Here is a 69,994-nt window from a genome sequence, read left to right as displayed (position 1 = left end):
TGGTTTGAAAGTCAGTTGGATGCCTAAAACGATGCAACTGCAAAGTGGATCGTGCATCACGGAGTCATCCTATTTCTAGGAACACTCAAAGAAATTTCTTTGAAATAAAATTCATGCAAGCTTCAAAGGAAAAGCGTTCAAACAAAAGATCTTGGCGCTTGCAAGGAATTCGGGCTGGGTATTTTTTTAAGTATTGCCACTGCCAGGAAACACCCTGCACAGTGGATCCTGGGATGCCTGAGGTACAATTGTTCCTGCAAAAACTTGTCAGCTGGTGCAGTGCTCCCTGCTATGCAGACACCATCACAGGCAGTATTTCAATAGCCAATGCTTTTGTCACTCAAGCTGAACATCAGAGCTGATGCTGTTCAATTATAGATGTATTCTGGCAACCTTGAGGCAGTGGGCTCTTACCAGAGTAAGAGAGGTAATTGCTTTTGCTTTTAAAGCATGACCAGACCATAAATCAAGAATCACTGACATCTCATGAAAGGAGCTGAGTTTTAAATCCCTTTAATAGCATAAATGGGTTTTAAGCATGTTGTATAGGTCATTGTAACCTAAGCTAATGAATCTGACTTTAACAACCTGTATGAAAGTAATTACAGTGATATAAACAGTCTGCACAGGTTTAATGCTTGGAATATGTAGGTTAAACAATCCAAGTTTATGTCCCTGGTCATCTTTAGCTTTGGAAAGAGAACTGAACAAGCTGGAAACTAATCCCCTGAGGTAAGAATTTAGATTTTGCCATTTGCCATGAGTGAGAAAAGCAAGGACAGCTCAGTGGTCAAAGGATGGCTCTCAAATCCTAGTGGGGCCAGCTTGGCCTTTGCTACCAGTCTGATAAATCAGGAGAGCTCAGGGAGGTGCAGAGCGTGTTGCTCTTTCTACAGAGCCTTTCAGAAGTGACCACTTGATTGCACTTGTTTTCCTCTATGAGGTTTGTATTCTGGACATGTTTCCTCTGTTTGGGACCTTCCTTTATGGTATCAAAGGACATGTTTCAAATTTCAAAACAAGAGCCGAAAGATGAAGCAAAGATCAAGGGGTGTGAGAATGAAAGATCTAAAGAAAACAAAATGACATGAGGGTGATGCTCAGGAAATGGGTCTGGGCAGGTTCAGCTCTGTTGACATGTCCCACTCTGGGTCATGTTGATCTACCCACTGCCTTCCACACCTCCTCCACCGCCTCCCTCAACACCTGGCTTTAAAAGGTGTTATTTAAGAGTCTGAACTGTGATAAATTTAATTACTTTGAAGCCTTACTCATGTTACTTGGTCTTGTAGCATCCCATCCCTTGAAACCCACGGTGGGGGTGGGGACCTGTTCCGACATGGGGTGTTGTGGTGAGGATGGGGGTGGATGCTCCAAGCTTGACCTACTTGCAGTGGCTTTGGGCAGTAATGGGAGACACAGATCTTGTATTTCCACACCCCTGTGACTGGGGAGGTGGTGGTGGTGAGGCAGTGCACATCAGTGCTCCCACACTGAGCCCACACAAGTCTGGCAGTGCTGACTTTATTTGCTCTTTTTCTTTGGGGGAAAGAATTACACCGTGTGCTCGGTTTCATAATGGAAAAAAGAAAACATTGGCCTTTGGCCATAGTGATTTACATATCAACAATCTGGGAGAGTAGGCATTGTTGTCTGTCTGGGTGTCCTGTGGGCATGCACTGTCAGCAGCAAGCACCGACGCCTATCCCGCCTGTGGAAATCTCTGATGTGTGGATGACACAGTGAACAAAGCACACAAGATGAAGATGATGTGCATCTGAGAATGGCCTGAGGGCGATTTATTCCCCTGCTGTTTGGGTTGGAAGGGACCTTAAAGCTCATCTAGTTCCACATTGCTGCCTTGGGCAGGGACACCTTCCACTAGACCAGAGTGCTCAGAGCCCAGTCCAACCTGGCCCTGAATGCTTCCAGGGGTGGGGCATCCACGACTTCTCTGGAAAACCTATTCCATTCCCTGCCTGAAGGACAAAATGCTAAAGGACTAATTTAATTAAAAAGAAGAGCAGGGGAAAGAAGAGCAAACAGTCCTTATGTTTTAATGTGTATATACACTGATGTAATCCTGTTGCACGCTTGGCACAGATGAATTAAGAGAATAATAGGCTTTAAAACCAGCATTTGGCAAAATGTTTTATCAAGTAGAAATGTATTAAAAGTTCATGTTGGGAGATGGCTCTTTCATAATAGGCTTTGAATTGCTTGTTTGTGCAATAATATAGTGGGGTTTATATCTCTTCACCCCAAATGTTGCCAGTATGGTTGCAAATATGTTGCTTTAGGTGTTAGAGTGGGAAGCACTGCTCTTAAAGGTTAAAAAACCCCAAAGAACCAACCAAGCAAGCCACAAATACATCCCCAAAAATGCATCCACTCACCAGCAGTGCCCCAAAAACATGACTTTGGGCCGTGCCATTGCTCTCTTTGCATTTTTCAGGTGTTCTTAAGGGCAGGAAAAGGCTAACAGTAATATTAAAAAAGGATTGATGTTAAAAACAAGAAGATAAATGATTCTGCTCAGCCTACTGGCTTAACATATGGCGTGGAGAAGCAAATGGGACGTGGTGACAGGCCCCACGTGCTCCGTAATGGATGGTTGTGTTGGAGAGCAGTGGCACAGCTGCCCAGCCCCTGTGGCGTCAGCTGGATTTGAGCATCAGGGAGGAAAGGTGCCTGAGCATGAACGAGGGTAACGTGATGGATGTGCCACGTGCCAGGCAGAGCTTAAAGCTAAAAATCTCTCAGGCTGGCCTGGTGCAGTGCAGACACAGGGAACTCCTTACCTGGGAGAGGTTGTGTCCTTGCCCGTGCTGAGGAGCTGCAGTGGGGGGTATTGAATGGAGGAGCAGGGGCCCAGTGAAGCAGATTTTTTTTTTATTTTGTTTGTATCATTAATTAGCCCAAAGTCCCTTGAAAGCATTGCCAAGCATCACAGATTTCCTCTGTGAGGAGGGGAGGAATTATGGACTTTCAACCTGCAGTTATCTGAGACTTTTAACTGCAGTTTGTGACGTTTTCACGCTACTGTCTGTCTTTCAGGGATTAATGGCTGAAGATGTGAATCTTTACGACTATGAGGAAAAGCTTATGGGGATCTTTCATGACTGTGGGATCTGTGAGACAGCTCTTGAGACCTTTTGCATATCTTATTCCAAAAAAAGACCCAGTGCCTCCAGAAAATAGTCAGCGCCAACCATTTTGAAGAAATTGGCTTAGAAGTGCCAAATGCCTCTGGAAGAGGTAATCTTTCCCACGAAGTTTGCACAATCTCATGGTATCCACTGAATGTAGACACTGCTTTTGTTTTTCTCTTCTTGCTCCGTAGTGCTTGCTCAGCTCAGAGGACACTCTGTTCTGGCAGAGTTTATCCAGGTAAGGATGGAAAACGGGGCTTATGAAAGAGGGCTTGCCTGTGGTTGCCCATCTAAGGTCTGATTGTCTCATACTCCTGAGGTCACATATGTCACCATGAAAACTGGTTCCCCAGAGCTGCTTGGTCTTGATTTGGGCTGGTCTTGGGAAATCCTCGCTCCTTTGCTGCTCGGTGTGTGGCTGTACATCAGGTGGAAGCAGCATTGCCGTGGTTAATGTGAAGGGACAAAAGCCACTGTGAGGCTGATCCTGGCTCCACCACAGCCTGTCAGGGTCCCACCTGGATGTGTGATATACCAACACAGGCCTTTTTCTTCCCTGAGTGACATCAATACTGTTTGCTCAAGCAGGACAACACTTGCACGTCAGAGCTGTGCTAGAGCTGCCTCCCTCTGACAGCTACCAGAGTGTATTTATTGCTAGGAGTGGAGTCACTGGGAATGGAGATAAATGTTGGCTCTCCTCTGGGGAATGGGTAGTTGGATTATGCCCATCAGTATCACTAGCACACGTACAGCTCAGCAGGAATGCTGCCAGAGCACCAGGAATACCTGCAGGGTCCCCAGGCGACTGCACCAGGATGGCCAGGGCAGCATCCAGGGCACTCTGCTCTTGCAGGAGCCCCTGGAGATAAAGCAAAGGCTTCCACAGAGAAATAGAAGCTCTTCAGGCTTGGTTTCCTTGACCTTTTGAAGCCCTGTTGTAGATTGGGTTGTTTCTCGTTCTTAATGGATGTTTCTACATCTTAACAAATTCCTGGTGCCGTAATTAGTCTTTCAATAATGAAGCATTTAAACGTCTTCATTTTTACACTAATGAACTGGGATTCCCCACGGGTTGTCACACAAGCTGTTTCAGCATCACAGAGATTCTCTGTGCCAAATACTGCTGGTATCTTTTGGGAAGCAGTGGTGACAGCAGATGCTTCTCCTGTGACACCTCCATGCCATCGAGCTGGTTGCTCTCTGCCTTTGTCCAGGGTGACTTTGACAACCCAGTTCCCTTCAGGCAGCAGGGCTGGTCACTGATTTTTCCAGTGAGCAGCTTCCTACCAACTTCCACCCTAAACCATCTGAAGCTCCTTTCTCCCTGATCTGGTTCATTCAGCACTGCAGTGTGACTTGGGACCAGCAATAAAAGTGGAAAGTAGGGATTGCTGGGGCACAACCCCTCTCTCGTGTGCACTGTGTGGAGGAATGTTGCTGACACCTCTGTGCCAGTGCTCACAGGGGCCTGGGGGCAGGATTCATTGGTGAAATCCCCCTTCCCCCAAAATCCAGAGAGCAGAACATGCCACTGCCTGCTCGGCTGCAACCACTCGGAAAACTGTACAGGCAGCAATCAGAGTCTGCGTCTCTCTGCCAGCGTATCAACGAGACAATTTACTGCACTTTGCTAAATATTTACAGCATATTTACACCTGAATTTTAGCAACAAATCCTCTCCCACAGAGAGATGCTTTGGGCTGTGAGGAAAGAGGCAAAATAATGAAAAAGTAATAATCCTGAGAATCCATGGAAAATTCACGCCAGTTTTACCCAGCGAAAACATCTCCTCTGCAATCGAGCTATGGTCTCTTTAACTCCAATAATGTAATTGTCATAAGATTTAACAGGAAGAAAAGCAGACAGTTCAGCTGTTTTTCTGTGGTAGATGAAGAGGAAAATCAGGCTGGAGTGGAATGGAGGTAACACCTGGAAAATCTGAAGAAAAGCAGGGATTTCCATGGCTGAGCTGCATTTGGGGAGGCTGCTGTTTTGAGGATGTCACGCGTTCTGATGTGTGCTGCCAAGAGGGACAGGTGAAATGGATTCTCTGAGCTGCAAACAGTAAGAAGCAAGGCACCGTGTCCTGATGTGCTGGGAGGTGTGAGCTAATGAGGCATCCCCAGCACCAGGCTCAGGAAATTCAGAGTCAGCTGCAGGACATCTCCCATCAAACCTGGTGATGCCTTCCCAAGGTGTCAGGAGATGCCTCGGCCCGGTGAGCACAACCCAGACAGGCAGGGGCAACACCAAAGGCTTAACCTGGTAATACTGAACTGCACCCAGCCCCAGAGCAGACTGGTTCTTACTAGTGCAATAATCTTACAGCTCTAGAAAGCAGAGGAAGGACTCTCTGGACTTGGCAGCTTAGAGGTAATTTTGTAGAAATATTTGTCTTGCTTTTATAGCAACATTGTTGCCCTCACATGCATTTTTGGGTCTGGCCAATGATGTTATGATGTTATGGTGTTACACCTGCAACCTGTAATTTTCACTGTCTGCTTGAGTCTATAGGAACCTGTTTGTAAAGAGCAAGTCTGGGCTACTTTTTCTTATAAAAAAAAATTATGTTTGTGCACTTCATCAACATAAATCTGGGGATAAAAACAGTGGGAGCTAATCTGAATGTACTAAGGAGGTGGATTGCGTTGAGGAGCACAGTACGTGCTGTTCCAACTTAGAGACTTAATTTACTTTGAACAGAAACTAACTGCAGATTTTCTTCCTGGGCTAAGGAGAGAAGTGCCAACCATTCAACCTCCTTGCAGACACAGTGTCCCCTCCTTTAACTCAGTACACCGAACTGAGGCAACTGATATTCTCATTCTGAGGAAAATCTTACTGCCAGGAATATGTAGGGTGGGATTCACAGGACGTTCTCATTAAAATCTAGGTCATTGTAAACAACAAAAATCAAAGGAGGGAAAAAAAAGGACACAAACCGACCAGGGCTTGAATTTACAAACAAAATCATATTTCATGCATAATTGAGAAGAAGTTTTGAAATCTTCCCAGGCATTGGAAGCACTGCAGTTTGAGGAGGATGCAGCTGGCTGTCCAGAGCCCTGCCAGGGCTCCCCGCTTGTTTATTCTCAGCAAAAAGCATTTTAAGGCAGGAAGCAAAGCCCCGACATCAGAAGTCTCTTTTCTTGTGCCCATCTATGTTCACCTGGGGGACGTGAAATGTTTGAAGCTCGTCAACCCCTCGCCAGGACTGAAGTCTTTGTTCATAATGTCTGGACAGGTAACATAGGTAGGAATTCACCAAAACCAAATGTGGAGAAATGAGGAAAAACTGTCTCAGCTTCCTGACACTAAAGGTAAACTGGAGAGAGCTCTCTCCTCCCTCTCACCTAATCTTTTCCTGACAGCAGGCTCTTGATTTCTTTCTGTGAGCCCATGATACCACTCAGGCTGCATCTGGGTAGAGGTTCCCATCAGACAGCATTAATTGAAGAGCAGCTCTCCCTCCAGAGCCCTTACACCCCTCTCCTGGGCCCATCTAGGCAGACTCAATTTTTCACCTTGAAACTTCCTTTGTTACTTCTTTATCTGTTTGACTGCCTGGCTGTGCTTCTTAATTAAATGACTGACTTATATACTTTCAGATCTTACCCAGAAATAAAATTTTATCAATTCTGCAGAGATTTAGAGAAATATGAATGACAATCTTAATATTCTATGGTTTCACAGCAGCTGCCACCAAGGGCTTGTAAGATGCAGCCAGAAGGGCGAGTAGTGCTGCAGTTAAAGAGAAGATGCTACAGTTGTGTCACAATCTGCCATCTGTCATGGAAATACAGCTGAAAAGGCAGAAGGGGTGGAATTTATGGCATGATTGCAGCTTTGCAGTGCCTGGTGTCCCCTCCTGCTGCAGAAGTACATGACCCTGCCACGGATCAGAGGGGCACCGTGTGAAGGAAAGGGAGAGACGAAGAGAGCACCAGGATAATCCTCTCAGACAGAGTGTCCTGCAACCTGCCCAGCCACTGTTTTGAGGAAGTGTCTTGGACTTCAGAGCAAGGTAATCTTTGCTTTATCTCGTGCAGAGACCCTGAGCTGGATCAGGAGTGTAAATTTTGGGTGTCAACAGACACTCCTGAAACACTTCCTTAGAAAAACCAGAAATAGGAAGGCTCCTAGAGGTCATGGCAGAGCCAAGCTGTGTCTCCTATCCTGGGTGGGAGATTCAGAAAAGTGAATCTCAGCTCTGGCATTTCCCTCACAAGGTGCTGAGAGTGGGGTTTGTTTTCTTTCTGGGACCTCCTGGGCAGCTGAAGGGGTGACCTGACCATGGCACACACATTGGCACTGGGGCACACACGGGCTCTTTGTGCCTGATCTTCTGAAGCGGTCCTCTGATTAAATTTAAGATCCAATTAATTTAAAGGTCTGTGCATGCCAAACTTTTGATACATGCTAAAGTGAGAGCCTGCAATTCAGCACTTCAGCCTGGCAAATGCCCTCCATGAGCTCCTGCCTACGAGTCCCGTGGGTGCTGATCTGCACCATCAGGGAAGTGGCTGCTGCTAAAAGTTTGTCTGTTCAAGAGGTACCCGAGCTCACACAATACCCCTGTCAGGGGAGCTGGAACTGGATGTCTGTCTCCAAAGTCCAGTGCTAATGTCTCTACCACCGGGCTGTTCTCACCTCCAGCACAGCAACAATGCTGTTGTTTTAGCAGTCAGACTCACCTGCATTTTCCAGCACGGAGCCAGAAGGAAGCTGGATAATGCAGTCAATTTAAATGGACTGGTTCACTTAGAAAATCCTCTGCTAATTCCTGCTGTTTTCCAAGCTGCTGAAAAATTTAAAAAGACGATAATGTATGCCTCTGTAGACAAGTAAAATAGCACAATCAATTGCATTTTAATTTTTTAAAAACTATTTTGTCTCACAAAAGGTTGAAAACGAGACGAAAGGACGTGAAGGAGAATAATTAAGAGTACCAAGAGGCAGGATTTGCATCAGAGCAGGTTTACTGTGGGGCTCCAGTTTTACAGTAGGATATATCAGATATCTGCATGTAGGAACATTTACTTTTTGCTTGTCTGGGATCAGCCCAAGCCTGTGTGGTGCCCCCTGAGCCTTCACCTGCAGGTACAGCACTGTGGCACGGTACCTGTGTTTTGTACAAGCCAGCTCCAGCTGGGATGTGCAGGGAGGAGGAAAACATCGTTTTGCCTGGCCATGGTTTCCCCAGCAAATCTGTCTCCTCGATGTAACTGGAAATCTGATGATGCACTTCAATTATTCAGCTAATTGGGAGATGAGTTAATCTTTGTGTCAAGCTGTGCAAACGAGTCAATGAGCTTAGAATCCTTCCAGCCCAACCCTGGTCTGTTTGACATGCCTCTGATGGCTTTTTCCTTCTCGCTCTTTCCTCTACACTAAAAGGGAGGTTAACATTATTTATTCTTTCCAGAAAGAAAAAACAATATCAAGTGTTTTGAAAGCTGTGACCTGAAGGCTTTCTTTGTGCTGTGCAGTCAAGGGCAAGGCTTGTATTCAGAATTGCAGAGAGACAGACAACAACGTGGATCAACATAATAAAAGTTATTCAGCTGAAAGGGGAAAAAAAACCCCTACACCAAAAACCCAGAGACCAAACATTTGCTGGTAAATGCAATGAAACAGGTATGAAGAGGTGGTTGTGTTCAGAGTTTTAAAGACCAAATTACCTTCCCAGCAAAAGGGCCACTAAGTGAGGTTTCCATCCCACCACCAGCTGCTTTCTGCTGAAGTCAGTGGCTTTTCTGTGAAATAATGGGGCACTTATGCCTTGTTGACCTCAGGAGTCTTTGTGGGAAACAAGAAGAGAAGCAGGAGTTGGTCAGGGCATCCTGGCACGGCAGCAGAGCATCACCCACCAGCAGGAGATCCAGGCTGTCCCTGGGACAAGAAACTTGAGGTTTAGTGTAATTTTTTTCCTTGCAAATAATGGCTCCAGCTGCTCTGACTCTGCCTGTGGAAACATGCTCAATCCCACACGATGGTTTTGTGCAAAATGAAGCAAGCAGGTCTTCAGGCTGAGCTGGGGTGGTGGAGACAGTTGTTGTCCCTGTGCTGTGGAGCCAGGAGCTGCCAAATCTCCCTTTCCCAGCCTCGAAGGGCAGCCCAGTGCAGGAGTGCTGCAGCAGCACAGATGGGCTGAGCTGCAGAAGGTAACAGAGCACTTCCCCAAATTTTCCCTCCAGTGCCTGAGCTTCTGAGGCTAATGAAGCTTTGAGGGATAATGTGAATTGCTGCATAAATTGATATCCTTTGCTAATTGCATCAGCGTTTTGCTTTGATGAAAGCCTAGTATAAGGTGCCAAGAAACTAATAACATACAACATCAATAGCTATTTTACAAAAAACAAACGTCAATGATTGATTGAATGTCTGATGAGTCACAGAGCCGTGAGTCGGGTCACCAGGAAATGTTTCTAAAGGTTCAGTGAAAGAGTATTTCAACATGGTGAAGGATCATCCCTTAAAAAAAAAAAAAATTCGACCCCCAAACTCTGTCAGAACATCATTCAGGCTACTGAGATGGAGGTCACCTTGTTCTGCTCGCTCAGATGAGACTTAACGCCACTCACGAGTTGCTTCAATCCTCTCTTGCTTTTTTCCCCTCCTTCACCATCACCATCATCTTGTTCCCAGCTGCAGAAAATCAGGTGGCCAGAAACACTGCTGAAGGTCTTCAGAGCCAAACTGCTCTCAGGACAGGGCTGCTGTGAATGCCTGACAAGCATTTTTGTGGCCAAATTGGATTGAGGCAGATTGTCTCATTTTAGCTTGGGCTCTGACAGAAGGAAAAGCCCTGGTATTCTTGCGTGGCGCTGCCAAGCACCTCTGTGTCAGATGGTTGGTAGCAAACAAATTGTTATTACCTGGCAGTTGGTTGGAAATAGAAATTCACTCGCTCAAGTTTTCTAAGGACGTAAAAAAGCTCGGTGAAGTGATGCCATTCCTGGAGAGCCCGGGGCTGCATCCTGCACAGCCACGACCTCCCTCGCTGCTGGCTGCCAGCCTCTTACCCCTATTTTGGACACTTCTAGCTTGACCTTGCAGCAACCTCCTGTTACTGCTGGGATGTTGATAAATGCATTCCATATCTGCAACTTCTGTGCTCCAGTGAGATCCCTCTCCATCACCGCTGCACAGACCAGAGATGTTTGCAGGGGCACGCAGTGTTCCAGTGGAGACATGAAAGCCAAGAGCTGATTTTGCTTTCCCACTGAGGGGAAATGCGATGAGGATTCAACAATGTTGTTTTCTCAGGCATAATTTGTTGTGGCTGTGAGGAAAGGGTTGGCTGTCCACCGCGGGTGTTCACCCGGCCAGCAGTGCAGGAGCAAAACAAACACCCCAGCAGATGCTGCAAACATGAAACTCCTGTAAACCACAGCCAAAAGTGATGGCAGTGAAGTGTGAGACAGTTTGAATGAGCAGAGAGTAGGAATGAGCCCAAAGGTGCAGAGCTTTAGGAGAGGGCTTTGGGAACGTGCAAACACCCACTGTCTTGTGGCAGCCAAGGGTTAAACACGTGCCAGTGCTCCAGAAAAATACACCCAAGTTGCATAAAACCATTCCTCGTGTTTGAATGAAGCAAGAATTGAAGAATTCCACTGAAACCACCTAGGGAACCACAGAGTGATGTCCACCAGGTTTCCTTACTCTTCAGCTCCAGCGGTTCACCAGCACGGCTTTTATTCCCACGTATTCCTCTTTTCATTGGGATGTTACTGGAAAGCCTTATTGAAAAAAATATAAATGTCTACAGGAAAATACATTGCTAAAGAGATTTCTGAAAGCAAAATATTTCAAGCCAATCTAATTTATTTCTAAGATGGAGCTGTAGTATGCGTTGATCTGTCTTGATCCTCACAGGACTTTTGTGACATTCCTTTAAACCAGCAGAGGAAATACAGGCTAAAAAAATTTACTCTGAAGTGGATGTATTGAAACAGAAACATTGTTTTACAAAGAGCAGCAAGAAAAGGTTCAATCACTGCAGTGATTTAGAGGCAAAGATGTGTTGAGTCTTTTTGAACTTTCTGAAATAAATCCCTTATCAGAAACTGTGGCTAAAACAGGGTTTGTTTAGTCCACGAGGGAGACAGCTGAGGAAGGACAGCAAACTTTTTGGCTGAGATGACTGGAGGTGAATGATGGGGAGCAGGAGGGAGCTGGCATGGCAGGTCACTGCCTCCTCCTGCCAAAACTTGGGATTTGGTGTTGCAATGAGCAGAATTTCTTTAATTCTTCTCCTACACAGTGCCTGTGTGTTCTATTTGAGTCTGCCCCAGTGCAGGGGCTGGGAGCCCATCTGCTCTTGCCATCCCACATCCTGCATCCCTGCAACTCTCGTGATCTCAGCTCTTAATCCCTGGAAACTATATCTGGGGAAAACTTATGGATGTTTTGTCCTGGTGCTCAGGCCCTGAATTGTACTGGAAGAAGTCAGTGCTCACTTGCATAAAGGATAGGCTGATTAAAATAAGTGTATTTGAAGTTTCTGTGGTCCTGGGCAGGAGTGTCTAAATCACGCTGAGAAGTGCCATTAAGTCCTGCCAAAGTGAAGAATTTGCCCTTGTTTAACCTGACTCCACTTTTCACATTAATTTAGCTAAATGAATGCAAGTTGCTGTGTATTGAGAGAGTGGCTTATTTTAATTAATCTTAAACCAGTTCCAGGTCAAATGCAATAACTAGGAATAAGTCACGAAAACTGATATAAGTGCATCTGTATAGGAATTTCCCTGATTAACTGAATGAGGTTTAAGTCATGCTTTTACTTAAAATGATACAATTTTCATGTGCAAAGGTTTGGATCATTTAAGCAATCTTAAAAATTTAGCTCTAAACCCTTGCAAATTATTAAATAATCAGAGAAGCCAGCAATAAAAGCATAGAAGAGAGATCCAGGATGGTATTTTCATTGTTCAGTTGGTTTAGTCATTGCTTTTCCCTGTCCCTGTCGGCCCTGCAAGCTGGGGCACTGTGGAGCTGCACGAGGCAGGTGTGAAGCAGCTGAAATCTGATCTTCAGCTTCTCTTCTCCTCCCCATTTCTGAAACCTAACAGATTTCTCTTGCTTTTCAGACAGTGTGATGGAAGCAGTGGCACTGCATGCCCTTGGATGGTCTGGATTTGGTCCAGCTGGGGAGGATGAGACTGATGTAAGTATGGAACACTGCTGTACCATTTACCGACACAGTGTGGGTGCTTTGTGCCACAGGGATGTGATTCCCAAAGGAAATCCAGGCTTTGTTCCCCCCCAGCTAATTATAGAGCTCTTATTCATTTTCTGGTTTGTTGTTTCTTTTTAAACCAACCCAAAGGAAGTGTGTGTGTATGTATGGCTGATAATTTCTAACAGCATCATTCACAGCTCTTCCTCAGCTCTGTCATCTTCTGGTTTATGCCTCAACACTTGATGATGTTACCCATTTATGCAGAGATCAATGTGTCAAAATGAAGTAGATTTATAGTGAGGATAATTCTGCTTCTGAGTTTGAAAATAAATTTAAAAAAAAGAGTGTGGTATTTTCCCTGAGTTAATCAAAGGAATTCGAAGGGGATTTAAATCTTCCAATTTTCTTTGGCTCGTGGAGAAGATGAAAAGTGTTTGACCTCCCAGTAAACCAACTGAATTCATAGGGTGGCTCTGTAGATAAATAAAATGTCCACCCAGACAGAATATTGATTACTTAGGTACTATTTGCTGAATCACAAATAGGACCATCAAACACAACAGCAAGAAAGTACCACAAAATACATCAGGGCATCCCAAGTCTTGGGCCTAATGCAAATGGACAAGGGAAATAAGTGGTATTAAACTAACAAGGCTGAGAAATGGCAAGGTGCATTGCTCCATAGGGTCACTCGTGGAAGCAGCAGGTCCTCTATACCAACCACCTCCCCAGCACCCATCACTCACTCTGGCACTTCCTTTAGGGAAGGGCAATTTGTTAAAGGGACTGGGGCTGTCATGGAAAATTTGGGCCCTCCTGGCACTGAGACACCAAGTTTTTGGCTTGCTGATTCACTAGAGAAGGAATTGCCCATCTGTACCATTTGCAGTTGTACTTTTTAAAGTGTTGGCTGTGAATCAGAGCTCAGGGGTATGGGTTCACCTTCCCCACCTGTCTGTGCTGAGCAGGGTGGTGTGGGAAGCAAGAAAAGAGGATTATAGGAAATAGGCATGAAAGATAAGAGATGCACTTGTTTTTGTCTTCCTTATGGAAGTGAGCTGTGGCCAGTCCCACTGGTATTACACATGTTTTAGGATCATAACAAACTGAAGAGGTTTTGTCAGAAAAGGTAATTTGAAATTTAAATGAACTTCTTAATTCTAAAAGAGGAATACTATCCTTCTTTCCTAAGGAGAGCTGTGAAATGAAAGATAACCTACATCAATTCCATAATCAGTAGCAGGGTACAAAGAGACAAAATTACAGATATTCCTGCATGAAAGAATTAAAATAAGCAACTTTTCTCTTTTTGTATTTGTGCAAGAAGTCACCATTAAATGCATATTCTGTTCCACCTTCTTGTCTACAGAAAATACACAAACTGCAATTAACTCCAAGTGTAGCAGCACTGCTGGAAGAAGTGATCATAAACCAAACCTCAGACTAATAACCTGGGTAGTAATACTTCTAAGTTGAGATAATTTTGGGCTTGTCATCTTTGGCTGAAGGTCCAAGCCAGGCATATTTTCTTTTGTATTAAATATATTATGTGTCATGAGGCAAAAATTAAAATAACCCTGGCCTTAATTTAAAAAGCTGTCTTCAGACAGAGCTGTAAAATCTGTTTTGTTTGACTTTTCTTGGAAGACAGCAGACTTCAGATTGAAATAATATGTGCTGCAGGAGGGTTAGAATGATCCTTTGAGCAGATGTGTGTACCTCCAGTAATTATTGATGTGGGGTATAAACCTTCAGATCTGAGCAGAGAAATGGGATGTATCTGAGGCTGATGAGGGGTATGGATACTTTCATCTTGCTATGGAAATCTTGAAGGGAATGTATTCAGGGAAACCCCTATTTACAGTAATTTATGCCTTTCAGGGCTTATCCAAAGCCAGGCAGTCTCACAGGGGCTGCTGAATTCCTGTGTGAACTGAGGTCGATATCTCAGTTCCTTCTGAAGAACTTTTTTGTTGTTTTGGGGTCAGTGAGGGGGGATTGGACTTGCACGAACATCTTGGACCCAAAGAAGCAGAACAACAGGGCAAGGATGAGCTGGATGGAGAATTTAACAGCCAAAGAGGAACTGGCAGGCATTAGGGCTCGTGCTAGTGTTTGGCATTATATACTGGCACAGGTGTGGAAATTGGGACATTGGGAGGAGGCTCCAGTGCTCACCCAGCCGGTGGTGGGCTGCCAAAATCCCACCTCTGCCTGGGGCTACCTTTATGGGATTTTGTGCTGTGAGGTGAGAGATAACGTGGATCCTCCTTGGGTTAGGAACACAGTATCTAATCTTTATCTCCCAGATTATGAACGGTGTGGTTACAGGTTAATAATTAACAGCGAAGGTTAATGGAAACAAATGTGTCAGCTGCACTGATCGTTTTTTTGAAACAGCCCTTTGTTTTCCTATGGTTTTGCACATTTTAGGGACAGAGGAATCCCCAAAAGTGTCTTTGCTGATTTGTTGCTACTTGAAACCATTTGGTCCACCTCATCCCCAAATATTCCCTTGTCCACTTTACTTTCCCAGTTGATGCTGTTCTCCATTAGCTGCACCTCTCCAGGCAGGATTACCAAGTGTGTGTGTGTGGGGGGGGGCAACTTTACAGATAGCAAGCTTGGATAATTAAACAGGGGACTCATAAATATTAATAAAATTAATAAAAGTAAGTTTTAGCCTGATGCCTAGCTGGAGAAACTTGAGTTTTAATACCAAACCATCCTGCCATCAAGAGACAAAGTCCTGTCCATGGGTGCAGGTGCTCTGTGTAAATCCCCTTAGAGATGGGACACACAGAAGCAGGAGCTGGGCCACTTCCCCCTTCTCTGAGCTCTGTGTTCATTGTAATAGGTGGATTTTATTATTAGTGATTACTTATTTTCCTCTTATTTTCTTATGATCCCCGGCTGGGCATAGGCTAGCAAGCAAGTAAAATCCTGGTGACATCTAGTGGCTGCTGGGAATCCACCGTGGCATGAGAGGTGAGAACGCCTTCCCTCTGCACATTTAAGCCTGCTGTGCACAAAACAGAGATGGAAATATCACGCCTTTCAAGACCAACAGACTTCCACAACCTGAATTTAGAGACCTCAAGGTCTCTAAAGGACATTGTTCAAGGACAATGTTGCTGGAATTTCTTTGAATGGTGCAGCTGCCCAAGCAGTCCTGTCTCATGTTCCTGTGGTGATCTGGAGACACCAAAAACAGGTGATGTCACCCAAGTGGCCTCTTGTACCCCAAACCCTGTTTTCCTTTAGAACAGCCTCCCACATCCCACTGCCTGGCTCTGAGTGGGTGATGAACCCACAGCGTGCTGAAACCCATCACAGGAAGATTAGTTTACAGATGTATAGTGAGAGAAATTTAGGCCAGTTACAGAAATATTTTGAAAAGCCAATTGCAAGCAACATAGTATGGCATTATGTGTTAATTACCAAATCCAAAAAGAAATACTCTGTGAAGCTGGAAGATCTGGGGCGGGTGCTGGAGCACAGGCTGATTTCATGCCAAGTAAAGCTGGTACTTAGACAAGGAACACTGATGTGATTTGAGTTTAGAGATGTAGTTTGGGCAGCCTGCACGAACAGGCTCCTGCCAGTGTGCATCAGCAGTATGCAGTTAAGTATGGATGAGCAAAGGTTTGAACAAACAAATGCAGGAAGGAGGCAACACCTGTGTGCTGGGAGGGCTCGTGGCAGCTGTTCCCCCCAGGGCAGGCTCAGGGCAGCACCCCCGCTCAGGCTGAGCACAGATGCCACCTTGGTCTTTTCCCGTTGCTCTGTGCCTTGAATTGGGGAAACATACTTCGATTTTTGTAGTGATGAGTGAGTGAAATCGTATTTGGGTTCTGCTTGAACAGATCAGCAGTAATTTCAGATCCAGGGACAAGGCTGGCACGTGTGGCAGCGTTGTGTTTCTGCTGGTGTGCTCTCCATGCTTCAGCATGAACCCCCAGCCAGGATTTCTCAGAATAAAACACACAATAAACACACACACAGACAACCTGTGTTAATGAAATGTGGAGGAATAAAGAGATACCAGAGGTGCATGTCCAGGGGGGTCGTTCCTCCCCACGCACCATCTGCCTCTGCAGTCCCACATCTCCCTGTGCTCCCGTGGGCATCCAGCTGGCCTGGCTGAGGGGCACTGGCAGCTGGGCAGCAGCTCACACGTGTCCTGCACCTGTGGTTTGCTGGGGCACTTTGAAAGTGAGAACATTTGGGAAATTCTAAGGGAAACTGAGGCTCGTGATGGTGCTCTTGGCCGGATTCAGGACGGCCTGACAGTCAGCACAACGTGTGGTCCAGTTCCTGATGGGGGAGGCCCATTATGTACAGTTCATGAGGAAAGGAGAGCTGCAATTATTATGTGTTTGCACAGCAATATGCCTGTAATTACTGGATATATTTACACCCATTACAGCTCAGTACAGAGAGAAGTGAACCCCTTCCCCTTTCTGGCTGGGGTGCTCCCAGCAATGGTGCACATCCTCTGCATAGTCAGGGCTCAGACCACCAGCACCTTTCTGGGGGTAAAAAGCAAGTAGTCTTCTTTTAACAGGAACCCAGGTGAACAGGGGCCATCAGGTACTATCCAGACAGCAGATAGACTATGTGGGAATACAAGGAGCCTACAAATAAAGAGGTGGAAAGCAAACCCCTGAAGGGCTCAGGCTGCAGAGGTGGGAATGGAGCACATCCAGAGCAGCAGCAGCAGATGTGGCTGGAGAAGACTCTTGCCCTCCTTCCCCTGGCTCTGCACTGCATGGCAGGAGTGGCACCCACTGATGGGAACTTGTCTCCTTCCCCTGCTGAAAAGCAAGTGAAAATTGAAGCTGCTGGAGGTGAGTGATAGGGACTCCCACAGCCTGTGTCAGCCTCGCCTGTGCAAAACACTTTGCTAAGTGAGATCTGTTTATGGGGAATATTATTTCATTCAAGGCCACTTGCATAAAGTGCCAGTCAGAGTGAATTAAGGAGGCAAGATCTGACCATGAATAAAGGGTTTAAGACTGGGGATTCACTCTCATTTATGAACACCTAATGTTATTTTTGCATTTAAGTCCAGTTTTCAAAATGGAGTTGAGAGCAAGGCTCCCTGGAAGCCTTAACCTCAGGGCTTGTCTGCGTGAGGAGCTCTACCCGCATTTCTCCTGTAGTCAAAATATGAGTGAATTAAAATAAATCCAATTATGGCCACATTTTCTCTGATGGAGTGCATCCACACAGGCTCACCATCTGCTTTCACTAATCTGTGCTATGAATTCACAGCCCTGTATTGTTCAAGTTAGTCTTCTGGGGTATTTCTGGGTAAACAAAGATTAAATCTGTTCAAAAATATGATTTACAGTAATGTTTATGTAAGGGTGTTCCACATAACTTTAGTCTTGTTTTGAACTGTTTTCCATGTAATACTAATCTGTTTTCCAACTGTTGAAATGAAATGTGAGCTAACTCTTAATATGCAACCCCTCACTTTGGATTGACAGCACTTTCATGTTGGGTTTCGTTTAAAGGGTTCCTGATTGAGCTGAATTATGCTGAAATAAGTCCATGGCCTGGAGAGGCATCCTTTGTGTAGAGAGTTGCCCATGTTTAAATGGGGCTTAAAGTTGTCACACCTGTAGTTGAAACTCTTTCAGCACCATTTTAGATATGCACAATCAGGCTCCAAGGTAATTTATAGCCCTTCAAAACAAATAAGAAAATTAATGCAATTCCTTGAGAGGAGCCTGCTATATCTAGGACAACAGATCCAGGAAGGTGTTTTCATCAGTTAATCACTTTAGTCCTTTGGTTTCTCTGTCTCTCCTTGCCTTGTCTACCAGTCATTCTTCAGGGAAGACCTTTCAGTGCTGTTCCTGGCAGAGGAAAGCAATGAGAGAGCTGGCAAGAATCCACCTGTCCATCACAGAGCTCGTTCCTCAGGGCCCTGAGCCAGACAAGCGGGTGCATGCAAAGCCATTTGCACCCCAAATCCACTCCTCCTGCCCCAGGCAAAGCACTCTGCATTAGCTTTATCCCAGGAATAATGAGTCTCCAATTGACAAGGACTTCTGTCTGCTGGGCAGTAATCTAACACAGATGTGCTGGAATGTTTTAACAAGATTCCAAGTAATGTTTATGTTGAGCATAATCCTAACATTTGTCTAAGTGCAGTGGCAAAACTTTTAATAGTCTCTTCACCTTCTAATTTGTCTGTTGCTGTTACTCCTCAGACAAAATGTGGTGTGTGCTGCTGGGTGAGAAGGGGAGGAGAGTTTCTGAAGAGAGTTTCTGCGTGGCTTCAATTAATTAACAGAATTCAGCAAAAATTTAGGACTTTTTAGGCTGTGGCTGACACGGAAGACAAGAGGTGGTGTTTGGCCTCATGGGAACCAACAGATCTCCTCTGGTGGCTCCACAGAAAAACAAAATGCTTGTCCATAAGCATTACTGTTCATTTATGTTCTTTTTGATGAATCCTGAACAGAAAAGCTTATCAAAGCGAGATGGCTTTGATACCAGAATGCAATGCATTAGAGCAGCCAATGTTGGGATTGAGGTGGACAGGCTGTATAATTTGGATTAAAGCAGCAAGCCAGAAGGTGCCTTCATTTGTGGCATTACCCCCTGCACAGAGAGCCCGACTCTTGCTACAGCTTGTAGGAGTGGCAGTACCCACAAGCCTTTAGAAAACCTGTTGTCACCAGAACAGATGGCCACAAAGCCAAAGTGGGGGAGTTCAGAGGGAAATATGTTGTTACAGGCATTTCCATCGGCTTCCACTGAGCTCACATCACCGCAGCATCCCTTGGTGCTTCACAGCAAAGGCATTTTCCTGGCTCCAAATCTCCCTCGGACGTGGCCAGGCTCTGCCACCCATCCCTCTGGGGTGGAGACAGCCGTGGCCCTTGGTCCTTTCTCCCGGCTCACCAAAAGGTGCCAGCAAAGAGCTTTGGTTCCTCGGGCTCAGCTGCCAGCCCTGCACACCCGATAACTGAGTTTTACTGAACGACCCGATTTTGGCATATTCCCCAGTGGGACCCGAGTGCAGAGTGAAATCTTATTCTGCTGATCTGGATAATGTCATCAGATGGAGACAAATGATTTTTAAGCAGGCGTTTCTGCTAATTTCAGCGGTGAATTTTTCCAATTAAAAAAAAAAAAAGAAAAAAAAAAAGAATAAATCCCATGTGTGCCTGTGCAGGAGTGTGGTCTATAATATTTAAATTGCCATATCCCAAAGGCTGAGTACAATGGAGAAATCAAGCATTCAGGAAATAGGGAGTGTTGATTTGAGTTGGCCTTGAAGAAATATATTCTGTAAAATCTTTTGAGGCAAGGGAAAGAGGCAAGATACTTCTGTGGAGTTTTCTGAGTTCTAAAACCTGTGGGATTAACTGAATTTACAGGAAGAATGGGATGACTGGATGAAAAGGAAGGAGACGGGAGTGCTTAGATGATAGTGAAGGAATCCAGGCTGTGTGTTTGGGAGAAAAGGGGGGTGATTATTAAGGAACAACAACAAAATTTTAAGGATTTTAAGGGCTTTTGGCCATTAAAGCTGCAGGGAAACCTGCAGAGGAACATTATGGATGTTCCAGCCCTGATGAACCCCACACAGCCAGGGCACTGTGGGGCTGCACACACAATTTGCTGCAGGCACACACCTGAGGGATTCAATAATTCAGCATAAAATTAACAAGACTTTCATGTGTTGAGCAGAAACCTGTGTGTTCAACCTGTCCTTCCCTCCCACCCCAGGAGACCCTCTGTCTGGATGGCAGCTGGGTAGTTTTCTGATCATGAATAAATTCTTCAAAAGGATTTGAAAGCAAGCTCACTAGAGCCCAGGGATCACGTTGGTTCAGTAGGGCTGGAGACAGAGTAAAATTACAGTGACATCTAGTGATCACTGATATTTCACAAAGGTGCTACCAGTGGAAAAAGTAAACATGTATGTATTATTAGTCAGCATTTTAAAGACATAACACAAAAACCCAGATCATTAATGGAGGCCAGGAAAAGAGGTGGGAAACAAATGAGAGTAGATTATGGGAATTAAAGTGCTGCAGGGCTGACAGAGAGCAAAGTGCTGGTGCTGTGGAAGGGCTGGGGGTGGATTTCCACAGGGATCTTTCCTAGGTCTGCATTTCTCACTGTTTCAGCAGAGTTTGCTGATGGTACTAAACTGCAGCACATTCATATAAAAGAAACTCGACGTTTTGGAGACTGGGAATAGAACTAATAAAATGATGTGCAGTGTTGAAAGTATGTGCAGGTCCCCAGGGAGGGAAGGGCAAAATTAACCCTGTTCCAAGGCTGGAATATGTAGTGTGGCAGCAGCTCTGCCTCAGCACTGGACAGACACTAAGGAAAAAGGAAATAAAGATGGAATGACAACTGGGCATTGGAGTTATGATTCGGGTTTGCACCTTGAACCAAAGCGAGATTTGGTTTTGTACTTGGCAGCATTGGGAACTAACTGGTTTTGTGATGTTGATTGTCTGTTTTTTACTCCAGGTCACTGATTGACTGATGGCAGTTCAAAAAAAAAAAAAAAAAAGGATTTTTCTTCTGGTTCTGAGTCTGCCCACTTGGCCAGGCTGGGCTTCACTCCTGCTGTCCTGACCAAGCACCCTTAGGTATGAACAAATGGTACATTAATGGGCAAAGGATTAAGAGAAACTCTTTCTGAGGAGGAGGAGGCAGGACATTGCCTATTTACATCTTCATTGTGCAGAGGGAAGAAGACTGAATCAGAAGTGTTAGCTGGAGTAACAACAGAGAGAAGAGAACCCATGCAGTTGGTGAATTGATTTTGCAGATTTAAACCGGGAATCTTTGTGGCCACATAAATATGCAGGCAAATTTTCCTATGATGAAACATTCAGGAGCTGCTTTGACAAAAGTTGAGAGGGAAGCTCTCAGCCAATTTCCAAGCCCTTCCCTTGAGTCCCCAGCAGCCAGGCAGGTTTAGTCTCTCAATTATTAGCTAAGAGCAGAATATACATTCCCACTGTCTGATTTCAGGTGCCACTGGAGAATTTCCCTGGGAGAGATGCATAAGGGGAGGGACAGATCCAGGCACATCAGATGCTGTGGCTGCCTCTGACTGTTGTGAGCAATAACCACAGAATGGGAGATTGTTAAAAATAGTAGCCCAAATTAACTGCTGGGTTTCTGTGATTAGGTACGTGACTTTCTACAAGGAAGGAACGTGAAGTGGGACTTCAGGTGCTGCATTTCAGTAAAGATTTTGATACAGCACTGTCTGGAAAATTATTAGCTATGCTGGCACAGACAGGAATTAGAAGAATAATTGCCAATTGAGTAAGGACCTGGAAAAGAAAGATGAGGGGCTGGTGATTGCTTTGGTGAGGTTGTTCAGTGCTTTCATGGGTGATGAAAGGAATAGGGTTCACTTGAAGAATTTACAGACCTGCTCACCCTGTCTTCCCTGCAGGGCTGGGGAGCACCTGGTGCCTCTCATGAAAGCTGGAAAGTGAGGAAAAAGGACATGGCAGCTGCTTTGCCGAGTCCTGCTACATCTGGAAAATTTCCCAAAGGGTTTGCACAGCTCTGGTATTTTAGCAGAAAGCTTTCCTGAGTTGAAGGCACTTTCCTCCATCACCATCCCGTGTTCAGGGTCCCAGATTCCAGCCCCAGTGACAACACTCTATTTGTAAGTGTCATGTTTGAGTCCATTTGCTCTGGCCCAGGGGGATGTGATCTGTGCTGGGAGGAGCTGTGCTGGAACACGAGGTGCAGCCGGGCTCCCAGCACAACTGCTGAGAAAGCAATTAAAAATAACATCACTGTGAATTGACAAATCTACTGTTGGGTTTGGTCTCAGAGGGACTTCACGGTGTGTGGCTGAACCGTGGGTTTTTCTCTATGACAGGTCTATTTATTTTAAATAGAGGGCCAGAAGAGTTGTGTCTCCAGATGCTTAAAAAAAGCAGGTGGTTACTTTTCAAGGACTATTTGACCAGAATTTCATGCTACAACTTCTATTAAATGAAGGTTTGGAAGGGGAATGACAATATTCCAGCATGACAGCATCCTCAGCGTCTGCCTGTGAGGAAACACTGACCTGGGTGCAGCATCAATTTGCAATGCTTTGGTGAGGAAAAGAAAGTACCATCTCCATTGCATGGAAATTACTTGTCTTTTACCTCATGGGATGAAAATGCCCAAGGTTGATGTCAATTTAATCAGGTTCATCATTTCCCAGCAAAGGCCATTTGCTAGTTCATACAATCCAGGACCAAATTGCTCCTCGCTAGAAAAAAAAGTAATAATATTGTGAGTAATTTGTGAGTCAGCACAGCAGGTGTGGAGCTGTTTTTTGGGCAAGGGCTGCTTTTTGGCATAGCTTGATTCATGGAAGATGATTAGATTCAGCAACTTGAAATTATTTTTTTCGTTTTATAAGGTTCACTCAGCTCCCAGCCAAGCGATGCAGAAGTGGATGTGGTTTGAGATCCCACCAGCTCTGACAATTTACCTTGAATTTCTTTCCCCACTCTGCTATCCCCACACTGACCTAATCTAAAATCTGCTTCCCAGCTTTCAGTCCTTCCCAAACCCCTGGGGGGCTGCATTCCTCCTTCCTTGCCTCCTTGGCTGCTGCAGTGTGCAGGCTGCCAGCCAGCTGATTCACAGGTGATTCCTCCCAGCTCCGTTTGCTCCCTCACTGCTCCAGGTGTGAATACTCCACCTCTCTTCTTTTCCATACACTATACCTGGTGCACATTAATTTGAGCTGGACATACCAGCTGTGGACATACCAGGGAGGCAGGAAACAAACATGTGGAAAATGTATTTATATGGGGAGTTCCTGTAGTGCAACTTGGAGGTCACACCTGTGTCCCCCATGAGCACATTGCAGGGAGGAAAGCCAATAAAATCCCAGTAAAGGTAAGTCTGGGGGAGCATTTTGAATCCAGAGCATCTCTTCTTTCTTTCCCCCAGTTGCACTCCAAATTCAGCAGTGGAGTGGCAGCAGTAAATTGCCATCACAAACATATATTATTTCTGTGATGCATGTTAGTGCATTGTAATGAAAATGTGTTTTCCAAAGGCACAGTTGCTTTTTTTCCCTTTGCTGTCGCTGTAAGGTTCTCTTACTCTTCACTGAGATAAAAGGTTTCCCTCCCACCTATCTCCAAAAAAAGAAATAAAAATCTGAGTAATGGGAATGACAGAACTTGTATAATTGTTCCTGCTTTGCATGCTTCCAGGCTGATTGCTTGAATTATGACTGATCCAAATTCCCACTGGAGTCCACGAGAGTCTTTGCACTGAAACAGCAGTTTGGTGTTAGAGGAGCTCTCTGGAGGAGCAGGCTCAAAGCCAGGAGAGTGGAAGCAACATTGCTGCGTGGCTGTGGTGGAATGAGGACAATTTAACCCTGCTGAGGAAGGGGTTTGGTAGTTTCACTGCTCATAAATGGTGACTGTTGCTGCTTTTAGGCACATGTACAAAGATTTAATTTTTTTAGAGCTTATAAATATATACATTTATAAATATATATTTATAGATATTTATAATATATAATATAAATATAATATATAATATATAACGTATATAATATAATGCATTATATAACATAATATAAATCTTATATATTTATATATGTATATATTTATATATTTTTATATAATATATAGTATATATAGTATATATAGTATATATAGTGTGTGTATATATAGCGTATATATATATATATATATATATATATATATATATAGATCCCCAAAGGAATTTCAGAAGCTGAGTGAATGCTCATCACCCCCTTGTACTCATACACCTATAACTCTCCTTTGGTCATTGCATCTTTTCAATATTAGGGAATATTTCCCACTTAAAATATCTTGCAACAATATTTTTTGGGTGCAAAATTATGGTGCTCAGGCTGGAATACTCAGCCATTTCTGACCTGACAGTGACAGAGACTGGTGACTTGCAAACCCTCTTTGTTTGGCAGCTCGTACCTAAATGGGTGGAATTAAGTGTGCTCAGGTCACAGGCTGTTTTATGTACAGGACTTTTGCAGATGATCAGCTAATTAACTGTAACAGGATGACTTAGGTTGACTTTCGGACTAGACCAACATAATATCTTTATTTCAAATGAGGCCTTTTTTTCCCCTCCCAGGACAATGCACTGCCCTGCAATCACTGCTCTCCCTCTGTGGTCGTGTTCTCCACAACCCAGCCGACCTAAGCTGGGCTTTGCCCTTTGTGGCTCTTGGGGACGGGTGCAGGCAAGGTCATGGCCATTACCCCCAGCTGTGATTGCTGTTTATCACCCCAGCACTCCTGGAATTAGCCCTGGTGATCCGGCACGGGGCTGAAAGGCAAACAGACTCCAGCAGGGCTTTGGGATCAAGACCAGCCTTTCCTCACCTTCAGCACTCACCGACTGAGCTTTGCCCTGTGACGGCCTCAGGCACGCCTGGGGAGGGGGAGAGCTCGTGGCTTTAATGGCCTGGGGACCAAACACTGGCCACTGATGGGATAATAAAGAGCCAAATTTTGATATGGGAGTGGAGCTGTGTAATGGGTTACCACAGATCTCTCAGTTTCATCTGATTTATTGTGTCTGCTTCATCTGATTTATTATCTCTGCTAATTATCCCAGTAAATCAGGGTTTGAATGAAACTTGCCATTGATACTAAGTGGGAAGGACTGGAATGAGTTTTCGAGAGTTAACAGGAAAAAATCCAGCTGTATATGTCAGAGAATGAATAAGGTTTGTCTTGGTAAAATGCAAGCAAAATTGGTAAGTGCAAAATCAACATGTAACGTGGTGAAAGGATGGATCTCCCTATGTGTTAGCACTTCACAGCCATCACTTTGCCAAGAACATTTTCACCACCATGGCATCCACAGGTGATACTTGTGGGCAAAGACAAAAGAAGAGACACTGTTGTGACAGCGCTTCCTTATATTCTACGAAATTTACAGTAATGAAAAAATGCATGTAAATCACAGAGAGCAAACGAAGCAGAGGCAGGGCTGAAGTTCTCATGCTGCTGGCTGGGGCAAGGGGGTTGCAGGTGCAAGTTACTGTGCTGAAATCTTGCTGATTTTCAGAAACAGTGGAAAATCCTTCTCAGACAATGTGTGCAAGATTTACTCCCCACGTTTCCAAACAAATAATAACCTAACAGCTGGGAGAAAAAAAAAACCCGTATCACCTGAGTGCATCCAGCAAGCTACTGGAACAAAAACATACCCTTCTGGTGACAGCCTGAGCTGGCCCTTGCAGAGAGCAGGAAACAAGGGAAAATGTGAAGCAGCCTCTGCTCTAACAGCCAGGTATGCACGTGTGTCGAGCCACTGCTGTTGGCTTTGCTGGCTCACTCCAGCTCTCACGCTCCACCCTTTGAGGTTGTTTCGTTTGTTGTTTGCTTTTCTTTTTTTTTTCCCCCCAGCTTTTACAATCTGATAGAGGCGGGTGAAAGGAAGTTCAGGGAAAAGACATTCCCCTGAGGAGCAGCTGGAGAGCAGTCCTAGCCCTGCCTGTGCTAGGTAGAGGACAGCCAGCCACGCCACTTGCTTTAGCCTAGAACCACCTCCCCCCAAATCCTGGAGGTATCCTGGTGCTTGAACTGATTTTGCAGGTAAGCCTTTCTTTTAACCTCCGGATCTTGGTAGCTGAGCGCTGTCTAACCAGGAAGTTAAGTCTGGCTGGAGACAAAACACAGCAGAAATTGTGTAAGGGCAGAACAGGGAGAGCTCAGCTGCTCAGTGTCGTAGATACACTGCTTTATTTACTCAGTTGTTTGCCTGAAGCAAGTCAGGAATTTGTGCCATCTGCCTTATTTCAGTTAAAACAGCCTTATAAACACCCGCAAGAGACGGACAGACAGACAGACAAAACCCCCACCAACGTTTTCCCTGTAAGTAAAAGTTGCTTACACATGTTCTGCCTGCTATGATAAAAGGAAAGGAGGGGAGAAAGAAAGGGAAAACCAGTTCCTTGCTGGTGATGCTGGTTTAAAATTCACACAGCAAAAACTAAGCTTATGCCAAGTTTTCAGTAGTGAATAGAGTTGTAGTTCCGGGGCTTTGGGGAAAATCTTGGGAAGAGGGAAAAGCTGAACAAAGAGAGTCCCCTAAATTTGATGCTCTTAACCCCAGAGTGGATCACTCAGGTCTGCTTGTAGGATGTTGAAACGTGGGAGTGGCCATGATGCAAGAGTTGAGTTCTGTAAGGCTTCTACCTTAAAGGTTAGGACATGAGGGGAGCCAAAGCAAGGCACCCTCTGCTTCTACCAGGATATTATGCCAAATGGGGATTATTAATTTTCATTGTTTTGTTTATGTACTGAAAGTATCTTTCCAAAATTCCTACACAATTTTGGCTGTGCCATTTTTCATCAGATTGAGAATATAATCCTGTTGGAACTGTTGGAGTTTATCTTATGATTGTACTTTGAGAGTTGTACACAGGAACCTGAGAACATTTTGGGACCTCCTGGGTCAGCAATCTGAACAACATTGCTCCATTGCACAGCTGGAGCCTCTCATCACAGCTGTAAAAGAAGCAAATAAAAATAACATTTGTGCTCATCAGCAGCGTCCCATTGGCTTCTCTCAGCGCTAATACTCAGCTGCCTCCTCTTCCGAGCGCCCCATTGAAAGGGATGGGCAGAGCCTTCCATCACTTCTGACACAACCTATTATTTTTTTCCCACCCTTCTCTCAGAGGCAGAATGGACATCAAGGAGTATTTTGCCAGAATTTCTTACCGGGGTTCCTACAATAAGCCAGACCTGCCTACTCTGTCAGATATATTCCAGCACCACATCCGAGCTGTCCCTTTTGAAAACCTCAGCATCCACTGTGGGGAAAGGATTGAGCTGGACCTGGAAGCAACCTACAACAAGATAGTGAGGAAGAAACGTGGAGGTTGGTGCATGGAAAACAACAGCCTTTTGTCTTGGGTCCTGAAAACTCTTGGCTATGACATCACCCTTCTGGGAGCCAACGTTTACGTCCCGGAGCGCGACGCCTACCCAGAGGAAATCGATCATCTGCTGATGAAAGTGGTGCTTGATGGCAAATCCTACATTGTGGATGGGGGGTTTGGGATGGCCTACCAGATGTGGCAGCCAATGGAGCTGATTTCAGGGGCAGATCAGCCGCAGACTCCCGGGGTCTTTCGCTTCCGGGAGGAGGGCGGAACCTGGTACCTCGAAAAGTTGAAAAGGAAGCAGTTGATTCCCAACCAAGATGCCTCCACTTCCCATAAAGTGGAAGATGAAGTTTGCCGCCCCATTTACCTCTTTACCCTTCAGCCACGAGACATTGAAGAGTTCAGAGGCTGCAATGCCCTCCTGCAGACAGCGCCCGACTCACCCTTCATGACCAAGTCCTTTTGCAGCCTGCAGACTGCCGACGGCGTCCGGGCACTGGTGGGGTGGAAACTCACTGAGACGAAGTTCAATTATAGGGACAATATGGATCTTGTGGAAATCAGAATGCTTGCAGATGAAGAAATAGAGAAAACGCTGAAAGAGAAATTCAATATAACGCTAGACAAGAAATTTGTACCCGTCAATTAAAGCAGGTGGTCTCTGTTCTAACTCACTGCCTGAATTATAATTCAATCCAGGGGCATTACAGGCAATTCCCTCCCTCTTTCTGACAAGCATCTAAAGGTTAAGCTTTTCCCTTCCATCTACACCAGTGTAAGGCAGAACACACTAACACGAATCTCCAAAAGAAATGGATTTTCACAACTATTCCTACATCTCTTTTTGCTTTGGATACAAATAATTCCTTCCTAGCTCAATCAAATCACTGTCCTCTGTTTGTTCTTAGCAGGAAGCACACTCTGCCCATTCCCTACTCCTTTCATCTCTTAAAAGCTTCTCTAAACACACCCAGAGTAGCTGGGCAGAACGATGGAACTGTATGTCTCTCTCTTTATTACCTGGTGCTGCCACCTGGGGAAAATCATATCCACCTCTTAAATGAACACTGTATTACTTTGGGAATTTAATAGCCAGAAAAACAAAGACATCCTGTGCTGAGTTTGCTCCACAAGCCTGTCCTTTTTGCTCCTGCATCCACAACACCGTCTCACGTGGCAGTCAGAGGGTGTCACACCTGTGCTGCACTGTGAGAGTACTTAAGGACAGGTTATTTATGGCCCTAAAACAGATGATAAGAAATATTAGTGACAATTCTTTACATGACTCCTGTCCTCTTGGTGACATAACCAAAAAGCAGTATTTCTTTGAACTGAAAGCAGTTCCTGAGCATTTTGTTTGCTACCAGCCAGCAGCAGACTGCTGGGAATCCAGGTTCTCACTGTCACTCTGAGTGTTACTGCACATTAATTATTATGGCTGAATCCCAAAACAGGCACTGAATTATTTTTCTGAAACATATCTGTTCTACTGAGGATGTGTTAGCAGTGATACAAATTATATTGATATAAGGAGAAACGATGAATCTTAATCACGTACCTAAAGGCTAAGATTTCTAGTAGGAGAAATTACTCAAACGTGATCACTTTGCCCTTTGAGAAGATACTTGATGTTCCTTCATGTACAAATCTTGGAAGCATTACAACCATGCACTTATAATTTAGTAAATTATGTAAGTGATTTACAGTTAAATAATAATAAAAAAAAATATCAAGCATTGTGTGGTAGAATTATTTCCCCCCCCCCAAATTACAGCGTGTATTCCCAAAGTAGAAAATGTCATTAATCACTGCAGTTGTCCTGATTATTTTTATGTGTTAATATTTTGCAGCTAAGGCTTTTAAAAACACAATAACTCACCGAACCTTTTTTTTACTTGGTATGCAGTACATGCAGCTTTCTATAACTAGCAATTGATGGGGGATAAAAGCTGCTGCTATTCTGCATGTTCAAAGTGTGCTTCACGGAGACACAGTGAGCTCCCCAAATCCCTGTCTCCCCAGAGTCAAACTCATCCATATGTGCTTGGCTGTGAGTGTGCAATAGTCCTTTATAGCACATGAGGCTCTCCCACTCCACAGTGAAATGAAACATTAATGCCATCCTGTAGTGGATTGCAGGGGAAAAGGGGGTTTCTTATGGTGTGGACCAGCAGCTCACAACACAGATGATCAGAAGAAATTGTCCCAGGATATGGCCTGTTTGTGGTCTGTGCCTTTCTGTGGTCCCCACAAGAGTGGAAGAGCTAAAGGAGCTAAACTCAGTAGGTTTGTCCTTGTAGCAGCCTGGCAGCTGGGGCAAAGCACTGGGATGAAGGCAAAACCCCAAGCAGGTCTTGCAAAGTTGTGGGGCAGGAGAAGATCCAGGCAGAGCCAAGACATCTGCACAGCAGTAACTGGCTGTTCTTCTGCTCACACAGGCAAAATGAACATCCAAGAGTATTTCGGAAGAATATCTTACAACAAGCCCCATACGGATGCAGACTTGCAAACCTTAACAGCCATCTTCCAGCATCACATCCGGGCAATTCCTTTTGAGAACCTCAGCATGCATTGCAGGGAGAGCATCGAACTGGATTTGCAGTCCACTTATGATAAGATTGTGCGAAAGAAACGTGGTGGATGGTGCCTGGAAATCAACCACCTCTTATTTTGGTGGTTGCAAAGAATTAGAGTATGACATCTGCACTCTCAGTGGGAATAGTTATGAACCAGCAGGGAGGGCATACACTGCTGAGATGAACCATATCCTGCTGAAGGTGGTGATCCAGGGAAATTCCTACATAGTGGGTGCTGGTTTTGGTGGTGCCTACCAGATGTGGGAGCCACTGAGGCTGATTTCTGGGAAGGATCAAGCCCAGGTCCCTGGAATCTTCCGCTTCACGGAAGACAATGGCACCTGGTACTTCGAGAAAGTCAAAAGGAAGCATTACATTCCTGAGCAAAGTGAGACTCCTCACTTCACTGACACTCCAGGAGTGGGGGACATCAGAAAAATATACAGATTCACTCTTGAGCCACGACACATAAATGACTTTCAGGAGTTAAACACGTACCTACAAGTGTCTCCAGATAACATACTTCGGAAGAAGTCAATCTGCAGTCTCCAGACCATGGAAGGGCTCATTGCCTTAGTGGGATGGACCTTGACTGAGGTGAAGTATAACTACACAGAGGACACGGACCTGGTGCACATCACAACTCTTACAGACGAAGAGCTTGAGAAGACACTGAAAGATAAATTCAATATAGTGCTGGAGAACAAACTTGTACCAGTGTGGTTTCACAGCATAATTTCCATAACACAAAAGCTTTTTGCCTTATGATACCTGGGGGCAGGTACTGTACAGGACGTGCCACGAAGAGCATCAGTCTTCACCCAAGGAAAAGACGACCACACAAGAGCCACAGAGCACCTGATGTGCCTAAAATTCAGGTGCTTTCCCAGATGCAGCCTAATGTGCTCTTTGCCTTCCCAAAAAGGACTTGCTCTGACATTCCACCCCCATCAAATAAAGGGGGGACGTGCTTGGCAGGGAGAGAATTAAATAAGGAGCACTGCAATGCTTTGCAGGAGGAGGAAATGCATAACTTTGTGCAAATAAGTATTTGTTAGGTGTGGCAGCTCCAAAATAACTGCCTGCTGCAGCTGAAGATTTGAACTGATTAAAGAGGGCAAAGAAGTGTCATTGTGTGCATCCATGGAGCATGGGAACACCCAGCCTGCAATGCCTTGGCAATTCAGTGGACCCACCAGGACCAGATATCATCCTCCACTACAAAGTGCTGGTTTGCAAAATAACCATAATTTAATTTTAAAAAGTTACAAAGCCATTTGTAACTGCCTAGTGTAATTATTTTACGTGGAAATCAAGTTAATTCTCTAGGAAACATGTTCTAAATATGTGTGGATATAGAGCTAAAATATCACCTGCTAAACAGGAGCTCCTAAACAGGGCAAAAAAAGAGTTCCTGTAGTGCAACTTGGAAGTCACACCTGTGTCCCCCATGAGCACATTGCAGGGAGGAAAGCCAATAAAATCCCAGTAAAGGTAAGTCTGGGGGAGCATTTTGAATCCAGAGCATCTCTTCTTTCTTTCCCCCAGTTGCACTCCAAATTCAGCAGTGGAGTGGCAGCAGTAAATTGCCATCACAAACATATATTATTTCTGTGATGCATGTTAGTGCATTGTAATGAAAATGTGTTTTCCAAAGGCACAGGTGCTTTTTTTCCCTTTGCTGTCGCTGTAACATTCTGTTTCCTACTCTTCACTGAGATAAAAGGTTTCCCTCCCACCTATCTCCAAAAAAAGAAATATAAATAAAATCTGGGTAATGGGAATGACAGAACTCGTATAATTGTTCCTGCTTTGCATGCTTCCAGGCTGATTGCTTGAATTATGACTGATCCAAATTCCCACTGGAGTCCACGAGAGTCTTTGCACTGAAACAGCAGTTTGGTGTTAGAGGAGCTCTCTGGAGGAGCAGGCTCAAAGCCAGGAGGGTGGACGCAGCATTACTGTGTGGCTATGGTGGAATGAGTTCAATTTAACCCTGCTGAGGAAGGGGTTTGGTAGTTTCACTGCTCATAAATGGTGACTGTTGCTGCTTTTAAGCACATGTACAAAGATTTAATTTTTTTAGAGCTTATAAATATATAAATTTATAAATATTTATATATATTTATAATATCTAATATAATTATAAATATAATATATAATATAAAACATATATAATATAATGTATTATATAATATATAATATAAATCTAATATATTTATATATTTATATATTTATATTTTTATATTTTTTTTATATATTTACTATATATTTTATATAGTATATATAGTGTATATATATATAGTGCATATATATATATATATAGTGTGTATATATATATAGATCACCAAAGGAATTTCAGAAGCTGAGTGAATGCTCATCACCCCCTTGTACTCATACACCTATAACTCTTCCTTTGGTCGTTGCATCTTTTCAATATTAGGGAATATTTCCCTCTTAAAATATCTTGCAACAATACTGGTGACTTGCAAACCCTCTTTTTTTGGCAGCTTGTACCTAAATGGGTGGAATTAAGTGTGCTCAGGTCACAGGCTGTTTTATGTACAGGATTTTTGCAGATGATCAGCTAATTAACTGTAACAGGATGACTTATGTTGACTTTCGGACTAGACCAACATAATATCTTCATTTCAAATGAGGCCTTTTTTCCCCTCACAGGACAATGCACTGCCCTGCAATCAGTGCTCTCCAACACTTTGTCTCCAAATGCCAGTAAAGCCATTTCTATCATGGCTTGGAGCCTCCCCAGCTGCTCGCCAGCTCTCACAGACCCAGCCACCAGCACGTTCAGAAAAACCAGCTCGACTTTCCTTTGCAACCTTCAGAACTTTCTCCTCAGCATTTCCATGGTCTGACAACACTGCTGGCATCTCCAGGAGAAGAGGCCCACGAGATGGAAACAAGGAAGGGCACGTTGAGTGTTTGACTATTTCTTATGAAATGGAAGCAAATTCTCCTTCTTCCTAACAGGCAGATGCTTTTCACCAAAGCACTTACTTAAAATGTTCTATTTTTCTTTCAAAACTTATAGGAAATAAAGCCATTCATGCAGAAAAGCAGATTGTTCCCCTTGTAATGGAATTTAACTGAATTACGACCATTTACGTGCACGAGATTTATGCTGAAGCCCTCAGGGAGGGAAGGACCTGCAGACCAACGTGGTCTCCTTGCTCTTCACTAACAGCCTCAGATTCGGCTTGTCTGAAAAACCTCATATTAGCAGGGCAAAATAAGCAGAGGAGATAACTTTAGACACCCACCAACCCTCAGAAAGATGCCTTACATAGCTAGGGCAGCCTGCTTCTATTAAATTCCCTTTGGAAATGAAAGGCAAGAGTCAACCACTCGGCTCAGGGTGTGCAGTGTTTCCCTTTCCAGGAGCTCAGTAGGATCTGACCTTGTGTTTGAGTTTAAGATTTCATACTAATTCCATTTAAAACACCTCAACTGCTTTATTACTTTAGAAGTCTCTCTTTTTATCTTCCCATCAAAACCAGATAGTTAAGTGGCATACCAGGTAGTTTGTATATTAAGAATTCTGGTTATAATATGATATAATCTAATACTACCTTGCTTTGTTATACAGTGTGCCAGAGAGATGACCAGAGTAGACCCTCAACTTTTACCCCAAACAGAGTACCTAATGCTTTTATTTCCCCAGGCAAATATTGCAGCATATAATACTCCATTAAAGCAGGGAGGGAGGGATATTTGATGAGGCCTCTCCTGAGAGTTGGGATGAGAGGAGGATTTCAGTAATAAATTAAATGCTGTCAGCAGTTTAAATTTATAAATAAATAAAATTGAGTGCAATTACATTGAGGATCTTCTAGAAAAGGCTCAGCCAGCTTCAGCTCCTGCCAAGGGAAATGGCATTTCAGTGTCCAGGTGGACAGCACTGTCCTTTCCAAGGACATTCCCACTTGCACATTCCCTCTGTGGTCGTGTTCTCCACAACCCAGCTGGCCTAAGCTGGGCTTTGCCCTTTGTGGCTCTTGGGGACGGGTGCAGGCGAGGTCATGGCCATTACCCCCAGCTGTGATTGCTGTTTATCACCCCAGCACTCCTGGAATTAGCCCTGGTGATCTGGCACGGGGCTGAAAGGTAAACAGACTCCAGCAGGGCTTTGGGATCAAGACCAGCCTTTCCTCACCTTCAGCACTCACCGACTGAGCTTTGCCCTGTGACAGCCTCAGGCACGCCTGGGGAGGGGGAGAGCTCGTGGCTTTAATGGCCTGGGGACCAAACACTGGCCACTGATGGGATAATAAAGAGCCAAATTTTGATATGGGAGTGGAGCTGTGTAATGGGTTACCACAGATCTCTCTGTTTCATCTGATTTATTGTGTCTGCTTCATCTGATTTATTATCTCTGCTAATTATCCCAGTAAATCAGGGTTTGAATGAAACTTGCCATTGATACTAAATGGGAAGGACTGGAATGAGTTTTGGAGAGTTAACAGGAAAAAATCCAGCTGTATATGTCAGAGAATGAATAAGGTTTGTCTTGGCAAAATGCAAGCAAAATTGGTAAGTGCAAAATCAACATGGTGAATATAACGTGGTGAAAGGGTGGATCTCCCTATGTGTTAGCACTTCACAGCCATCACTTTGCCAAGAACATTTTCACCACCATGGCATCCACAGGTGATACCCGTGGGCAAAGACAAAAGAAGAGACACTGTTGTGACAGCGCTTCCTTATATTCTACGAAATTTATAGTAATTAAAAAATGCATGTAAATCACAGAGAGCAAACGAAGCAGAGGCAGGGCTGAAGTTCTCATGCTGCTGGCTGGGGCAAGGGGGTTGCAGGTGCAAGTTACTGTGCTGAAATCTTGCTGATTTTCAGAAACAGTGGAAAATCCTTCTCAGACAATGTGTGCAAGATTTACTCCCCACGTTTCCAAACAAATAATAACCTAACAGCTGGGAGAAAAAAACCCGTATCACCTGAGTGCATCCAGCAAGCTACTGGAACAAAAACATACCCTTCTGGTGACAGCCTGAGCTGGCCCTTGCAGAGAGCAGGAAACAAGTGAAAATGTGAAGCAGCCTCTGCTCTAACAGCCAGGTATGCACGTGTGTCGAGCCACTGCTGTTGGCTTTGCTGGCTCACTCCAGCTCTCACGCTCCACCCTTTGAGGTTGTTTCATTGTTTGTTGTTTTTTTATTTTCCCCCCGCTTTGCAATCTGATAGAGGCGGGTGAAAGGAAGTTCAGGGAAAAGACATTCCCCTGAGGAGCAGCTGGAGAGCAGTCCTAGCCCTGCCTGTGCTAGGTAGAGGACAGCCAGCCACGCCACTTGCTTTAGCCTAGAACCACCTCCCCTCAAATCCTGGAGGTATCCTGGTGCTTGAACTGATTTTGCAGGTAAGCCTTTCTTTTAACCTCCGGATCTTGGTAGCTGAGCGCTGTCTAACCAGGAAGTTAAGTCTGGCTGGAGATAAAAAACAGCGGAAATGGCGTAAGGGCAGAGCAGGGAGAACTCAGCTGCTCAGTGTCGCAGATACACTGCTTTATTTACTCAGTTGTTTGCCTGAAGCAAGTCAGGAATTTGTGCCATCTGCCTTATTTCAGTTAAAACAGCCTTATAAACACCCGCAAGAGACGGACAGACAGACAGACAAAACCCACACCAGCGTTTTCCCTGTAAGTAAAAGTTGCTTACACATGTTCTGCCTGCTATGATAAAAGGAAAGGAGGGGAGAAAGAAAGGGAAAACCAGCTCCTTGCTGGTGATGCTGGTTTAAAATTCGCACAGCAAAAACTAAGCTTATGCCAAGTTTTCAGAAGTGAATAGAGTTGTAGTTCCGGGGCTTTGGGGAAAATCTTGGGAAGAGGGAAAAGCTGAACAAAGAGAGTCCCCTAAATTTGATGCTCTTAACCCCAGAGTGGATCACTCAGGTCTGCTTGTAGGATGTTGAAACGTGGGAGTGGCCATGATGCAAGAGTTGAGTTCTGTAAGGCTTCTACCTTAAAGGTTAGGACAGGAGGGGAGCCAAAGCAAGGCACTCTCTGCTTCTACCAGGATATTATGCCAAATGGGGATTATTCATTTTCATTGCTTTGTTTGTGTACTGAAAGTATCTTTCCAAAATTCCCACACAATTTTGGCTGTGCCATTTTTCATCAGATTGAGAATATAATCCTGTTGGAACTGTTGGAGTTTATTTTATGGTTGTACTTTGAGAGTTCTACACAGGAACTTGAGAACATTTTGGGACCTCTTGGACCAGCAATCCGAACAACATCACCCTATACTTACAGATGCCTGAATTTTAGCAGTGCCTGGGGAGGAATAACAAAAGTACTTGGCTCCATCAAAGGTCCATTCCTTCCATTAAGGGCTGGGAGGGCTTGAGCTGCTTCCCACCCCCGTATTTGTGAAACAGTCTCACAATGAGCCCTCTGCCATCCCAGGGCAATGCCTGCTCCCCTACACATGGGCAGACACCCACTGCTGGGGTGACCATGAGGAGAAGAAGCATATGCATCCCAAAAAAATGATGCCAGAAAATCCAAGACCCTCCTGAAAATTGTAGTTTTGGCCCAAACCTTGGATTCCTCCTGCTGGTGGCACGGGGCTGCGATTAGCAGAGCTGGGCAGCTGAGCTGTGCTGGGGGGAGGCAGCTCACAGCAGATGCAGCAAAAAAGCTCCCACAGCCTTTTCTGCCCTAGAGGAACCTTTTGCACTTCAGGTCACATCTGCTACTGCAGGCACAGAGAGCAGGAGCAGGTGAGACCAGCTCGTGCCAGGCTGCCTAAATAATGAAGAAATACCACAGCAGGACAGATTTGTTTCATATTTGGTTGCAGAGGAGGCTCTGGATTGCTCTGCAAGAGTGGGAGGGTATGTTTTCTGCTTCTGCTTCGATGAGTCAAAGCATGAGCAAAGCAGTTCAGACCTGCAGAGTCTCAGTTCCTATCATTTCTAGCAGGGAAACATCTCCGCTACTGCTTTTGTTCCTTCCTACCGAGATTTGTAGCTTTGCTGGGCAGGAACTCTGCTGAAATGTGCTTAGCACAGCTGGAGCCTCTCATCACAGTTGTAAAAGAAGCAAATAAAAATAACATTTGTGCTCATCAGCAGCGTCCCATTGGCTTCTCTCAGTGCTAATACTCAGCTGCCTTTGAGACAGACGTTAGTCAAATCCCGCTCCTCTTCCGAGCGCCCCATTGAAAGGGATGGGCAGAGCCTTCCATCACTTCTGACACAACCTATTATTTTTTCCCACCCTTCTCTCAGAGGCAGAATGGACATCAAGGAGTATTTTGCCAGAATTTCTTACCGGGGTTCCTACAATAAGCCAGACCTGCCTACTCTGTCAGATATATTCCAGCACCACATCCGAGCTGTCCCTTTTGAAAACCTCAGCATCCACTGTGGGGAAAGGATTGAGCTGGACCTGGAAGCAACCTACAACAAGATAGTGAGGAAAAAACGTGGGGGTTGGTGCATGGAAAACAACAGCCTTTTGTCTTGGGTCCTGAAAACTCTTGGCTATGACATCACCCTTCTGGGAGCCAACGTTTACGTCCCGGAGCGCAACGCCTACCCAGAGGAAATCAATCATCTGCTGATGAAAGTGGTGCTTGATGGCAAATCCTACATTGTGGACGGGGGGTTTGGGATAGCCTACCAGATGTGGCAGCCAATGGAGCTGATTTCAGGGGCAGATCAGCCGCAGACTCCCGGGGTCTTTCGCTTCCGGGAGGAGGGCGGGATCTGGTACTTTGAGAAGGTGAAAAGGAAGCAGTTGGTTCTCAACCAAGATACCTCCACTTCCCATAAAGTGGAAGATGAAGTTTGCCGCCCGATTTACATCTTTACCCTTCAGCCACGAGACATTGAAGAGTTCAGAGGCTGCAATGCCCTCCTGCAGACAGCGCCCGACTCGCCCTTCACGACCAAGTCCCTGTGCAGCCTGCAGACTGCCGACGGCGTCCGGGCACTGGTGGGGTGGAGACTCACTGAGATGAAGTTCAATTATAGGGACAATATGGATCTTGTGGAAATCAGAATGCTTGCAGATGAAGAAATAGAGAAAACGCTGAAAGAGAAATTCAATGTAACACTAGACAAGAAATTTGTACCTGTCAATTCAAAAAGGTCTCTGTTCTAACTCACTGCCTGAATTATAATTCAATCCAGGGGCATTACAGGCAATTCCTCCCCCTCTTTCTGACAAGCATCTAAAGGTTAAACTTTTCCCTTCCATCTACACCAGTGTAAGGCAGAACACACTAACACGAATCTCCAAAAGAAATGGATTTTCACAACTATTCCTACATCTCTTTTTGCTTTGGATACAAATAATTCCTTCCTAGCTCAATTAAATCACTGTCCTCTGTTTGTGCTTAGCAGGAAGCACACTCTGCCCATTCCCTACTCCTTTCATCTCTTAAAAGCTTCTCTAAACACACCCAGGAGTAGCTGGGCAGAACGATGGAACTGTATGTCTCTCTCTTTATTACCTGGTGCTGCCACCTGGGGAAAATCATATCCACCTCTTAAATGAACACTGTATTACTTTGGGAATTTAATAGCCAGAAAAACAAAGACATCCTGTGCTGAGTTTGCTCCACAAGCCTGTCCTTTTTGCTCCTGCATCCACAACACCCTCTCACGTGGCAGTCAGAGGGTGTCACACCTGTGCTGTGTACTTAAGGACAGGTTATTTATGGCCCTAAAACAGATGATAAGAAATATTAGTGACAATTCTTTACATGACTCCTGTCCTCTTGGTGACATAACCAAAAAGCAGTATTTCTTTGAACTGGAAGCAGTTCCTGAGCATTTTGTTTGCTACCAGCCAGCAGCAGACTGCTGGGAATCCAGGTTCCCACTGTCACTCTGAGTGTTACTGCACATTAATTATTATGGCTGAATCCCAAAACAGGCACTGAATTATTTTTCTGAAACATATCTGTTCTACTGAGGATGTGTTAGCAGTGATACAAATTATATTGATATAAGGAGAAACGATGAATCTTAATCACATACCTAAAGGCTAAGATTTCTAGTAGGAGAAATTACTCAAATGTGATCACTTCGCCCTTTGAGAAGATACTTGATGTTCCTTCATGTACAAATCTTGGAAGCATTACAACCATGCACTTATAATTTAGTAAATTATATAAGTGATTTACAGTTAAATAATAATAAAAAAAAATCAAACATTGTGTGGTAGAATTATTCAGACATTTCTCCCCCCCAAATTACAGCGTGTATTCCCAAAGTAGAAAATGTCATTAATCACTGCAGTTGTCCTGATTATTTTTATGTGTTAATATTTTGCAGCTAAGGCTTTTAAAAACACAATAACTCACCAAACCTTTTTTTTACTTGGTATGCAGTACATGCAGCTTTCTATAACTAGCAATTTATGGGGAATAAAAGCTGCTGCTATTCTGCATGTTCAAAGTGTACTTCACAGAGACACAGTGAGCTCCCCAAATCCCTGTCTCCCCAGAGTCAAACTCATCTGTATGTGCTTGGCTGTGAGTGTGCAATAGTCCTTTATAACACATGAGGCTCTCCCACCCCCCAGGGAAATGAAATGTTAATGCCATCCTGTAGTGGATTGCAGGGAAAAAGGGGCTTCTTATGGTGTGGACCAGCAGCTCACAACACAGATGATCAGAAGAAATTGTCCCAGGATATGGCCTGTTTGTGGTCTGTGCCTTTCTGTGGTCCCCACAAGAGTGGAAGAGCTAAAGGAGCTAAACTCAGTAGGTTTGTCCTTGTAGCAGCCTGGCAGCTGGGGCAAAGCACTGGGATGAAGGCAAAACCCCAAGCAGGTCTTGCAAAGTTGTGGGGCAGGAGAAGATCCAGGCAGATCCAAGAAGCTCCGTCCTTTGTGGGAACAGATATTGGGAACACCTAGAAGGGGCTGTGCCCGCTCCTCTCTCTGTGCCCTGGGTGCTTCTTGCACTTTGTACTGTTCCACAGGCTCAGGGCAAGGAGCACAGAACCATAAAACCATAGACCTTTAAGATCAGAGTAGGGCATTACACCCATTGCCCCAGAGATTCAGCATGTGAAGGCCAATAACAGGGAACACCACTTTTCTTTCTGCTGACACATCTCCTGGACTGTGTGCCCTGGCCCCTGCCAGGGCTGCTGCCCCTCCATGGCACAGCTCAGCACTCCTGGCCGCTGCTCAGCACACCCACAGAGGCAGATTTTATTGCTGAGCAACCAAATGAAACTCGCTGTTGGAAGGAAAATAAAAAAAAAAAAAAAAAAAAAAAGAGGCTCATTGGTTGTTTTTTCCTTGTCACTAACTTTGGAGGCGAATCCTTAAAGGCACAGCAGGCTCAGGGAGCACAGAGTTCTCTGGGAGCAGCGTCCTTGCTGCTGGAGAACAGGGCTTCTTTTTGGACCCAAAGGGATTTAAACAGCTACACAACTTGGCAAATCCAATCTTGTTGCTTTGGGGAGGGCTGGTATCAGCCAGGAGGAACGTGTGTGATTAATTCAACAGCTGCCATTCCCATCAGTGAAACACTGACTTCTTGCCTTGGATAACTCTCCATCACAAGTCACTTCCTACAGGAATCCGGACCACATGACTGTCAACACTATAAAATCTGTATCAGAATTTGTACTGTTTCTTTGCTGCTTTAGCACCCATCAAGGTGCCCCATGGACTGAAGCCCCTGGGTGACCTGCAGGGTCAGGGATGGTTTTATAGGTTATAACCACTTACAAAAGTTGGTCATGATACCCATACTGCTTTTTTCCTTTGTACTTCTGCAGGGCTTCAGTTCCCATTCAGTAATGTGGAAGGTTAAAATCTACTCAATATTGAAAGCAGTTTGGGGACTGGATCATTTCCAGGCTCTCTGTCATGACAGGGCTTTCTACATGTACGCCAATACCAACAAACCAATAAACCAATTTGAATATAAACTATTATAAAAGAAGAAACTCTCTCACCTCTTTTTCTGCTCTGCCAGAGGATAACACTGTCCCTGACAGGCTGTAAAAGCAGCCTGGACCTTTAAGAGCAGCAGTTCCCAGTGCAGCTCTTCCTGGGAGCTTGGGAGCAAACAAGGAAAGCCTGAGCTGACTGCCTGAGAGGTAAGCGCTGAGTGCCTGATCTTTAACTTCATCCTGCAGCCTTGGGTCAGCCCAGAAGTTCAGTTTGGGAAAGCCCACCCCTCTGGGTCTGCATACCATGAGCTCAGCACTGTAGGCATATTAGCAAAGCATAAATTACAGAAACACAGGGGCCAACAGCGTGTGTCGTGTGGCAAGGGCGTTTTCCAAGTACAGCCAATTGTTTGAGAGTTAAACTAACCCCTTTATGCTGAGCCACAGCATATGAAAAACGCAGCCACTGACTCACAGCGTGATTTAAAATCAAACAGATAGCACAGGCATGTGCAAGAGGATCCAGCCTTGGAAGTCCCTCGTGATTTTTAGCAGAGAAGAACTGTTCCTAATACTCACCCTAATTACAGAAGGACACAGCGATCCCCAGGGGCTCCTTCAGACAGGCAGAACTAACGTCTGAATCTCACTACCCACCAAGCTGCACAACTGCTGAGTGAAGCTCAGCTGCTGCAGGAGCAGAAGTAAACAAGGCTGAACTGAGGCTTGGGATATTTGGCAACTCAGTTTTAGAACACAAACTGTCCCCTGGGCAAGGGCTTGCTCACTGCTGCAGCCTCATCGCTCCCACAGTGGGAATGGCCGTGCCAAGAAAAAAATCTGCTCTTGGGAAGGTGAGGGAGTAAACACTGATTTATGTGGGTGCTCCCTCATGCCAATGATGTTGTAGTGCAGCTTTATTACATTTAAACCTCTTTAAGAGGTCAAGAGCACACCAAAGGGTGTCTCTGATACAGGCTTTACACTGATGAGGCCAGGGAAGGGGCAGCTGGGGAAACTGAGGCATGTTCCCAAAGTATGTTTTCCCAAGGTCTTATTGCCAGCACCTCACGGAGGCTCTCCATGGGGAGGTTGCTCATGGATGGAAGGGGAAACTGAGAGCAGTGGGAACAGCCAGACCCAAGAGATGGGTTATAGGGAGGGCATCAGGTCTTCTGCTTCTGGCCCAGGACAGGGACTCATCAGGTTTTTGCTTGAAGGCAAATTTCAATTGTATCACACCCACCAGGCTAATGGACTCTCCTGGAGCCCTCTTGGTCACAGAGGTTCAGCCCAACGTTGTTACAGGGAAAAGATGTTTCTATCTTGCCATGCAAAATTGCTAAAAGTGGGAATAGAAAGGAAAATAAACCAGAGGACCACAGGATGAGCCTGCCAGCATAGATGTGCACTGTGTACTGGGGAGGGAATGGCTTCCTACAAGTGTTTCCAAGGAGATCCTGCCAGAGATGAGTGCCCTTGTCCTAAAAAAGGGATGGAAAAAACCCATAAAGTGCAGTATCAAAGAGACATTACTGTTTTTTCATGTAGCCTCCTCAGGTCCTTTTGAAGTGAAAATGTTTGTTTCTTATTCCCTTATCGGGATGGTCCTCTATTCTATCACATTTTCCTGTGGCTTTGCATCAGCCAGTCTGAATCCTGGTACCAGTGCAGATCAGGAGCAATAAAACTAAGTCCTGTGAGTTGTGCTGCTGGCATCAAGGTTGGGGTTAAAGCCTAGAGATCAGGTCATCTGATGTGCTCACCTGCTGGGGCGGGGGCGTTTCCACCCGTGGATTTGAGGTGGGATTTTCACAAGCCCCCAGCACTCCCTTGAATGCTGGCACGAGCACAGGGGTCAAACTGCTGGGGGGGAGCAGATGGACCAAAGCTGAGAACAGTCACCAGAAGGGAGATTCTCGCATCTCATCCACACCAAATGATTTTCGGAAAATCTTCCCAGGGACTTTGAGCATGAAATCTCAGACTTTTTAGAAATTACCACAGTCCTTAGCATATTGTGAATTGCTCTGGAAAAAAAAATATCCTTCCATAGAAAAAAGCCAAATTAAATCTAAACTAAAGGCAAAAGAAATCCTTGCAAAGACCAGATGAGTCAGTGGATTAGAAGTGTTACGGCAAGCCTTTTGCATCTTGACCACACAGCCAGTACCAGTGACAGTGTCTTTCTGATGATGAAAGGAAATGGGAACAAAGACCTAAAGACACAAAATATTTCAAATAATTTGAGCTGAGAGAGAAGGTTTTTGTTTGTACAAGATGGTAAAAAAACCCCAAAAGATGGTGAATACACCTTGTATGTATTCTTAGTAATTACCAGTTCCTCTGATTCTTAGGTTAGAAAAATTAACAGTTCCTTCCTTTCACAGGCCAAAGCCCTGTCTAAACTCCACAGGGAAATTTAAGTGATTAAGAAAACAACAATCTACTTCACATGGAAGCCTGTCTAAAATGGTGACACACTGAGATGTTAATCCCAGTTAAATGAAGCCATGAATGTAAAACCTTCTGGTTAAATTACCTGTGGGATAAAGAAAGAATTGCTTACCTGGTAAAAGAAACAGTAGGAACTTGCTGCGACTTTTATGCTGGTATAGTCTAACAGCTTTTCTGAAAACCTGTTGTTTGCCAGTTTTAGAAAATTTTTGTCATGTGGGATCCTCATCTGTGGCCAGAGATTCTGTTACAGTGTGTGCCGTGTCTTCCCATAGGAAAGACATCCATCTGGTTTGAAGGCAACACCTGAGAGAGGGAAAGCATTATTGTCACCTGCTCCTCTCCTTGTGTCTCTCTGAAAAAACACAAATGCCACAGGCAGGTCTAGCCTGCATTTGTCTCCTGTCAGGGGTAAAAGTTTCTTTCAAATCCTCAATAAAATGGCCCAGGCTATGTTTGCAGGCTGCTTAACCTGTGTTACAGAAAGAGGAGTGAAGCCCTTGACAGCTGCAGAGCAGTAACTGGCTGTTCTTCTGCTCACACAGGCAAAATGAACATCCAAGAGTATTTCGGAAGAATATCTTACAACAAGCCCCATACGGATGCAGACTTGCAAACCTTAACAGCCATCTTCCAGCATCACATCCGGGCAATTCCTTTTGAGAACCTCAGCATGCATTGTGGGGAGAGCATCGAACTGGATTTGCAGTCCACTTACAATAAGATTGTGCGAAAGAAACGTGGTGGATGGTGCCTGGAAATCAACCACCTCTTATTTTGGGCCTTGCAAGAATTAGGCTATGACATCTGCATTCTTGGTGGGAATAGTTATGAACCAGCAGGAAGGGCATACACTGCTGAGATGAACCATATCCTGCTGAAGGTGGTGATCCAGGGAAATTCCTACATAGTGGATGCTGGTTTTGGTGGTGCCTACCAGATGTGGCAGCCACTGAGGCTGATTTCTGGGAAGGATCAAGCCCAGGTCCCTGGAATCTTCCGCTTCACGGAAGACAATGGCACCTGGTACTTCGAGAAAGTCAAAAGGAAGCATTACATTCCTGAGCAAAGTGAGACTCCTCACTTCACTGACACTCCAGGAGTGGGGAACATCCGAAAAATATACAGATTCACTCTTGAGCCACGACACATAAATGACTTCCAGGAGTTAAACACGTACCTACAAGTGTCTCCAGATAACATACTTCGGAAGAAGTCAATCTGCAGTCTCCAGACCACGGAAGGGCTCATTGCCTTAGTGGGATGGACCTTGACTGAGGTGAAGTATAACTACACAGAGGACACGGACCTGGTGCACATCACAACTCTTACAGACGAAGAGCTTGAGAAGACACTGAAAGATAAATTCAACATAGTGCTGGAGAACAAACTTGTACCAGTAAATGTTCGTGGCTTGCCACCTAATTTAGTGGATAAGATCTAATTCTAGCACTGTGCTAGATGGATCTGTAAGTATCCAACAGAAAAGTTCTAAAATTAACATTAATTACATTAATTGATTCTGAATTTGAACTAGACACAAAGCTTCATAAATTCAAGTGCCTTGCTAGTTAACTGCATATACCATTTGCATATTTTTTCTTAAGCTTCTCCCTCTTTGGAAACTAAGACATCTTACCACCTCTGATTTGCTGATTTTGTATGGAAATTGCCTTTTGACTCCTTAACATTTTGTTCCACCCCTCTGGAACTCATTTTATTGCAGGTATATTTTGTATCAGAGGAGGCCAAAATGATACAGAAGGAGAAGCTGTGTTACCATTTTACACAGAAGACTTCTAACCCTTTTTGGTGTTACTTCCAGTCTTCTCAGCAGAGTTTTACAAATTATTCACTTCCTTTAAAAATCTAAAAGTAGAGCTGAATTTGGCTTTCAAAGACTTACTAGAAAAAAAGGAAGGTTAAGAGTTTCTCAAAACAAGACACCATTAGTGCTGATTAGGTTATGATGAGATAAATTGAAAGACTTCAGTCCTATTCCCTCACCAGGAATTGACTTAAAGTGAGCTATTTACACCAAGGCACCTAACCCCCGCCAGAAGCTCTCTAATTTTGAGCACCCCATTTTTTCTGAGTCTGATATTTCTGTGTCTCTAAATTTGAAGCAAAATTCATAGAAGACAAGCTGATTCAACAGTTCTTAAAAATCAGGCTTTTGGTATCAAAACTGGAAAAAAATATCAAAGATCACCTTTTGCAAACCATAATTTAAACTTTTGGGACCAAATCTTTGTGTGATGTCAAGAGGGCATTGACAGTATTATAGACAGAACTCTTCCTATTTATTACAGGCAGTGCTTTGCACAAAAGCTGCCTTAAAAAGTGATACCACAGATGCAAAAGAAAACACTGGGAAGTTAGGACATGCTACCAGTGTGGTTTCACAGCATGATTTCCATAACATAAAAGCTTTTTGCCTTAAGATACCTGGGGCAGGTGCCACGAAGAGCATCAGTCTTTACCCAAGGAAAATACTTGTTTTAGTCAACCACACAAGAGCCACAGAGCACCTGATGTGCCTAAAATTCAGGTGTTTTCCCAGATGCAGCCTAATGTGCTCTTTGCCTTCCCAAAAGGGACTTGCTCTGACATTCCACCCCCATCAAATGAAGGGGGGACGTGCTTGACAGGGAGAGAATTAAATAAGGAGCACTGCAATGCTTTGCAGGAGGAGGAAATGCATAACTTTGTGCAAATAAGTATTTGTTAGGTGTGGCAGCTCCAAAATAACTGCCTGCTGCAGCTGAAGATTTGAACTGATTAAAGAGGGCAAAGAAGTGTCATTGTGTGCATCCATGGAGCATGGGAACACCCAGCCTGCAATGCCTTGGCAATTCAGTGGACCCACCAGGACACGGATACCATCAAGCATACAAGCTTAACCATAATTTACTTAACCATAATTTACATAATTAAACTGCCAGGGGAAGTTTAGGTTAGATGTTAGGAAGAAATTCTTTACAGAGAGGGTGATCAGGCATTGGAACGGCCTGCCCAGAGAGGTGGTGGATTCACCATCCCTGGAAGTTTTTAAAAAGAGATTGGACATGGCCCTTAGTGCCATGATATAGTAATTAGAGTTGGATCAGGGGTTGGACTTGATGATCTTGGAGGTCTTTTCCAACCCAATCTATTCTATGATTCTATGATTCTATGATAATTTACAAGCCGTAAATTACGGTTAATTTGGTTAATATGGTTAAAATTATGGTTACAAGCCATACATACCATACAAGCGACCATCATTTAATTTAAAAAAGTTACAAAGCCATTTGTAACTGCCTAGTGTAATTATTTTACGTGGAAAACAAGTTCATTCTGGTCTTAACCAGGGGAAGGCATAAACATCTACTAATAGAGAAGAAACAAAGTTTAATTTGCTCATGGATCAGTGAAGTCCAAAAATGTGCCTTCATTTTGGGTGGACTCTGCCCTTTCTTGGAATTTAAGATTCAGGAGCAAGGGCCAGCAGAGCTTAGAAAGACAACCCTCACAATCTGTACCCACTCCTGGCTTCACCGACTGGAATAAACCACCCAGAAACTGAATACCTCAATAAATAACAAAGGATCTCTTAAGAGGTAAGTTTTTATTTTCTTAAAAATCCCTCCAAACAAAGCAACAAAACCCCTGCTTTCCTTTTGATGGTAGAGGTCACGGGCAATAACGTAAGCAATATTCTCTAGGAAACATGTTCTAAATATGTGTGGATATAGAGCTAAAATAGCACCTGCTAAACAGGAGCTCCTAAAGAGGGCAAAAAAAGTGACATGCAATTTCAATTCTTCTACCTTTCACTCTTCAGGAGAGGGTTCAATTGACTATGAGACAGAGATTCTTTTGTTTAGATACAATACTAGATATAAATACTAGATACAAATTTAGAACTGCAACCTCTGGATGGAAGTCACGCTTTTAGATTTTTAAATTTATTTAATAGTATTGCAAGTGCAAAGGAAGCAAAAGTGCAATCTAATAATCAATAGATTCTGCTTTATGGGAATAAAAACTACTTAAGAAAAAAATTACAAACTATGGGTTATATAACCCAGAAAATCCATGTGCTTGAGGTATTAAGATAGAGGAAGACAAATAACATGTTTTTAACAGTGGCATTGCTGATAGTGTGTATAGTCCTGGTAAGGAATATTTTTGCATGAGCACCTTCATTTGCACATTCAGAAACAGCTCTTTAAAGTTCTTCTGCTGATGTTTTTCTCTGCATAAATCATAGCCACATTTGGGGGGTACATTTTGGCAGGTACCTTTGGCAGGTACCTTTTCCATACCTGCCTTTCATTTGACCTGCTCAAAATTCAAAAGAACAGCAGCTTTCATCTCCTACACTCCGGCTCTAATGCTGATCAATCACATTGTGGAGCTGCAGAGAGAAATTACAAATAATATAAACTCCAGAACCAGCTTTATGCAGATGTGATCTGTTTAGCATTCACAATCAGAGTAGGATCAGATACACCTGGTTTCTGCAAACCAAAAGTGCCCTGAATCTTATGTTACACTTAACAAACACTACACTGAGACTATCCTCCAACAATACACTGAGATATCACTGCAGAAATTCCTTTCTGCAGCAGGTAACATGTAGTTTTTGATGGTGCTCTCCGTGCACTTTGGACAGCTGCCTCTATGCCAGGTACGTGCACAGCACGAATCTGCCACTTGGAGTCATCCTGAGAAATTCTAGTTTGCAGTAAACATTCAGCAGCTCACCACTGAATTCACCTGAATACAATAGTCCTCCTGAGTCACTAAGACGTGTCTAAGCCTCTGCTTACTGTGTATGCACAAAAGATCTCCAAGTGGCTTTGTGTGTTGGCAAGAGGCTAAAGTTTTGCGCTAGCTCTGAACTGCTGAAATGCTCAGTGCTCTCTTTGCAAAGGCTCAAGCCTTCAAAACGTTTTGTGCCCAGCTCCAGACCCAAGCAGATGATCTACAGTGTATTTTACAGACAGCATCTACTGGATACCTACCAAGGATCCAGCTCGTGGCAGTGGCCAGAGCTTGTGATGGGCCATTGCAAAAGCCAGATGACTGTGAGTGGCTTTTCATGGTATTAGAAGGCAGAAATGAAGCTGAGTAGTTCCTCATCCAGAAATCTTGTTCATGAGGAGTCCTACCAAGGCAGGCCAGGAGATGGGCACTGCTGGAGTCAGGCCAGGCTGAGGCTGCACTGTGTGAGGCTTGGGTAATTCTCAGTCACACCTTCTCTGGAAAAGTGAGCTTTGAGAATGGCCTAGAGAGGTGTAAAACAGCCCATGTCCATTTTCAGGGCACCCTGTGAGATGCAGGGCAAATGTGCTCTTTGTCTCTGGGGTCACTCACCTCCATCAGGATTCATTATTCCAACGCCAAAATGAGTTTCTGCAACACTCAGAGCAGACACAAGACTCAGTGGTCTGTGACTCTTTCAAAGGTCAGAGTTTTTCCAGTTAAAATTATCTGAATAAAACTTGACACTTTACAAAATGTGCAGGAGTATCAACTGCGACGTGTACTGACCAAGCAATTCTCTGTCACGTCAGTCAGTGGCAGACTCATGTAAAAATCATGTGGATCCTGGCTCAAATTACCCTCCCTCCAACTGGCAGACGACACTGCTTCCCCCACTGACCCCCCTTGCACTGGACAGAAGAATTTAGACCATTTTTCATGAACCCTTGTACATACTCCCTAGCACGATCTTTTATTTCTTCTTAACCCCACTGTTACAATGCAAATACAGCAAATCCCCCTTTCACAGGCACCACACATGAAGCTGAAAAGGCATCAGCTGTTTGCTATAGGGATGCCTCTAAGACAAAAGCAAACTCTCACATGCACTGCTCTTTGCCTGGGGAGCCATTTGATATGTATGAATGCTTGGTACCGTTAAGAGCTGCTCTGATGAGGTTCAGTAGATTAAAGCATCTTTGCTGGCAGAGCCAGGGCAGTTTTTCACAGCATCATAAATCACTGACGTAAAGAAACCAAACCAAAATGCACTTCCTTCCTTTACAGGTGACATGAATCTTGAAGAGTATTTTGCAAGAACTGGCTACAAAGGCTCCCTTGAAAAACAAGATTTGGAAACCCTAACCGATATATTCCAGCACCACATCCGTGCCGTTCCCTTCGAAAACCTCAGCATCCACTGCGGGGAGAAAATTACTCTGGAACTGGAGCATGTTTACAACAAAATCGTGCAGAGGAAGCGGGGGGGCTGGTGCATGGAAAACAACCAGCTGCTGGGCTGGGTCCTCAAGAGCCTGGGCTACGACACCAGCTTCCTGGGAGCATATGTGTTCAACCCACACCAAAACGCATACGCCACCATCATGACCCACCTCCTGGTAAAGGTGGTCATCGATGGCAAAGCCTACATTGTTGACGGAGGCTTCGGTGTATCCTATCAGATGTGGCAACCCATGGAGCTCGTGTCGGGCAAAGACCAGCCCCAGGCTCCCGGCGTCTTCCGCTTCACGGAGAGAAACGCCATCTGGTACCTGGAGAAAATGAGACGGAAACAGTACATCCCCAACCAGAGCTTCTCTAACTCGGACCTGCTGGAGAAAAAAGAGTGTCGGAAGGTTTATATGTTCAGCCTTGAGCCACGGACAGTGGAAGATTTCCGTTTCCAGTGCACGTACCTCCAGACCTCTCCAGATTCCCTCTTTACAAAGAAGTCCATCTGCACCCTCCAGACCACCGACGGTTTCCAAGCACTAATTGGGTGGACGTTCACTGAGACCACGTACAACTACAAGGAAAACATGGATCTGGTGGAGTTTGTAACTCTTGAAGATGAAGAGGTGGAAAAAACTCTCAAAGAGAAATTCAACATCACCCTAGATAGAAAACTCATCCCAATTAACGTTAAAGGATCTTACACAATCTAGATGATCAGGAAAACCTACAACAATACGTATGTACAGTACCTTCCACCATCTGTGCAATCCCTTCTGCAAGGTTATGGGATTCATTTGCAGGTGACTGAAAGACAAATATGTTAATATGGGATTAAAGTGAATTCTACTTTGGGAAAAACTAGGAATTTAAGACTCTCGAGTCAATCAGATAAAATTATTTGCTGTGAGATGACTGCCACTCAATTTTTGGCACAAACGTAGGATCTGATTTGAATCTGGTTATAAGCTTGGGTAAGAAATATGTCTGGAGAATATTGGACTGCCTGTGGCACACAAATAGGGGTATGGATTATTAATTGTGATATGCTGCCAACACATTTTCTGTGGTTATTATAGGGAGACAAGTCATCTGTGAACATTTAGACAATGAAGTACACATTTAAAACTTCATTTTTCATAAGACCCAACCACTTACCACCTGTGTCATTTCTCTGTCATCTTTGAAAGGAGCATTGGGAGGCATAATTCTTTTGCCATCATCCTTAGACAAAACATAGTACAAAACGAAAATTAGCATCATGTGCATCCTTATGGGCATTACCACAGTAAGCTAAACTACCAAAAAGTAATTTTTGGTTATGTACAGATTTTTTTGGTGATGAAAATTCTCTGTATGGCAGTGTTATTGTGGCTGATGGGCTCCAAGGAGATAACTATAATCTTTGCTTCTGATAAGTAATCATCCTATAAATGGTGATTAAACATCACAGCTGGCTTAGATTTACTTTTGTCCCAAAAGGGGCAGAAATGTTGTATTTTCAGCATTGCATTTTATTTGTATATCAAAGGTAGAACAATGAAGCTAAGCCCACTATATCCTTAGTTCTTTCCTCTCTGTGTATGGCAAACATGAGAGTCCATATAGCTGTCCTGCATGTGAACTGCTTAGCATGGGAGCTTTAATGTCACAAGGGAGTTTGCTCATTGGTATTTAAGTGAAAACAAAACAAGGAGCCAGCCAAATCTAAAAGAAACTTTTTCTTTTGAATTATTTTGCAACCACGTTTCCCCATTTCTTAAAAAATGTTGTTCCTCCTACCATGCTTCTCTGCAAAAAGCCCAACCAAGGAAACCACTAAGAAAGGAGAAACATTCTTAAATGCATAAAAAAAGTAGCAGAAGCAGTGAAAAACACTTTTTCTCCCCAGTATGTGATAAGCCTGAGTATTGGTCAAACATTGATTCCTCCCACTGATAGTGTATTTTTGCTCAAAGACATCACCTGATCATTAATCTCACAAATGCTGTAAGTGTATACCTGAAAATAAATAAAAGGAAAATAAAACAATTAAGAGTTGTTTTAAGTGCAGCTGCCCCCAGCTGCATGACTCCTGCACACACCACCTGCTCAGTGGGGTCTGTTCACTCCTGATACCGACCTGCAACCCTTCCCACCTCAAACTTCCTAGAATCATTAAGGTTGGAAAAGACTTTTATGATCCTCAAGTCCAACCCTCAAACCCAGCACCAGGTTCACCATTAAACCCCGACCTCAAGTGCCACATCCACGTGTTTTTTGAACTCTTCCAGGGATGGTGACTCCACCACTTCCCTGGGCAGACTGTTCCAATCCTTTATGGCTGTGGTGGCTGCTGATGGCCTGGGTGCACTCGTCATTGCACAGGGACAAGGAACTGAGGGCCAGGCAAGAGGTGATAGGGGACATGGAGATCTTAACTGAGAGGAGAACACAGCTTTTCTACCATGGGATTTGTTGGGTAATTTGTATTCATATTATTCTCTTATATTAAGGTCCCATTAAGGGGGGTTACCCTTTTCTAAATGATTGATAATCACAAGGTGTTCCCTGAGACCTCAGGGAACATGACAAGCTTCACAACACTCACCACACCTCCATTCTAACTGATGGAAATTCCCATCTGCACTCACCCAGGTAACCAAACCATATTTCTGTACTCAGTGAACTACAGCTGTTTTCTGGTGCTGCTCCCTCTCGAGAACAGTCATTAACAGAGTGGTTATTTTGCCTCCCAGCTTCTCTAGAGGTGTTCCTGCTGTTGCTCTCAGATAATTGCTTGGGTTGTGATAACTCTGTGGTGACTGAAGCCTCAACCCTCTCCTTGACTCCATCTGTCCATAACCACTCTGAGTGGGATTTCTCCTCTCAGTGTGACAATTATAACCAGGCCCTCACCGTGCAACATCAAATCACACAAATAAATGCCAACACACAGAGCTAAGAAACAGTTTCACAGTTTAACCAAAGCTCCCCAAAAGCTGAGGAAAGCAGGTTATTGAGGTAGTGAATGCCATCCCAAAGTGCCTCAGAGGTTTGAGATGAGGATGGCGTGAAACCAAACAAAACCAAACAAACCAAACAAACCCGGAGGCCTCATGCTGGGGTTCCCTCAGCAAGGCATAATTGTACAAGCTGATGTTGTCCCAGTCTGAAAAGAAAGGAAACACCCAAGTCATTAAAACATCAGCTCTCACAGAAACTCGCATTCACATGCGGAAGGAACTGTGGGATGTGTTACATCCTTCACCACCACTTTGCTTTATTAACACTCTCTGAGAAGGGTTTAATAAGAGCCTAAACGATTTTGCAGTTTTAGTTGTGGACTGTTGTTGAAATGAAGCAAAACAAATGCTTAGAAACGTCCCCCGTGCCCCTAGACTTGTCTAATTCCAAATACAATTTAAAAGTATGGTATTCCAATTAAGAGAAAGACAAGACAATTTCTTTTTTAAGTCTGAATTCTGGATTAAGTCCCAGAATCCCAGCCCAGCTGCCCATTACACACACACGCAATGCCCAGTGGCAATGACAGCCATTGTAGCATTGCATAATGGAGTATCTGATTAGAAAACAAGACACAGGGCAGAAGAAACACGGTTCAAACTCCATAGCACCACTGAACATCCTGCCCCTCCCCAAAGAACCAAAGTTTAATCAGCTCATGCATTACTAAAGGGAGGACACAGGATGGCTCACTTCAGTTGGACTCTGGTCCTGGACTTTTTAAGATCCAATACTAAGCAGAATAAAAGTAAAATGAGAAAGATCAGCAAAAAAGATGACGTTTTACTGCTCAGTACTTCCATGGTTCCAACCCCAGCAGTTATTACAGAAATAAAGACCATCAGCCTGCCAAAGGACCAAACTTCACCTGACAAGAGACAGACTTAACACTGAACTGTGAGCACCAACTACACCCACACCTTGTTCTGTTCACTCCAACAGGTACCTCGGTGTCACAGGCACAAACACTCCTGGTGTCTGGTAACACTTCACCAGCTACATTTTGCAGGGAGCCACATTCCTTAATAAAAACACTACTTACAAAACTTTTAATGTCACTTTTCACTTAGAAACACGACCACGTGGGAAAGTTCTACAGCTTAGGAACTTGCACATGAAAATGCATTTGAGTCTGTGTCAGCACCAAGAAAGCTGGAATTATTGTAGGTTCTTTTTATGAATATTTCAGTGCTACACTTACATCTCTATCAAGAGTAGTTCAAGCACAGATTTTGTGCAGCTGAATGTTTCCACCTTGGGTAGGAAGCCAGAGTCAGACTTAAATAAATACACATACATATATATATATGTATTTATATAAATGGAAATGTAGATGGGTATTTTGGAAGATCCCATTATATACACCTGCTTGTAACTTTGGGTACCTAAAGTACATTTAAAAAGTCATGCAGGGCTGATTATGGTCTTGTCTTGTCTTGCTCACAATAATGCACTATGGATGGTGTATTTAAAGGCACATTTTACAAACTCCCCATGAATAAAAGATTGTGCTAAAAATGAGTAGCTGGTCTTACTGTAGCATTTCAGTAGCTCACTGAGCCACCAGCTAAATGTGAACAGCAAAGCCCCCAGATTTAAAGACAATAAACTGAAATCTACCATTTCTTCACAGTTGGTGTTGAGCATGTTCAGGAAACAGCAGAACTACCCTCCCCCTCTGCTGATTCCAAAATCATGGATTTTCTAGGAAGCTGTTTAGCGTTCACTCAGTGCTTATTCAGGCACCATGCCACTCACCTTTCCAGCTGTCCCTGGGGAAATGACATGAAATCAAGGAGCAACATGTGGCAGAACGGCCTTTAACTGCTCAAAATCACCCCCTGTTGGACTGGACAGGACACTGCAATCCAGGAGAGCTCTTTGCACGGAGCTTTGGCCAAGGCAGACTTCACATGGAGTTCATCTGAGCCACTCTCGTTGTCAAAATAACCCCAAAACTCCTTCATGTTGCACGACCAGAAACCTCCCCAGTCCACTGCCTCTCAGGCCATGCAATTGCAGTGACATCTCCTGGTTGCTGGTGGTTCACTAGAACATACTTCACCCCTCAACTATCCAGCTCAGCCATGCAGAAATTCGCTCTCCATTCAAGAAATGCGCTCAGTGAGAGAGAGGAACCATTTTCCTCCTAATAAGCACGAAAGAATAATGGGATATATTCCAAGTTTTTCTTGTGATGACCAACAATAAATCATTTCTTAGCTCAGGTCACATCTTGCATGGGAAGAAAAATGTCTTGCCATCATTAACTTCTTTTCAGCTAGCAATAATATATGATCAGGTTTTAAGTAATTGAACCAGTAGCATTTAATTAGCTCCGAAAAACTATCTCAGATCATGAATCACAGCCTTTCCACCTGCATGAGGTCCCCTTACTAGGTTAAAAGTATATTTCTCTTGCCATGTGTGATCCATCTTGAATATCTAATGAGGTGCTCCTGATATATAGATTATAGTTCATATATCACATGCAAAATACAGCAGGAAACAGTGTCTCCTTCTTTAAATAATTGAGTTTCATGTCTTGCTTCACTGAGCTGCTAAAAAAAGAAGAAAAAAATGCCTCTCGTGTCCATGACAGAATGGCCACTCCTCACTTCAGTTTAACCCACTCCTTTCTCCAGAGAGTCACCATTAAGGATGAGTAACTTAAGGCATCCTGAGGAAATGCAGTAATAGCAATATTTTATCTTGAAAGGTATTTCACAGAGAACTGCTATGATTTTAGGCAAGACCACACTGACATTTTTCAGTAGGCCCAGAGCACTGACTGACCAAGGGACATGATGTTTCCTCCTACTATGACTTCAGGTGGCTTCATCACACGCTGAACAAATCACTGCACTCAACGAGTATTTGGGACATCTGTGGCCAGCACAAAACAGGATCACTTCTTACATCAGACTGTATGAAGCATCATTTTTTTTTTTACATTAAATAAGCTAAACCACAATCATTAGGCACAAAACCCCACAGTTTTTATTCAGCTCTCAGGAATGTTTCTGAAGCCGTTATTATGCTTTTACGACAAGACTTGGATAATTATAAGATTGGATTTTTTTTTGCTGAAAAAGAGGCAAGATTAGCAAACTTCTTTTGGAAGACAGAAACTAAGACTCACAATCTGCTCAAATGTCAAATCGTAAACGTTGCCCAATATTTGGCTTGCTCTATAAAAAAAAGTTGCACTACAAAATCCTCTATTTTTAAATAAACTTTATAAAAAATAAAATTCAGTAAGGTGGATTTTATCTCTCTGTTCTTTTCCCATATTATTTTTAGCACAGTTAAAAAAAAAAAAATCACAAGAACCCCATGTTTCTGCTGACGTTTTTCAATTTGATGACAGTAAAGGTTTTCATTTTCATTATAAAGAAAGCAGTGGAAACTGAACTGCCTTGCTGAATTGGACACAGCTCATCTTTACTTTGAATAGTTCTTTCAGATGTTATCCTAAATTGTAAATAACATTGCTCTCCATTGCATGAGGTACCTGATGTGGTTATGCACAACATTTAAAAGAGACTGGTGGGATTAGTGCCCCACACATTAAAAGCTGCTGAGGGAGGAAAGGATGTATAACATCCACTGTGACACATCCACTTCGAAAAATGTCTGTTGTGGATGGCTGAAATTTCAGTGAGAACAGAACAGGTTTACAAATCCACCCTTTACATTAAATAGCAAAATCTCCAAACAATCTCCAGTTCGTGTTTGGCAGGCATTAGGTAACATTTCTATTGGTTCCACTTGTGCAGTTTACATTAATCCTGAGGTTTTAAGAACATTTTCTTAGCTTTTTTCCTAGGTATTATGTTACTATTCCTGTCTTCATCAACTTCACCATCTTCATCATCATCATCATCATCCTTGAGTACACGTTGGTCTCTCTTTCTCAAAAATTTCTTCCCTATTGTTCCCACTAATGTTTCGTACCTGTAAAGAGAATAAAAAATTTTACACCTTTTACTAAAATTGGAAAAGAATTCAATGGAGCAAATCATAAATCTAATCACCAATTCAAGTGGTGTAAAAAGCCTGGTCATTAGAAGCCTGAGAAGCACAAGTATTACATGATGGCCTATTAGATCATTATTCATTCTGACAGTCTGAATTTGTTAGCAATTGGTAACAAGGAGGGAAGTAGCATAGAATATCTGGATATCAAAGGGCAGAAGTTATTTTATCCCCAGAAGTGATGGAGATTCCACTGAATATAAACCAGCATTCCTGGAAAATCAGTTCTGTACAGTCTAGTTTGGTTTTTTTTGTTTTGTTTTGTTTGGGATTTTTTTGGGTTTTATTTCCCCACACATAATACAGTAACAAATCACATTCCTAGCTAGTGTTCATTATGTCATAAAATATAACTTACCTTCTGGCCATTTCTTCATCTGACACATCAGCCTCCATTTTATCATCCTCTTCAATTTCTTCTTCCTTGCACTTGGAGTTCATTTGGATCATTAACTTCTGAAAATGAGGTAAGAAATAGCTTAAATATGTAACCATGTCACAACGGCAACTGTGCTGAAATTCACAGGTGGGAGAAGCACATAAAAGCTAAGAACGAAATTTAATAATTATTTGCTGTGCCTGGCCAGGTTTGAGCATATTGTTACGAAAACTGATGAAGAAACTGAGCTTCGAGTTTGCCTTTGGGAAAAGAGGCAACACAGAGAGAGTGTTTTCAGTGTCTTGTAGTACTCAAACATCCTAAGGGGCACTCCAAACATCTTCAGGAGACCAGAGAATTATATCATAATTAATTTCCCATTGTGAAGTTACCACATAGTCCTTAAAATAGTTTTGTTAAGAGGGGAAAAATACCTGCAAGGATTCACACTTAAAGCCATGAAGCAATCAGATGCTGAGTCACAGGGACAGCAAGTTCAAAATAACTAAAAGAATCCCCTAGTAAATCATCTTGCATAGCCTTCTGCAAACCTTTTAGTCTTTGCACCTTCATTCTCTTGCTTCAGTTCAGTGGTAACCTTTTTATTACTGTCCCTGTGTAGTTCTATCAGCACGAATCACGCCAGAAAGAAATTAAAGACTCTGTTTCCCAGCACTTTTACTTGGGAACTCTAAGACCTTACACAAGCAAACGTTGAATAAATAGGGCAGAGTGTTTGTAGATTGGACTCTGCATTAAATGTCAGGAGGAAAAGTGAGCTTTTGTTTTGGTGAGTAGCATGTGGGATGGATTCCTCACTTCTGGGAGAGAAAATCTGCAGGAGTCATGCAATTACTGACTACCAACACAGGGAGATAAAAAGCTTCTATTCACCAGATGCTGCATTGATCCAACATTTTGGGCTGAATCATGGAGTTCCTGCACATGAGAGGATTTACGGAAGGTGCTGCGAAAGCCAAACAGGATGCAGTGTGAACACCCAAATCCCCACCCCCAAGGGCTTCAATCCTAATGTGAGACCACCTCAAACCAGGGCATTTAAACAGTACCTCGACTTCTGGATTGAATCCTTTGAAGGACATTCTGCCATAAACCAGATCCTCACACCGCACAAAGCTTCTCTCTTCTATTATACAGCTCCTGCACGAAACCCCAAACCCAGCAACTGGTCAAATGGTGCACTTCAAAATAATCAAATTAAACAAATGCAAAAAGCCTTTGCTGCCTCCCCCCCCCCCAAATAAACAAAACCACAGGGTATTTTATACCATCCACCACTTTCTGAAGCTTAATTGCTCTGATAAATCTTTCAGCACAAGGAGCTTGGAGTGCAAAGGAATCCTTTTTGCCAGTAGGGCTGTGCCAGTTCCACATGCAAAATTAACTCTTCTGACAAAAAACACTCTCTGCTGGTACGATTCCACCTACATTAATACTTTTCCCAGAATAAAAATACCACATAAATATCACTCTCCAGGTGGCATTACTATACCAGCAAAAGCTTCTAATTAATTTTTCATTGTGCCGTTAGACCTGGCATTAGTTTGAGTCTGTCAGGACATAAAACACTGTCATTCTCTGTTCAGCAGGGACAGATTTCCCCCTTCTCCCTCCTTTTTTTCCTCCTCTAATGAGCATGGAGTGAGAAAAGAAACATGACCCTGAGGTGTTCATAATACACGTGTCAGATAAAAGTATTTCCCTGAATTGTTCCCTCCTTCTTTTCCTCACACACGTATGTACTTGTTCCCTCATCCTCTTCATCTCCCATGTCAAACAAACTCTCAGGATCACAGGAAGTTGGGCTGAAGAGATGAAGCTCATTCTCCTGCCTCAAGGCAGTATCAGTTAGACATGTACCATGAACAGCAGAGGTCCACCTAACCTGTCCTCAAAGGACTTCCAGTGATGAAGAATCCAGTGTCTCCTCAGGCAATCTATTCCAGAGCTTCAATAGCCTTATTGTTAGAAAAATTCCCCCAATGTCCAGCTTGAACCTTCCTTGCTGCAACTGAAGCTCAAATACCTTTTTGTCACATCCACCAAGAGCAATGGAAAAGGGTTTATCAATGACCTCATTCAACTACAGTTAATTCCTTGGGCCCCAGCTTTTTCAAAATTGTGTATGTTCTCCCTCAATGGAATTTTTTTTACACTTGTGAAAGGATGAGACCCAAGCAGTTTTAAAAGTGGTTTTCCTGCTATTTGAAGCACGTTTCTAAAGAGCAGGACATTTTCTTCCTTGTTAGCTAAGCCTTCCTTTATTTTTGCCATTCTCTCTCCTATTTCAAAAACAGGATTTGAAGTGAGCTGGACACAAGGAGACAGAACTGTCCTGAATGAACTTAAACCGTGTGACTGGAGCTGAATTTACAAACACAAAGTTTCAAACTTCTTTTTTTTTTTCAAATGAAGGGAAAAAGCAGCAATGAATGAATAGGTCCCTGACTGAAAGAAACTAATTGTTTGCATCTAGAACAATGTTTGAGTGAAAGAAAACACCACACATAAGAATTGAAAGTAGGTCAAACTACAATAGGCAACCTTGAGAACAGCCCTGAAAGTAATAAAGTTGTAATGCCAGTCTGTTACAGTTTTTGCTTCTGTTAATTGTTCATTAATAATATCTATTTTATAGAAAAAAATACAAATATACTATTTCCATTTCAAAACAATCCTATGATGATAAGAAGTACAAAAGGTTACAGCTTACTCTTTTTCCTTTAGATCTGGTACATCAAGATACCAGTGTTCTTCACTAATTATCTTCTTTTCTTCCTCTTCTAGTTGTTTTTTAGTTTGTGAATCCAAACCCCTTTGCATGAACTACAAAAAAAAAAAAAAGACACATAAACACACAGTTTCAGTTTTTTTCATCGTGAGTATGTTCTGAACATGCAATAATTTTATGATGGCAACTAGCCATTACATAATATTTAGCAGTTGATAAAAAGTAAATGCTTTTTTTAATTTTTCTCTGAGTTTGGTCTGAGTCTGGGCAAACAGGCCATGGAAAATTAAACAGCTGCTGATCACAGCAAGTCAACAGTCAGTCACATCTGCACTTCCAGATAAAGAAACATCTTTCCTGGTTAGTTTTGATGGATTTGATTTGTCACAACTCTGTAACTTTGCTAATGTTTTTCTAATCTTTCAACAAAGGCCAAAGAGAACGTAATGGTGTTGAAGTTATTGCTGCAGATCAGAAACCAACTCCACCCACACAACTCAGAGCTAGAGGCAGATCATAACCAGGCTGTCCTTTTTTTGAAACACCCATACTTTCAACCAGCCTCTTCTTTTCTCAGATTTAATTTAATGAACTGGATTGCATTTGTAGCTCTGAAGGCACAAACCTGCCTTTGGAAGTGGAAAAAAACTGAGACTTTGAAACCAGACTATGGAATAAAGTCTGTGCTAAAGGAAGATGTTACCAGCTCCTCACTTCTCCCTGATGACCCACCAAAGCACCACTTGATATATAAGCACCTGTCTGCCAAAATAGTTGAGACCAAAGCACCACTTGATATATAAGCACCTGTCTGCCAAAATAGTTGAGACCAATAATTAAGTTCAGGGCAAGACTGCTATTTTTGCCTAATACAAGGACATTCCTCTCAATCCCTTCCTCAGTGATAACCTCTGTCAGGGGATGGGAACAGGCAAGTAGGGACAGTAACCTCTCAACAGCTGGGAGTAGAAGAAGACATCTGTCACAGCCTATGAAAAACTGCTGAGAGCACAGAAATACAGACCTCAGGTCTGTGAAACATCACTGTAATTTCCATTTGTCTCAAGCCAGGTGCCTGAACTGAGTGACAACGTTAAAGAAACAAGCTGGAAAAAACCAGAACTCTTCACAATGTTCCAGAAATAATCCCTGTACTCTCACATCCCACCTAGGAGGTTGTGACTTCCCTTAGGATGTACAGAAAACGTCTGAGTAGCGCTACCTGTCACAGGCATACATTTATAGGAATGTAATTCTCAGATAGAGGCAAGTCTACAAGTACAGTCTAGCCCCAGAAGGCATCACGAAACACCTTCCTCCCACAAAACCCTGCATTGCTGAGTTTATTTAAAATATATTGGTAACACAGATGTGTAATATATGTATTTAATAAACCCCACACATCTTTTCAGTCCTTACAAAATGCCCAAGCTAACCAAACCAAACTCTGAGGCAAAAGCCAATAGAGCTACTGTCTCATTTTGCATTTATATTTCTATTTGGATCCGCTGTACAAGATCTTTAATGAAAGAAAAATTGACTTCTGTTTTCTGAGTCGATTCAAAATATGTCAGAGCTTTCCAATTAAAATTACAGTATCTTCTTGAGGAAAATAAGTGAATCTATCATGTGGAAAACCACATTGCTCAAGGAAATTGGTTAGCCAGTCAGAAATCTCAACAGGAGAAATATCTGCTACAAGCACCCAATTAAATAATCATTTCACATTACATTTTAAAGATTATGTCCCTAAAGATTACTACAGGAGTAACTAGTTAAAATGTATGTGGTCATGTTTATCTAAAATGTAAACACACAGAGATGAATTAAATATATACTCATTGGGCTAGACAGAAAGTAACTGAGTGGCTGGTTGGATTAGTTTCCCCAAGCAATGGGACCTGGATAAAATGGTTTAAGATGTAAAAGTGTGAGCCATCCTTATGTGGTGGCCCAATATTTACTGTAAATGGTCCTCACAACACTGCCACTGACCATGTCACCTCTGGGTGCCACTTCACCCCTCCTAGCAGTGTCTGCAGAGGCAGCTGCTAAAGGCTTAATTAAAACATTTGTAAACAAGAAGATATGCAGGAGGGAAGTTCTAAATGCAAGGTCTGTGTATGACCTTTTCAAAACCCACTCGTGTCTTCAAAGCTGGTTACTCCTGCCCGGACTGTAAACCTGCAAATGTCACAGGCTGGTTCTTCACGGCCTTCCCTGGAAGAAAGTCCGAAAACCTGCTTTTGAAATCTCCAGGGGGTTAATAAACTGGCAAGCAACAGGAGTAAAAATTTTATTTTTCAAGAGAGTACTATATAAAAATAGGAAAAAATAATGATGCTGCAATCCAGGTTATAAGAGCCAGTAGTGTGACACTCAGCTCAACAACTACTCCCTTCTGAGAGTAGGTAAGATGTGTTCCATCCCCTCTGCATACAAGTTTTAGTCTTTCATTAGCACCATCTATTAATTGGGGTAAATATCCCATCATTTCACTGCAGCAGAGTACAATTCAGGGTAAAAATTTAACTGATGTCAACCAAACTCTTTTCAGCCAGAATGTGAAATATAGCCCCATATATATATGTGGGGAAAAAACGGTTAAATAAAACACCACAAGCAAGAAGCCACAAAGGCCCCATCATATTCAGTCATAAAAATTGAAAGAATATTATCATTTAAAAAAAAAAATAATGGGAACTCCACTATTACTGGTTGTTTTCCAGCAATACAGAACTATCAATCAGAGGGGAATGTACTCTACTGAATTAGGAGCTGTAGTACACTGTGTGAAGCAGAATCTATTAGCCAGTGAGCAGAGACCAATTTCACACTGGTGACACGAGATTCACAATTCCAAGAGGAACAGGCACGCCAGGATGTTACCAAGATCCTTGACATTTATAAACTGGGAAAGGAGGTTAACGCTGCCACTCAGGCTGGGGATTTCATTAGCAATGGAAACACTGAGAAAAAAATGGATACAATGAGAAAAGAAACTTGCCCCGCCCTGTATTAAAGGCCCCACTCCCAAGTAAAGCAAGCAGCATTAATGCTTTAATTTCAACGTGTGTGTGTGTGTGGGGGGGAAGTCTTATAACTTATATTTACAAAAAGCAACCCAGAGGAGCCAGGTGGAAGAAAGGCCCTCTCAAAAGGTGCCCTGGAGGTGGCTCTCGAAGAGGCACTTTGGCTGGAATCACGAAGCCGGTCCGAGCCCCGCAGTTCAGAAACCCCCGGGACCCCGTTCAAAGCAGCGATTTCTTGCTGGGGGAGCTGGAGGTGGGGGGGGAGCAGCCCAGAATCCTGGGCCGGTCACCATCGATAAACTGGATTTCAAACGTGGAAGGCACAGCGGGCTGGGCACGGGAAATGCCCCAAACCAGCGCGGTTCGCCCGGGGGACACCCCCCCCCTCCCCGGGCCCGCCGCTCCCAGACCCCCCTCACCCCCGCGCGGGGCTCAGGGTGAAGCCTTCCCCGCTTCCCCCCTCACCTTCATGCGCAGCAGGTTCTTGGACAGCTTGGATTTCACCTCGGCGGCCATGGCGGCCCGCAGGCCGCGGCCGATCCCCGCGCTCGCGTAGCGCCCAGGCCGCGCCAGGGGCGGGGGCGGCGCGGGGAGGCTCCACCTCCGGCCGGGGGAGCGGGGCCTGCCCACGGCACGGGCGAGGCGAAACCGGCCGCGAAACTAACACCTTTGTGGCTGTGGGGGTGAGGGACACCCTGGGGGTGTGCCCGGGGCGTGGATCCGCCTCGGTGTGAATTAGGAGGGAAAACCCGAGATGTCTTGTCCACGCTTGTGGTGCTGCCAGTTTATGGCTTCGTCCGTGATTTTCTGATAGTTCAAAGAGAAGGAAAAAGAGTATATACATAAAATCTGTCTTGCATTGAGACTGCTCGACTTGTTTGGCTTTCATTTTTTTACACTCAGTCCCGGCTTTGACTTGCAATAAACCTCGCACCCCCCCCCCCCAACACAAAATGGTCAAAGGCGATTAAAACTGGAAAGCACATACATTCAAAGATATTCTAAAAAGCTTCAAAGCTTCATTAGCCCCTGAATCATGATCTGTGAATTCACTGCCTTTTGGGCTGCCAGACTGGCCCCTGGGAGCCGAGGGAGAAATCCTGATAGAAACTGCCAGCTGACTCCCAGTCACAAGCAGGGTACCACAATTTCTCTATATACCTTCATAAATCAGATTTCTGATGCCCAGTTTGACATTTGGCACATAAACTGGGCGATAAAGCAATAAGAGGAGGGTTCAGTGTTCAAAACTTTAATGAGCTGGTGTGCTCCAAAAGACAATCTAGGGAGAAAAGTTCCTGTACATGCAAGATGTAGGACAAAGCTCGAAGAACTCTGTCAAGGTTTATGTTCTAACAGAGTCCACAGAAAGGTATAATGAAGGGCAAAACCTGATTGCAGGGGGAAAGGAGGAGGAATTAGCCACATGCAGACATCCTTATACAGTGAAGCTCAGTGGGTTAAAATGACCAGAAATGTGAAAAAACCAGAGAGCAACAAATGCTTCAAGGCAAAGTCATAGCACTGCAAGAATATATTTAATTTTCACATAGGGAAGGCACTTTCATTCCCAGGCTCTGTAAATGAGTGGAAGCTGCTCTGAAATTCAAGGTCCCAGGGAGAAAGTGTCTTTGTGAGTGTGGGAACTATCCTGTTCAGCTCCTTCTCTGTTCCCTTTCTCATTAACAGCTATCAACCCTTCCCAACAAAAGAAGGCTGGGAAGAAATTTGCCGTTTTCTGAATACAAATGTTCATCAAAGAATGAATATGTTTGAATCTTAGTGAACAAACCAGTAGGGAAAAGCTGTTAATTATTATAATGGCACAGTACAGTCATAATCTGTCCGTTTTCAGAATTATTTTCTATTTGCCATGCATTCTAATAATGTATTTGCTTTTTGTTGATCATTGCAAATCAGAGCCCTGCGTTTAATTGCACGGCCTTCAGTGTCACTCAGGGCTTTTCTGAGCAGTTTCAGTTCATTTACAGTCCAGGAACGTACTTTGAATGATTCCTTCTAAATACATGACTGCAGGCTCCTCAGCACTTCTGCAGCCACTGAGCTATGGCAGTGCCTGGATTTGCTTGGTGCCCCTTGTAAAAGCTGTTCCTGTCCCTACACAGAACATCCCAGCTCAACAATCCCTCAGCAGGCACTGCCTACAGCCCGTTTGGGATGAGGCCATAGCACACATCAGCTGCCTGATGTCTTTGTTGTGAAGGAGCATCACACCAGCAGCTCTCTGGGAGCTGAGCCTAATAATTTCTGGCACCGTGCAGTGTCTAACTGGGAGGGGGAGAGTACAAGGGGTTTTCAGTCCATCTAACCATGGGAGTTATTCCTGGTGCTTCCTGGTGAGTGAGAACTCAAAATCCACAGTCTGAGCTCCCTTGCACCCCACGTTTTGATGCCTCACCACGGGTTTGCCCAGAGGTGCTGCCACTGTTTGTCTTGTGTGTCGGCACATCAGCCAACAACCTGCCTCGGTACAGGCAGGGAGAAGTGCTTTGCAGTAAAGGCACTATATGGCCTCTGTGATGTTTATTTAGAAAAGTGGAGGTTGTAAAAAGGCTGCCACGGAATTTGATCTATTTTGGCAGTAAAAAAGTCCAAAGGAAATTTTTGGATTGCGTCTCCCATCACTTGAATTGGCTGGGGAGGTTATAGATAACAATCAGCTGTCTCGTGGACCAGATTATACTGTCTGGTAAATCTGAAGACACTCCATTGATTATAGGAGAAATTCTTATGATTTACTGGTGGTGGTGGAGGCAATTCAGAAAAGAATCCAGCCCTGTAAATACTCCTGCTTGTGAGGCAGGAGAGGTAGGAGAGATGCTGTGTTTAGAGAAGAATTGAGGGTCACTGTAAATGGCAATTAGACACCTCTCTCACAGCTCTGACTTTTGCACAGCAGCTCCACTTTCAACCTGGAAATCCATTTCTTTATCAAAACAAAAATACTCAGGGAAATAACTCGGGGGAAAGGAGATCCATCTCATGAAAGGTTGTTCATTAAACAAGCAGATAAAAGATTTTTCTTCCTAGGAAGTGTGGTCCCTTCTCCCTGTAGTTATTAGAGAAGTCAAATTAAAGTTGTCATTAATATTATTTAAGGCATAATCTCTCTTAGAGCAACAAAAGTTACAACTGTGAACTAATTTCATGCCAATGGGATCTAATTTGAGGGAACTCGTGTCTTACTTTTTCTGAAAAAAAAATGAATTTTATATATTCATATTCTTAGTATTGTGATTTTAGTGGAAAATGGGTATCTCAAACCTTACACCAAGCCATCAGTTGATTTGATTTTTTATAAGCTGTCTTTGAATTCTGAGGCAGCTTTTTACAGCTCTCAGAATACCCAAAGCCTTCCCTCCCTCCCCGCAAATATAAAAATTCCTATAGTATGACAGGTGAGTCATTAATTTGTGTCAAACTCCTCCACTGTGTTCTAAGTAAGGATATTATGTGTTTTTCTCTATGAATGAGGGAAAGAAAATGAGAAGTAGAGCTGCCGGAGGTCTGTTTGCAAACCTGAAGGGAAGATGTGAAGCGCTGAGTACGACTGGGTGGGATCAGAGCAGCGGTTTTGTACCCTGTGCTCCCTACAGAGACGGTGTGAAATTCTCCAAGTGGTAGACAGGCACCGTTTTGAAGTGGAGGACTCTTTTTTTCCTCTCTCCTGCTCCCTCCAAGCTCTGAGCTGCTGATGCATGTGGTGTGTGTACCAGAGCTCAGGTCCCGCTGGCTGGGGATTTGTTACAATATTCCTCACCCTTTGATGCGGGATGTGTGACCCGCTGGCCCCGCGCTGCTCATCCCGCTTTGTACCTGATCCACGGAGGACACGGGTTGGCAGACAGCTCTCAGTGCAGCCTGCACTGACTCATCCTCTCAGCTTTTGAAGTCCTCTTTTCTGGCATTGACACCGGGTTAGGTGGCAGCTGACACGCACACGGTGTTTTAAATAAATCCCTGCCCTGTGTTCCTCGGTGGACCCCAAGTCTTCCTGTGGGCGGGGACGATATGGAAAGGACGAAGCTCCCATTATTTGGGTGAAATGGACCTGTAAACACAACCCCTATTGCTGATGCTTTCTTTTAATAGCCTTAGGTGGTTCACAATCTATGCAGCGTGGAAAGGCGTGTCTTAAAAATGTGTTTGGGGCAAAACAGAGTTACAAAATCTCCGAGAACAACCAAGATGTGTCTTTGGAGAAACGGCTGTTGTCGGGTTAGGAGAAGACAATTCATTCTGAGCGCTTTTGGCTGTCCCCGTGGCAGGGTGACCTTTGTGTGAATAAATACAGTAGTTCCTTTTTGATTACAGAAGCCACCAGCTTCACAATGGTAGGTCCCCATCTTCTGCCATGACCTGAAGTGGTGGTGGGAACACACACCAGTCTGTCATTCTGCTGGCATGTGGGTAAGATAAAAAATTGGAGCTTAAAAATTTGATCTTGATTTGAAATGATTTGATGTATCCCCACGCCAGGAGTCAGAACAGAGAGAATGACTGAAGAACACAGTGGAGCGTCCTCCTCTTTGCTTTCCTTTACAAAATCAGGAGGCTTTCAACTTTTTGGATTTGATGGAATCACAATTAAAAGAGAAAAGGAAAATACCGCCTTCCATTTGGTAACTGTAAAAATGCAATCCAGCAGTGCTGCTGGTGCTTTGCTGTTTCCCAGGTCAATAAATGGCTCCCCTGACTTTAATAAACATTGATGCTCCAGGCTTGTTCTACAGTGATTGAACCTTTTTATAGTTTCAACCACTCGCACTGCATGAAAGCCTTAAGATTTTTTTCCTTTTCTTCCCTCCTCCCCCCCCTCTTTTTCAGGAGCATTGGTTCTGATTGATTAAATTGTCATCTTTGGAGTTGGTTGTTGAATTATAAGGTGGCATTTTTAACCATGCTATTTGTTTAAAGAGACAGCGTTTTGCTACAGCGAACCAGCTGAGGATTTTTAAGCAGTAAAAGGAAATTTTGTTCACTTTGTTCTCAGCCTTTCATCACTGCCTGACAGAAATGCTCCTGAAAACAACATACAGCCTATGATATGAAGAGAAGGTACTTAGATCCACACTCACTTTTTCTTTATTCCACCATGAAGCTGATCTGTGCAGCACTATATTGCTTTCGATTAGTAGTCAGATACTTCGTTGTTGTTCACATGTTTATCTTTCCAAGGAGAAGGGAAGGCAGGGGGAATTAGGGACATAAATGTGAGTCCAACCCAAGGTGATATTAAGAGTAAGTGGCAGCACTGTACTTTGGACCAACTGATTTACCTCTTAATACACTCAATAGATTTCTGTGCACTGAAATGATAGGCTCTGAACACAACAGAGTCAAATAACTGCAGGGCTTTCACCTAAATCCAGACTGAGTCTGGTTCAATGGGACATAGACCTTGTAATTCTTTAGAAACTGAGAGAGTCACATCCACATCATGATGCATAAATTTTTTCTTTAACCACCTGCCATATTCCTTCTCTGTGTATAGCTGCTTGTTTTTTAGGTCTGAATTTTTTTACTTTCCTTCACTTCCCCCCAGTTTAAATCTGTATTCGAGACAGTAAAGCTGAAGTAAATGGGTCTCACATAAAAAACATGTGTGTTCAGAATGTGTTTGGAAAGAAAGGCCAACAAAACTGCCTTGTAGAACATAACAGGGTGTCTTTTGCTTTTGATTTACAGTGCCTGCAGGGGAAACAGAATAATCTAATGGCCTGAATATGGGAGATCTTACACTGCAGTGTTACCCTGGTCAGACTCTGAAACAGTGCTTAGTGGAAGTCTCAGGGTATCAATATGAAATACTGAAGTCCAATTATACTTCTGCTTGTACACTTTCCCCTCTCTGGCCATTTCAGCTTCTGTTCTGAAATAATAACTTACAACAGCGCAGAGCTGAATTTCAGCAGTGAATTATATCCCTGGCCTCTTAATTTAATTGCATGGTACTGCAAATAACCCACTATCCCTCTCGGTCCCTTGAATTCTTTTTGCCTCTTCTGTTTCTATAGCTTTCATTCAAGACCTTTAAAAAGCACAAAATAGGTGCCCAGAAAGAAGTCAAATTGTGAAGCGAATGTTTTAACTTCTTACCTGCCACCAGTTCCTGACGGGCTCTAACTGGAAAGATGGGTAGAGCTCACCAACACTGGGGTCAGGATGAAGAGGTGCAGGCTCTGGCTGTTTTCCTGCAGTGCTGCTGGATACCTGGGGTCAGGAGGACTATTTACAAGCACCAGTTGGGATATGATCCAGCTGGCTGGGTGCTTTGAAGGATGCCCATTTCCCACCACCCCCCCCCATCATGCCTGGCAACAGAGCCAGGGTAGAAGTCAGATCAGTGCTCTGACTCACCATGAAAAATCTGGTGTTCCTAACACCGCTGTTCCAATCAGCTGAAGGTTTCACAGTAAGATGTTAATGCATGAGCAAACCTTTGATAACAAAAGCAAAAAGATATTCTTCTGCAGTTATCGGAAATCCAATATGGTGGCATTTTTAGGACAGTTACTCATGTTCATTTCAAAATCATCTCAAGGCCATTTTATAGGTTGGGAAGTAAGCTGTAACAAGAAAAAGAAGTAAAATATTCATTAATGCTGTAATGATTTTTATCATAACGTTATGAGCTAGCACACTTTTACCTCAGTGCAGTTCCTCAATGAATGTTTTTCTAATTTCCATAAGTAATTGACCTCTCATTAGCAACTCATTAGAAAAATTGAGGTGATGTGACAAAAGCAAACCCACTGCGACAGAAACTCGACACGTGAATAAATTATTGAAAACTCTAATGGGTTCAAAATGAAGGGCCACAAGAGCTTTACTTTCTCTGACTGAAAAAGGATTTCGTTTACATCTGTGAAGTGAAACACTTTTCTCTGAATATACACATAGCTGCACATCCAACAGTCCTTAAACCCATACTTTGGCTCATGGCTGATTTTCAACACAGTGAACATTCACTTCTTATCCTGACAAGTAACTTCATAGGAAAATAGCAAAATGTTTCAGACATATATGTAGGATCCTGGTACAACTACAGACACTAAAGCTGTAAAAATGGAATCCAAATTTTGGAACATGAACTAAATACATGACTTAATTTTGGAAGGGATTAAACATCAACTGATGTTTCCCAGTGACTCCAGCCTGGATGTAGACACCCTTCAGAAGACATAGTGCTGAATTCTTGTCTGTGAGCAGTTGTTTCAGAGGGGAAGTGTCTGCCTTGTCCTTCTTATATCCACTGTTAACCAACACATGAATGTTAACAAGCTCAGATAAATAGATTTTGCACATATTGGCGTATCAACTTAATAACCTTATATATCTGTCTTTTTAGGATCAATAAATCAATTT

General features: G+C 43.7%; 5 protein-coding genes and 1 long non-coding RNA gene across 13 annotated transcripts; 5 read left to right on the top strand and 1 right to left on the bottom strand.

Annotated features, from left to right (window-relative positions):
• The first annotated feature begins 7,033 nt into the window (after positions 1-7,033).
• LOC126638063 (uncharacterized) lies at positions 7,034-15,431 on the top strand. The gene is made up of 3 exons (XR_007628493.1): positions 7,034-7,179; positions 12,248-12,324; positions 15,263-15,431. It is a non-coding gene; the product is annotated as an uncharacterized LOC126638063 (long non-coding RNA).
• Positions 15,432-25,828: 10,397 nt separating this feature from the next.
• LOC126638059 (arylamine N-acetyltransferase, pineal gland isozyme NAT-3-like) lies at positions 25,829-37,981 on the top strand. 4 transcript variants are annotated; one of them, XM_050311694.1, is made up of 2 exons: positions 25,829-25,961; positions 37,105-37,981. In XM_050311694.1, exon 2 carries the CDS (start codon positions 37,112-37,114, stop codon positions 37,979-37,981), a length of 870 nt encoding a protein of 289 aa, XP_050167651.1. In that variant the 5' UTR covers positions 25,829-25,961; positions 37,105-37,111. The 4 variants fall into 4 exon arrangements, with proteins under 4 accessions (XP_050167651.1, XP_050167648.1, XP_050167649.1 ...); XM_050311691.1 differs by lacking the exon at positions 25,829-25,961 and adding an exon at positions 26,096-26,240; XM_050311692.1 differs by lacking the exon at positions 25,829-25,961 and adding an exon at positions 35,062-35,227.
• Positions 26,096-40,050, top strand: LOC126638060 (arylamine N-acetyltransferase, pineal gland isozyme NAT-3-like). 3 transcript variants are annotated; one of them, XR_007628491.1, is made up of 3 exons: positions 26,096-26,240; positions 27,050-28,487; positions 38,533-40,050. XR_007628491.1 is itself a non-coding variant. In XM_050311696.1 (3 exons), the coding sequence occupies exon 2, from the start codon at positions 27,057-27,059 to the stop codon at positions 27,906-27,908; it is 852 nt and encodes a 283-aa protein (XP_050167653.1). In that variant the 5' UTR covers positions 26,096-26,240; positions 27,050-27,056; the 3' UTR covers positions 27,909-27,916; positions 37,969-38,109. The 3 variants fall into 3 exon arrangements, 2 of the variants coding, with proteins under 2 accessions (XP_050167653.1, XP_050167652.1); XM_050311696.1 differs by lacking the exon at positions 38,533-40,050 and adding an exon at positions 37,969-38,109 and having other exon boundaries at positions 27,050-27,916; XM_050311695.1 differs by lacking the exon at positions 38,533-40,050 and having other exon boundaries at positions 27,050-28,704.
• A 774-nt stretch (positions 40,051-40,824) lies between these two features.
• Positions 40,825-46,121, top strand: LOC126638057 (arylamine N-acetyltransferase, liver isozyme-like). Of its 3 annotated transcripts, none has more exons than XM_050311687.1 (2): positions 40,825-40,944; positions 43,740-46,119. In XM_050311687.1, exon 2 carries the CDS (start codon positions 43,745-43,747, stop codon positions 44,636-44,638), a length of 894 nt encoding a protein of 297 aa, XP_050167644.1. In that variant the 5' UTR covers positions 40,825-40,944; positions 43,740-43,744; the 3' UTR covers positions 44,639-46,119. The 3 variants fall into 3 exon arrangements, with proteins under 3 accessions (XP_050167644.1, XP_050167645.1, XP_050167643.1); XM_050311688.1 differs by lacking the exon at positions 40,825-40,944 and adding an exon at positions 43,224-43,309 and having other exon boundaries at positions 43,740-46,121; XM_050311686.1 differs by lacking the exon at positions 40,825-40,944 and adding an exon at positions 43,238-43,349 and having other exon boundaries at positions 43,740-46,121.
• Positions 46,122-46,363: 242 nt separating this feature from the next.
• Positions 46,364-51,414, top strand: LOC126638058 (arylamine N-acetyltransferase, pineal gland isozyme NAT-10). The gene is made up of 2 exons (XM_050311689.1): positions 46,364-46,796; positions 49,234-51,414. Exon 2 carries the CDS (start codon positions 49,239-49,241, stop codon positions 50,109-50,111), a length of 873 nt encoding a protein of 290 aa, XP_050167646.1. The 5' UTR covers positions 46,364-46,796; positions 49,234-49,238; the 3' UTR covers positions 50,112-51,414.
• Positions 51,415-55,381: 3,967 nt separating this feature from the next.
• Positions 55,382-63,227, bottom strand: MPHOSPH6 (M-phase phosphoprotein 6). Its single transcript, XM_050311697.1, has 5 exons — positions 63,071-63,227; positions 59,556-59,668; positions 57,892-57,982; positions 56,801-56,898; positions 55,382-56,361 (listed from the first exon to the last, which is right to left on the bottom strand). The coding sequence occupies exons 1-5, from the start codon at positions 63,119-63,121 to the stop codon at positions 56,190-56,192; spliced, it is 525 nt and encodes a 174-aa protein (XP_050167654.1). The 5' UTR covers positions 63,122-63,227; the 3' UTR covers positions 55,382-56,189.
• Positions 63,228-69,994: the final 6,767 nt, after the last annotated feature.

The sequence above is a fragment of the Myiozetetes cayanensis genome, unplaced genomic scaffold (genome assembly GCF_022539395.1).
Source record: "Myiozetetes cayanensis isolate MyiCay16 unplaced genomic scaffold, myiCay2020 scf16, whole genome shotgun sequence".
Lineage (NCBI taxonomy): Eukaryota > Metazoa > Chordata > Aves > Passeriformes > Tyrannidae > Myiozetetes > Myiozetetes cayanensis.
Note: the sequence above shows the minus strand (reverse complement) of the source record. Positions and strands in the feature narration are given on the sequence as shown.

Coding starts and splice junctions, on each gene's coding strand:
- LOC126638060 (XM_050311696.1), top strand. CDS start 27,057: ATGGACATCAAGGAGTATTTTGCCAGAATTTCTTACCGGGGTTCCTAC.
- LOC126638059 (XM_050311694.1), top strand. CDS start 37,112: ATGGACATCAAGGAGTATTTTGCCAGAATTTCTTACCGGGGTTCCTAC.
- LOC126638057 (XM_050311688.1), top strand. CDS start 43,745: ATGAACATCCAAGAGTATTTCGGAAGAATATCTTACAACAAGCCCCAT.
- LOC126638058 (XM_050311689.1), top strand. CDS start 49,239: ATGAATCTTGAAGAGTATTTTGCAAGAACTGGCTACAAAGGCTCCCTT.
- MPHOSPH6 (XM_050311697.1), bottom strand. CDS start 63,121: ATGGCCGCCGAGGTGAAATCCAAGCTGTCCAAGAACCTGCTGCGCATG. Junction 57,983..59,555: donor CCAGATCTAAAGGAAAAAGA/GTAAGCTGTAAC, acceptor GGTTTCGTGCAG/GAGCTGTATAATAGAAGAGA. Junction 56,899..57,891: donor GATTCAATCCAGAAGTCGAG/GTACTGTTTAAA, acceptor CCTCATTTTCAG/AAGTTAATGATCCAAATGAA.